Source organism: Diplotaxodon limnothrissa, linkage group LG23 (assembly GCF_057381915.1).
Source record: "Diplotaxodon limnothrissa isolate DT_005_m linkage group LG23, D_limnothrissa_male_GT1.1, whole genome shotgun sequence".
NCBI classification, from domain to species: domain Eukaryota; kingdom Metazoa; phylum Chordata; class Actinopteri; order Cichliformes; family Cichlidae; genus Diplotaxodon; species Diplotaxodon limnothrissa.
Window position 1 is genome coordinate 49,809,880 of NC_140617.1, and position 72,089 is coordinate 49,881,968.

Below are 72,089 nucleotides of genomic sequence, written 5' to 3' on the forward strand. Positions count from 1 at the left end.
GTACGTTTGAATTAAAAAAATCTCTGTCAGAACATGCTATGAAATGTTTAGGTGGAAACTAGCGAGCTAACTTCCTGTTAACTTCTAACTCCGTTAAATGTCATAAATTCTGTTTTCATGGATGTTAAACTTAATTATTAGACCTGGTAAAGCAGCAACGCTGATGATTTAATTAAAGATGAAAGAATTTAGAGAGTTTTTAACTCTCAGTGTTCGTTTGACTTTGGGACCTGAAGTAGACGGAGTTTTGGACCCAGATTACTTCGCGAAGCTCCTCACTACGGCAGCCGTAATGCTCTGACGATCCATCAAGCAGTGCGACTTACCAAAGTGTGCCTTATAGTGTGAAAAATACGTTATACAGAAGAAAAGAGTATATCGTGATATATATCGTTACCGCACATGCTTCAAATTATATCGCAATATGAATTTTAGGCCATATCGCCCAGCCCTATCAGACACCTTACAAATGTCACTGATATAAATAAATAATGAATCGTTTTCATTTAACTGTAGCAGTTTACCCGATTAGGAATACATTTTCTGAATTATTTACATGTAGGTTAAGACTCAGGCACAGAAGCAAAGGACACAGAGCTTTGTGTGCTTCAGTGCAGCTTTAGACCTGAGCCACACTTATACCGTCTTTACAGTTGATACCTTAATTTGCTTCACTGACCTCTGTGGGTCATAATACAATAATCAAATAAGCCATCACACTGACATGGACAAACGTCTCTTACCTTTCGTGACAGGTGTGGGCACATCTGGAGCTTCATCAAACTTGAGTGTCTGTACCAGAGCTTCAGGAGAGATCTTGGTGCCAGCAAAAACACTGGAGGGGAAGGATGCCAACGCAGGCGCCTGCAAGGGTTTGAAAGTGCATCTATAACTCAAAGACTTCTATCCACCACATTTGTGCTAGAATGGAGCCTAATGTGTGATTCTGTCTGTCTCTAAGTGTAATGGTCTCGAGCTGGTAATTAGTTACTCAGTAATTCAGTAATTACTTCCTCCAAACCATCAACGTGTCTTTTAGACCCATTCCTACAAAACTGCTCAAAGAAGTCCTGCCATTAATTAATGCTTCAATCTTAAATATGATCAACCTATCTCTAATAATCAGCTATGTACCACAGGCCTTCAAGCTGGCTGTAGTTAAACCTTTACTCAAAAAGCATCTCTAGACCCAGCAGTCTCAGCTAATTATAGGCCAATCTCCAACCTTCCTTTCATATCAAAAATCCTTGAAAGAGTCAACCAGCTAACAGATCATCTGCAGAGGAATGGCTTATATGAAGAGTTTCAGTCAGGTAAAGGTTGATATTGTCACGTCCGTCCCAAGAAAGTGGCAGTGACGGATTTGGACTGTTCGTTATGTCCATGGTTTTAAACACACACCTGTCTGTGAGGCTTGCTCCCCAGTCTTAGATTTGCTGTGAGTAGTTCACCAGGATCCTTCCGTACAGTAGAAGACACCAGTGAGCCGTGCTGCGCGAAGCCGATCGGCCCATCGACCTTTACGGCCTCGTGGTGAAGCTTCTGCCGAACATATTTTATCTTCCCAACCATTTTAATACCGCCGAACCAACTTTAAGTCCACTTCTTACACGAACTCCCTCGTGTTGATATTTCCATTAGAGAGCGTGCAATGTAGGTCAAGTCGTCCAAGCTAACACCGGAAATCGTTCTGTTTTGCCTTCAAAAGTGTTTTCTCTCCTTTGAACATGTTGCCTCAAACAAGGTTTTGGTATTTCCTTAATGGGAAACACGCCGCGTACTTAACTTCCCCCCTGTCATCGCAGCTGCCATCGACGGTGTTAACATTTTAACTGACTTAGAGAGCGTATAAGAAGCTTGAACATATTTTACTTTGGTAATAACTACCGGAAGTAGTTATAGTAGTCCTGAGGCGACTGGTGTACCAGCTTAGTGCCTCGGTGTAAAACGAGGAGGAGTGAAAGTTCCTAGTGATACTAATTTCCAAAAGTTGTTCTCCAAAACTTTAATATATATATTGGTATAATTTCCAAAAAAGGTTTAGTACCAAGTTATGTTATTTATTTATTTTTACCTTTTAGAAAATGGGAAAATAATTACTTCCTTAAATTTGCTGAATAACTTGGTTTGATGAAATAAAACAAATAGTAGTTAACATTGCAACTCGAGGAGAGTGCACAAAATATTTATTCTGATACATCTTTTTATATTTTATTTTCTATTTATACAATAGTTGGAAGTAAGCCACAAAGGTAGCCAACCAATTCATATTCACATCATCTGCACATTTAAATTCAGTATGACAAAACATTTATTTATGTGAATAATTTTAGTCTTCTTAAATATAGCTCACGAAACAAGTAAAAGTACAAATGCGTATACGTTACGGACGTCCTATTTAATAATTTGTGCATGACTATTTTGGAATGGTTTGAACTGTGGGTTAAAGGAGAAAGAGATTAGGGACTGAACGCATGTAAGTGTCAATGTGAGCATGTTTAACTGCCTCAGTGATAGACTGGTGTGCTTTCTCTCTATGACAGCAGGACAGGCTCCAGCGCCCCCACAAACCTAAAATAAGATGCAAGATTTAAAAAAGAAAAATAAGCGAATTATTACTGCCCTGAGTCTCTTATTAGAGTTTTCTCAGGATTTATTTGGTTAGAAGCAGGTTTTCCCTGTAAACCTCTGGCTGTTCAGCTCTGCCACTGTCAGGAATAATGATTTTGGACATTGCTTTATGCGAGTTGGCCCTTCATGTAATAAGAGTCAAAAGCATCGATTCAGCGCTATGACTGAAGTGAGTTATTGAGAATAACAAGTAGAGACCAGAAGGGATTTTGCAAACATACTTACACATCATAGTTAAAGTCAGGGTGATATTTCCTCTGGGCCGAACAGAATGCCCCAGACTTGGATTAATAGGTAATAAGATCATCAGCATGCAAGAAAATGAAAGATAAAATAGTTCCATCATTACGTGAAAACGATGTTTATTTGTTGCTGGATTTAGCAATAAAAAATAACCAGTCTTTTCAGCACTAGTGTGCTACACTGTACATTATGTGCCTGTGTAAACAAACACAGACATGGTGAAACACAGCTGGATAATAAGAACTCAAGCAAATCGTCTACAATCATTTTGACTTTTCTGAGAAACTCGTGCAGCTGGATGTGGGGGAAATGCACACAAGCAGCCGTGTTGGGAGGTGTGCTCATGCTTCTTCATTTCCAGCCTCCAGCTGGTTCACAGTGGGACAGTACAAAGCTTTACCAACTCAGTCTAGTCACTTACTGTTGTCAATAGAAAATAAAATAATTCAGCAGGTTTTTTATAATGACTCGTTTACTTTATAAGAAGCATTTCTAACGGGATCAGCTCTGCTATGATTCTGCTGTTATAAAGCTTTTACTTACACAAAGTGTCTTCCTAAACATTTGTATGTTGGCACTGGGGACAAAACATTAAGAACACGCATTTCAGTAATAGGTGTAAAGTAAAATATTCAACTTTACAACATATAATAACATAATAATCAGTTTATCATGAGCAGATGCTCTCTTCAGCTTCCACCCGCAGTCAAACACATGCATCCACATTTATGAGTGATTCCAAATCAATGGCAGGTGTGAATGGTTGTCCGTGTGTTAGCCTGGGACATACTGGCCTATGGTGTTATTTTTGTGTTACTACTCTGAGCGCACGTGAAAAGAATTTGCAAGTACAAGTGCTGCGTTTTGAGGAGAAATTTATTTTGAGCGAAGACAAGCTGAGTGAACAAAATTCATTGTTGCGTGCAAAAAATGTATTTCAGTGTTTGCTATTATCCACACACACACACACACACACACACACACACACACACACACACACACACACACACACACACACACACACACACACACACACACAACAACCTCGCTCAGGTTTTGTATTTGCTCTTGCTTAGAAAAAGAAATATGAACATGCAGATGGATACACAAAAGTATTGCAATGTCTCCAAGTGTCAAGAGCTGAACTGATAAGTATCATTGAGATGCTCAAAGGAAGCCACACAATTAAGAACAAGCCTGGCAGAAGTAGGGGAAATAAATAGTGAGAGATGTATCTAAAGACTCCAGAACAGCTGCCAACACTGAATGACTTCAGGAACTGTAGTCTCAAAGCCAATGATCACCCAAACCCAGCAAAACTGCTGGTTAAGGACAGAAACTGATCGAGTAAAATCAGAATTCACGTCAACACCCACTTGTGTCAATTGGCGGTCTTCTTAAATAAGAAAAGATAATTCTTCTTATTAGGAAAGATTGGATGGAGAACATTTGATGTTTAGAAATCTGATGAAACTTATTAAACCCCCCAAAAACTATTGAGAGTTGAGACCAGGAAGCAGAGATGCAAAACCTCTTTTCAGCTTCTCGCCTCCTGCCATCCCCACAGAGACTGTCTGGGCCCAGACCACCAAAAATGATCACAAACAATCCAAGCATAAAATATCACCACAATTTAGAGAGAGAACAGTATTCAAAACAAACCAATAAAGAAAGTAAGAAAAAAGTTGAAAACACAGGAGCACCTGAACCAGGCTGCAGGCCGGCTGACTCGGGCTTGTGACACCCTGTGGGAACCAAAGACTGAAGCAGTTAAATGTGGACAATTAAACATCATGTCTCTGTCTTCTGATGACCTGTTAGTGAATGATTGATGTATTCTGCCTCACAGAGACCTGGTTACACCAGGATGAATCAGTTAAAGCACATATGCTGTAAAAGGAGGAGGAGCAGCAGTCTTTCAAACCTACGTATAGATTTACCAAAACATCCATCCATCCATCCATCTTCATCCGCTTTGTCCGGGGCCGGGTCGCGGGGGCAGCAGCCTAAGCAAAGAGGCCCAGACCTCCCTCTCCCCAGCCACCTCCTCCAGCTTATCCGGGGGAATACCAAGGCGTTCCCAGGCCAGCCGAGAGATATAATCTCTCCAGCGTGTCCTGGGTCTGCCCCGGGGCCTCCTCCCGGTGGGACATGCCTGGAACACCTCACCCAGGAGGCGCCCAGGGGGCATCCTTGTCAGATGCCCGAACCACCTCAGCTGGCTCCTTTCGATGTGGAGCAGCAGCTGCTCTACTCTGAGCCCCTCCCGGATGGCCGAACTTCTCACCCTATCTCTAAGGGAGAGGCCAGCCACCCTTCAGAGGAAGCTCATTTCTGCCGCTTGTATCCGTGATCTCGTTCTTTCGGTCACTACCCACAGCTCGTGGCCATAGGTGAGGGTAGGGACGTAGATCGACCGGTAAATTGAGAGCTTCGCTTTTACACTCAGCTCCCTCTTCACCACGACGGACCGGTGCAGCGTCCGCATTACTGCAGCTGCAGCCCCAATCCGTCTGTCGATCTCCGGCTCCCTTCTCCCATCACTCGCGAACAAGACCCCGAGATACTTGAACTCCTCCACTTGTGGCAGGAACTCATCCCCGACCCGGAGTGGGCACTCCACCCTTTTCCGGCTGAGAACCATGGCCTCAGATTTGGAGGTGCTGATCCTCATTCCCGCTGCTTCACACTCGGCTGCGAACCGCTCCAGTGCGAGCTGGAGGCCTTCACCCGATGAAGCCAACAGAACCACATCATCCCCAAAAATCAGAGATGAGATTCTGAGGCCACCAAAGCGAAAGCCCTCCGCCACTTGGCTGCGCCTAGAAATCCTGTCCATAAAAATTATGAACAGAACCGGAGACAAAGGGCAGCCCTGGCGAAGCCCATCACCCACCGGGAACGAGTCCGACTTATTGCCGGCAATGCGAACCAAGCTCTTGCAACGGTTGTATAGGGATCGAATGGCCCGTAGCAATGGGCCAGACACCCCACATTCCCGCAACACCTCCCACAGGACACCCCGAGGGACACGGTCGAATGCCTTCTCCAAGTCCACAAAACACATGTAGACTGGTTGGGCAAACTCCCATGCACCCTCAAGTATCCTGGAGAGGATAAAGAGCTGGTCCAGTGTTCCGCGACCAGGACGAAAACCGCATTGTTCCTCCTGTATCCGAGGTTCGACTAGCGGGCGAACTCTCCTTTCCAGCACCCTGGCATAGACTTTCCCAGGGAGGCTGAGGAGTGTGATCCCCCTGTAGTTGGAACACACCCTCCGGTCCCCTTTCTTAAAGATGGGGACCACCACCCCGGTCTGCCAGTCCACAGGTACTGCCCCTGATCTCCACGCAACATTGCAGAGGCGTGTCAACCAGGACAGCCCTACAACGTCCAGAGCCTTCAGGAACTCGGGGCGGACCTCATCAACACCAGGGGCTCTGCCACCAAGGAGTTGTTTAACTGCCTCAGTGACCTCGCCCCCGGAAATTGGCGGGTCATTCCCCTCATCCCCAGACTCTGCTTCCTCCTCGGAAGACGTGTCAGTGGGATTAAGGAGGTCCTCGAAGTATTCCTTCCACCGCCTGACAATTTTCTCAGTCGACGTCAGCAGCGCTCCGCCAGCACTATACACAGTGCAGGTAGAGCACCGCTTTCCCCTCCTGAGACGTCTGACGGTTTGCCAGAATCTCTTCGAGGCAGTCTGAAAGTCTTTTTCCATGGCCTCTCCGAACTCCTCCCACACCCGAGTTTTTGCTTCAGCCACTGCCCGAGCCGCATTCCGCTTGGCCTGTCGATACCTGTCGGCTGCCTCCGGAGTCCCACAGGCTAACCAAGCCCGATAGGACTCCTTCTTCAGCCTGGTGGCTCCCTTCACCTCTGGTGATTTACCAAAACAGTCATTTGAAAGTGTGACAGACAGAGCAGCTGGTTAAACTCTGTTCCCACAGAGGTGGATTATATTGGTCATAGTGTTACATCCTCACTGCACACGACCCTGCACATTGTTGCCCGTCTGGAAAGAAAAGCCTCCGTTCAGAAGTGCTTGACTCCCTGTTCACAAATGTGCACCTTTAAAAACGTAACCTGTAAGCTGGAGAAGAAATGGTGCTGGACTAACCCAGAAGATCTTCATTTAGCCAGGAAAGAGTTTCTTCATCTATAAAAGAGGTCTAGGGTGGTGTGGGGTGCTGGTGGATGCTGCAGGGGAGTCTGGGGCCTTGGTGTTCAGGGTTACCCGTTTCCTGGTTGATTCCCTCCCTCCATGGGAGTGATCTACCTCTCGGTCTCAAATATCTTTGTGTGTTCTTGTGTCATTCGTTTGTGTGTGTGTGTGTGTGTGTGTGTGTGTGTGTGTGTGTTTGTGTGTGTGTGTGTGTGTGTGTGTGTGTGTGTGAGACTATGCCTGGGTGGTCGTTTAGTGTGGGGAGGTCGTCCCTCCCTATTTCTCTCCCTGTAGGAGCTGGGTGACTGCAGCTCAGGAGCAGAGAGTGATTCTCTCGCCGCTGCCTCCCAAAGGATCCTCGATGACCCTGATCCTTTGTTTACTTGTGCTGCAATATGCCGAGGCTGCCGGGGGCTTCCCATGATGCACTTCTTCATCAGCCTCTTTTCACTCTGTGTTTATACACCACTTTGTATTCAGTCATTATTAAACTCTAGCTCTGCTTCACACTGTGTCTTCCTGCGCTCCCCCCAGACCGGTCAGGGCAGATGGCTGTCCCTCCCTCACTCTTCCTCCTGTTAAAAGTTCTTTCCATTCTTCTTTGGTGCAATGACTGACCAAAGAAGAATGGGCTGGGATTACTCAGGAGATGTGTGTGAGACACAACAAATACCTGCAGATACCTGTTATCAGCAATAAGCAAACTTGATTTTATTTTTGTGAACTAATTTTGTTTCTGTGTGCAAAGTAAAACGATACAGTAACAAAAATATAACTATGGTAAAATAACAGCAGTAGGAAAATAATCGTTAAAATAATATAAAAAATGAAATTTTCAAAGGGGGGCGAATAATTTTGTCCTGATCTTTGACCAGAGTTAAACCTGAGGACTGGAGAGTAGTCATGATTGTCTAAGTAAAAATCTACAGTGCACTGATAGAAAGGAGCACATTCACCTGTACAGCAGGTGCACACAGTCCACCCAACAGGAGCAGTAATGTTGGGCAGGGAGCAAAGAAGAAATATGCACATTTACTTACTAACCCTACGACCCACACTGGGCAGTGTATCAGTGATGTCAAATAAGACAACAAATACAAATGGTTCTATGATTTGGACGTATTCTCTCATCTCATCAAAGCACGAGTACAATAACTGCAGCTATAAAGTGAAGCCATCATATTATCCATGATTCCTTTCATATCAACTATTTTATAATGTGGTCAACATCATTACATGAACGTAGGACCATTTAAAGTTGAACTGGAAATGTTTCCTCCAGTGAAGGATCAAAAACAAACAGTACAACAGTACTATTACATCAAAATAGTTCTGATCCACCACTGAAACTATGATTTCTCATGATATCGATGTTTATATTTGTTCATAGAAAAAAATTCTGCACAAAATCGATATTTTGAGATTTTTTATTTTATTTCAAACATTAAAAGTATGACAGAGTAAGAATAATGCAAAAATCCTGTAACTTCATATTTTTCTCATCATGAATGTTTTGACATTTTGTGCAGCTTCATTAAATAAAGTGATTGTTAAAAAAATGATCTGAATGTAACAGGATCAGGTGGGAACTGTTTTCAGATTAATGTTATAGTATGAAGAAAGAATCCCACAGCTATTCCAGATGTTTGATCCTGAGGTAAACAAATAAGGAGGAGGGAGGTATACTGGTCCCATCTTTGGATAACAGGTGAATGTGACGATAACCTAAGAACACAAGAGGAAACAATTAGGAGGCAACGAGGTATATTTATACACGCCGACAGATGAGAGACAAAATACTGCAAATGTCATGTTATGGTTCTACTAGTGAGGGTTTTCACCACATCTTTCAGACTCTTATTGTATAATGGAAAATAAACTGGTTCCCAGTAGTCCAGTTCCTTGGAATCGTTGGTCTGCCTGCCTATTGATCCCACTTATCTGTTCCACTCTCACTACAATCAGCTGATTTGTGTGTCAGAGGAAAATAGTGGTGCAGTGTACAGTGTGGATATGGAAATTACTTATTATTGCACAAAAGGACGAGAGCACGATGGTAAAGTGCAAACTGCATCCAGGACAGAAAGAAATGCGTTATGTTGCTAACACAATCTTCTCTTTGCAAGCATCTGCACAGCATGCTAACACTAGGTTAGCTTTAACATCAGTCTGGGTTCTTGGCTCAGTGAATGGCGACTCCAACCCAGCAGCCAGATCCTAAACTTCAACAGGTAACAAAAGCAGTGATGAGCCGTCAGGCTAAATACTAAGAGAAAGATCACATGTGTGTCCTCACACGTAGGGATGTGTGTATGTGGTGTGTAACTGTAGCCTCAGGTTCACATTGTTAAATGCTAATTATGAGACATTTCAGGTTATTTTATAGAGAAACGCCAAAGTAGCAGTTCAACATTGTTTTCTTCTCTAATTAATTAATGTACTCCATTACAAATGTAATGTGTGTGTAATGTGTGTAATATATGACCGCTTCTGAATAATGACCGCAACACTGATCACAAACAGTAAGTTTGCATAAAGAATATAATGTGTTTGATGCTTCTTAGCAATGGTGATGACTCTCAAAGAGGAGCACATGAAAACCCAATGAGAACATATGGGGGGGGGGGGGGGGGGGGGGGGGGGGGGGGTTGTATCCTGATAAGTCTAATTGTTGAATGTTGCCATTGTGTTTCTTAAATTTGTACAGCGTTAGTTCAAGCAGTAGGATCAAAGCCATTCCTTTGATCCTGACCACCTCTCCAACCATTCTGTGCTGGGGAGGTTTTATTGTAGATACATCCTATCTGAAAGATCTGTTTCTTTTGATGTAAGCTTCCAGGGTTTACGACCCTTTGGTCAGCAGAAGGTCTGACACACACACACACACACACACACACACACACACACACACACATTCTTACAGAAGTTCACACATATACATACAAATGCTTTGTCTCAGAACCAAGGGGGCGTGGCTTTGTTCTGACATGTTTTGTGTGAACTGTGTCTCAATAAAAAGGGCAGCGAGGGAGGTCGTGGTCGAGGTCATTTTCGTGGTGGACACAGATGAGGCCTCCCTTGCGCAAGTGTTTGATCGATCGACTGTCTTGTTTTCTTCATGATGAATAAGTCTCTAGAATTAGCGGGGCTTGTGGAAACACAGACCCAACATATCCTTGTAGGGTCTAGCTCACAATATTAACCACCTTGAGGCAACTGTTGTTGTGATTTGGCGCTATACAAATAAAAATTTGTTTTAAATGTTAATGTGAATATGAAGACAAAGTTTAAAGAAGAAACTGATCCGTACCTTGCTGCATGCAGCTCAGAGGGAGTGTGTACTGGCCCACAAAGTCATTCTTAGATGTCTTGTCATAGTCTTCCACTACAAAGCGCACCATGGCCAGCTCAGGCGTGTGAATGGTGAAATGCAGAGTGTCATACCACATGGGGTTAAACCCTGTGAAAAGGATGAACTGCTCAGCACCAGCGCTCAGACAGGGTCTAATATATCACATTTAAAATGGTTTCTGATGAAGCTTAAACATAAGTGCAGTAAAGAAGGCCTGTAATCACTCATCTACCTGCTTTCCTGTTCTTTACATGACTACTGCTGTACCACGCTGTCAGTGTCAATGCTGACATCATTACTAGTCTAATCTGAGCCAATCAGCCTCCGCTTTGCACGGTTTAAATCTGTGCTCTCCGTCATTCTCCCTTTAAGACCCACCTCTTCCCCATCTCCACCTCAGACACCTCAGCCAGAGCTCCTGGGGGGTCCGGTCCTAAACCTACCACGGCTGGGTTTCCATTCTGCCACGATGGGTAATCGCAGTCTAACTTTTCTATCTCTATAAATGATGTCCAATTCTTCCAAGTGATCTCTCCTTATCAAACTGAAGTCAGTGTGAGTATGTACCGTTGTTCTCAATATATCTCGTCTCTTGCTTGGCCTGGTCCATAGGAACTCCATGGACCTCCACTCTGACCAGAGGATCCACTATAGAGTCTTCTTTGATGTTGACTTTGGGTAACTGCTGACCACTGATCACCTTCATTACATTTAATGAAAACACACATTTTGTTCAGCGTGGTAAAGACGTCACTTTTAAAGAGATCCATCGATTTTTTAATGAAAATATATATAAAAAAATCTCTCTTTCACCTGTACGGTGAGGACAACAGGATGGTAGTGATCCCGTTTCTGAGGCATCTCAGGGTCAAACCTTACGTCCGCCTCTCTCATGAAGCTGGGCTTCAACACATAGCCACAGCAGCCGTTCTGACTAAAAAGTCCATCGTTCACATCCATCCCCTCCCCTGCTGTCTGGAAGTTTAAAGCAACTGAGTGGAAGAGGAGAAAAATCATTTTTTGTGGGGATTTTGGGGAAATGTTTGGGTCTGTTCAGTTCTGATTAAGTGCATGATGTGCTGGGCCACTTGGCATTTTGTTGTTTTATTATTAAAGCTGCACAGATTTTAGCTTCAGCCAGGATCATTCAGTATAATAAGTGGTGACATTATGTGGACAGATATTATTTATGTTTTATTTGAAGGAAAAATATTTGTTTCATCTTAAAGTAATTTTAATTTTCCTTTCTGGATCTCCTTCCTCATCTGTCACTGACATTTGAATTTAAATGAATAAAAAGTGTTTTACGAAAGTCTCCTTACATTTGTATCAGTTTCTTCCTGGGACGCCTAACTGTCACGTTTTGTTTGTCAGCAGGCTTAGTTGTGAATTTAATTATATTAATATAATATAATTATATTAATTATGAAAAAACTGAACAAAAATGTGAAATAAATAATTATTATATCCAAGCATATTTGTTAGAACTCAGAAAATCACAGTTTTGTGTAAATAATAATAATAATAATAATAATTCAATACAATTATTTGTTGGTGTCAAAGAAAAACACAATAAGATAAATAAAGGGTTCATTTTGCAAAGCTGAGTTTCTACTATGGAAACTTAATGACCATTGACGCACAAACAATACTTTAGACTGTGCTGAGCCTGCTGACCAACCCTGTTTCTAACCCTTCAAACACGTCATCAGTACGTCATTATAAAAAGCTGAAAAAGAGCATCTTTGTAAATGTACACACAGAACTCAGATTGTTAGGATGCCTGGGTCGTTGACCCAGGGTATTTGAGTTTATTATATTATTTATACTTTTTAGTCTTTGGTTTCTTTGAGTTCTGTCTTATGGTTTATGTCTCTGTCTTCTTTAGTTGCTCTGTCTCCCCTATCACCTGTATCCCCTTGTCTAGTTCGCGTCTCTGTGTATCCTTAGTTCCTATATCCCCGTGTTCAGTCAGTGTTTGTGTCTGCCCTGGTCCCACGTCTCTGTTCCCTCTGTAGTGCCTGCATGTGAGTCTGTGTTATGTGTTTCCTGTTTTACTTTGAAGGTCTCTGTCTTATCTCAGTGTGTTCAGTTTACGCTTCCTTTTGTCTCGTCAGTTCTGATTTGCCCCAGCTGTTTCCCTCCTGTTATTCATTCCCTGATTGCTCCTTCTGTGTATTTAAGCCCTGTGTTTCTCTGTGTCCGTGTCGCGATCTACCGTTTATTTTGCTGTGTGTTTTGTCAATCCGCTGGTGTTAGTTTATTTTTGACCTTTTTCCCCAGTTATGTTATGTTTGAGTTCAGCATTAAAGCTGTTTTGGTTTAAGTTCTGTCTCCGGAGTCTGCACCTTGGGTCCTATTCCTGTCTGCACACAGCCACACCTAACAGAAGATCGCGACCAGAACATGGACCCTGCAGACTCCTTTTTCTCAGAGTTCAGCGGCGAGATGGAGCGGCTGGTGAGCCTGCTCGACCGCATCGCCCAGTCCTCGGATTTAAGGACCATGGCAGTGGGGCTGAGTGCGGTGGAGGCCATCATTCGGCATAATCCCCGGCTTAGGCAGTTTGCTAAGGACACTGAGTTGGGGAACACCATAACTGCCTGGAGAGAGCAAGTCAGGGCTAGTGAGCTTGCTCTCTCCCTCACTACATCTTCCCCACCGCTGCCGCAGGGCAACGCACACTCTGCCTCATCGCCACTGCAGGCTTCCTCCCCTTCCTCACGCCAGCCGGGACCTTGTTCGCCTGTCCGTTCGCCTGCCTTTTTCTGGCGGCTGTGTGGTCGGAGGATGAGGAGGAGGTCTCCGTTTCTCCACCGGTTCCTGTTCCCTCGTCTAAAAGGAAGCGACGCCACCGTCGCTCCTCTCCTCGGTCATCCGTTCAGCCTCACGCCACGTGAGCTGGAGGGCCCGGGGAGCCCGTTCAGCCTCACGCCTCGTCAGCTGGAGGACCCGAGGAGCCCGTTCAGCCTCACGCCTCGTCAGCTGGAGGACCCGAGGAGCCCGTTCAGCCTCACGCCACGTCAGCTGGAGGGCCCGAGGAGCCCGTTCAGCCTCACGCCTCGTCAGCTGGAGGGCCCGAGGAGCCCGTTCAGCCTCACGCCTCGTCAGCTGGAGGGCCCGGGGAGCCGGTTCAGCCTCACGCCTCGTCAGCTGGAGGGCCCGGGGAGCCGTTCAGCCTCACGCCTCGTCAGCTGGAGGGCCCGGGGAGCCGTTCAGCCTCACGCCACGTCAGCTGGAGGGCCCGGGGAGCCCGTTCAGCCTCACGCCTCGTCAGCTGGAGGGTCCGAGGGGCCCGTTCAGCCACCTGTCTCCGCTGGAGGGTCCGAGGGGCCCGTTCAGCCACCTGTCTCCGCTGGAGGGTCTGAGGAACCGCTTCAGCCACCTGTCTCCGCTGGAGGGTCCGAGGAATCCGGTTGTTCAGTCTGACGTCACTAGCCGTGTCTGGGTCTAAACTCCGCTGCAGGTCCATATATCAAACGATCACTATGGCATTACTGAGAGTTGAAAAACTGTCTAAAGTCTTTCATCTTTAATAAAATGATCAGCGTTCTGCTCTACCAGGTGTAACAATTGAGTTTAACATCCAGGCATCCATGAAAACGGAATTTATGACATTTAACGGAGTTAGAAGTTAGCAGGAAGTTAGCTCGCTAGCTTCTATTTAAATACAATATAGCATGTCCTGACTGCGGGGTTTTGGAAACAAATTAAAACGTACAGCTCTGCTATCACTTCCAGCATAAATGAAGACAGAAAACTAAACAGCAGTGACGTTTGTAGGGTTACTGAAGTTGGGCTAGCTGGTATATAATGATGTGCTACGTGACCGCTTGCGACATAGCTATGTTAGCATAATATAAACAAGCTAACTTTTTTTTCTCCACTCGATAAAAGTTAACGTGAGTGTTCTCGGTGGTCAGGAACAAATGTAATCGCATGGCAGGATGCTGTAAAAGGACCAAACTTCAGCCAGGAGAACAACTGAGATAATCCATCCACAATACGAGGTTAGTCATTCATATACTGCTGCATGGGCTGGGCTGTAGTTACATCCTAAGGTTTTAAAAACTGAGCTTAAATAAATGATTAGCGGTAATAAAAGCCAAGGGAGGTCAACAGGGACCACTGACTGTTTTAGGAGCTTTTTGAGATCAAATAGAAGAAAATACATAACATTAAACATGTTAACAACACAAAAGCCATATTAAACGCAGACTGCTTTAGGCCTGGAAGTAGGATTCGTCGCGTCATCACTGAACAACCGGATTGCTTCAGCCGTCTCTTCCTGCTGGAGGATCCGAGGGGCCAGTTCAGCCACCTGTCTCTGCTGGAGGGTCCGAGGGGCCCGTTCAGCCACCTGTCTCTGCTGGAGGGTCCGAGGGGCCCGTTCAGCCACCTGTCGCCGCTGGAGGGTCCGAGGAACCGCTTCAGCCGACTCTTCCTGCTGGAGGATCCGAGGGGCCCGTTCAGCCTCTTGCCTCGTCAGCTGGGGGTCCGGGAGGACCCAGCCAGCACGTCCCAGTGTCTGCTGATGGTTCTGGCGAGGCCGTTCAGCCACCACCGGCTCCTCCGCCTGGTCCGGCCTCAGCCTCTGTAGCTCCGCCTGGTCCGGCCTCCGAGTGTTCAGCTTCGTCTGCTCCTGAGGTCTCCATGCTGTCTGTTCCTGCACGTCCTGCACGTCTTGTCCGGCCTGCACGGCCTGCTCGTCCTGCACGTCCTGTCCGGCCTGCTCGTCCTGTCCGGCCGATGACTGGACGTCATTGCCGTCATGGACGGCCCCCTGAACTACGTCGCCGTCGGTGCCTCCCGCCCGGCCGGCCTCCTGATCTGCTCGGTCGCCGTCGGTGCCTCCCGCCCGGCCGGCCTCCTGATCTGCTCCGTCGCCACCGGTGCCTCCCGCCTGGCCGGCCTCCTGACCTGTTTTCTGGGCTCTTGGACCATCAGCCTCCGGGCCGCCCCCCTGACCTGCCCGGGTTTGGACTGTTGTGCCGTTAGCCTCCGGGCTGGCCCCCCTGAACTTTTTTGAGACTATTGCCTGGGCCTCTGCGCCTTTCGTGAGCTCTTTTGTTTGTTTGCTTTTGGACTGTGCCTGGGCCTTGGTGCTGTTGTTTTGGACTTTGTTCCTGTGTTTTGTTCTGTTGCTTTCCGGGCTCCGTTGTTTGTTCTTTTTTTTTTTTTTGTTTCTGGCTCCTTGTTTGGTTTTGTTTCGAGCCCTCCATCCTGTTTCCCCCGCCGCCCGCCCTGGTTGGGTTGTTTTTGTTTTGTTTTTTTGTTTTGGTGTTTTGGTTTGGGCTGTCTGGAAGCCAGCCCTTAAGGGGGGGGGGTACTGTTAGGATGCCTGGGTCCTTCCCTCCCCATCTCCAGCTGCCTCCCTCTTCCCGCTCCTCCACAACCACCCACACATGCAGGGCCTTGGAGTGGGGGTATGTCACCAGGGTGCAGAGGAGGCTACCCCCCCCCCCCCGTCCCCTTCTGGCTGCCTCTGCCTCAATTTTATCCCACATCTTAGACATTCACATTATTCACACTCTCATTACACATACATATAGGATCTTGGGGGTGGGCACAATCACGGAGTCCAAATCACCATCAGGGTGTATACCTCACCCCTGACGTCGTTGCCCACCTCTCAATTTTAAATACACTTAGTCATTGAGGGTTAGCAGGAGGGACTATGCGCTTACCTGCTGCTCCTTGGCAGGTAGCTCCATGCCCTCCTGGGTTTTAATTGCACCTTAGAACACATATGCATCAACACTACAATGAGCGGGTGGAGGGAGGTTTGGAGTCTTCTCCCACCCCCATTCTCTGCGGCCTGCTGGAGCGGGAGGGCTAGTAGGAGGAGTTGGCCGTCCGACTGCGGTCTGGGGTGTGGGGCCTCCCTGCTGCTGCGGAGTCGGGGTGGTCTGCCTCTCCCCACCGCAGGGAAAAGGGTAACACCACCTGGGTCTGGGTGCAATTCCCCCCTCCAGGGGCAAGGGTACCTAGACCCGGATTGTAGAGTACGCTTGGGGAGTGTGATTGTGTGTACAGCGTCTCTTTATGTCTGTCTCCACGTTGGTTGAGTGTGGAGTGAGTGCATATGAGAGCATGAGGGTGGGAATGGATGTTTGTGTCTGTGTGTGCCTGTATGTCTGTGTCTATATGTCAGGTTGGGTATCAGACGCCACCTCTCTGGGGACACCTCAGGCCCTCCAAGGTTTGGAGGCCTATCTCCACCCACCACCACTTCCCCTGCCGGTGGCGGACTCCCTCAGGTGTCGGTGTGTTGGTGGTTCTTTGTGTCTGGGGGTGGGCGTCCGGGTACACACCGGCTCACTCCTTGGCGGCCGCTTGTCGGGGCCTGGGGCCTGGGGCTCGCTCGGGCCCCCTTTGGAGGTGGGGTGCCCCCGGCCTCTCGGCCTAGGGCTCGGTCACTCAGGCGCAGCTGGGGGCCGGCGGAGCTCACGGGCGCGTCACTGCAACCCCCCCTGGCTTCTGCTCCGCGGCTGCTGAGTGAGCCCTCATCTGGGACTCTCCTCAGCTCTTACTGGAACAGTGGCGCGGCTGCCCCTCTGTTGGTCTTCCATGGTCTTTTGTGTTCTGGGGGCCTCTGGATGTCTGGAGTTTTGATCTCCTCCATACCCGCTTCACACCCTGGAGGACGGGGCTGAGGCCCCCCCACACTCCCTAGCAGATCATTACATGGAGAAACCTTTGGAATGCAAGCATGCTGATCCACACAGGTATGCACACATGGGTATTCACAGACGCGGACTAAAGCTTTCTTGGCTGCTGCCTCAAAGCACACTGTGCGCTGTCTATCTTGCGTGCTGCACAATATTGTTTATTACTTAGTAAATACTGATATCTATGACTAGCTAGTTTATTGTGATGGTGCTTTGTTTTCTCTATTATTATGTTGCTCTTTGTTGTTTGCTGTCTCCTCTGTTTGTTTGTTCGTTTGTTTGTTTGTTTTTTCTCCATACAGGTGACCCAGGAGTTTTTTTTTTTTTGTCTCTCTTCCCCCCCCTTCTCACCGTCTCTTCTCCCCTTTGGTTTTCTTTCTTTCTCTCCCCCTCTCTCTCTCATTCATTCCCCCTGTCCTATTTATTAAAAAAAAAAAAAAAAAAAAAGATGCCTGGGTCGTTGACCCAGGGTATTTGAGTTTATTATATTATTTATACTTTTTAGTCTTTGGTTTCTTTGAGTTCTGTCTTATGGTTTATGTCTCTGTCTTCTTTAGTTGCTCTGTCTCCCCTATCACCTGTATCCCCTTGTCTAGTTCGCGTCTCTGTGTATCCTTAGTTCCTATATCCCCGTGTTCAGTCAGTGTTTGTGTCTGCCCTGGTCCCACGTCTCTGTTCCCTCTGTAGTGCCTGCATGTGAGTCTGTGTTATGTGTTTCCTGTTTTACTTTGAAGGTCTCTGTCTTATCTCAGTGTGTTCAGTTTACGCTTCCTTTTGTCTCGTCAGTTCTGATTTGCCCCAGCTGTGTTTCCCTCCTGTTATTCATTCCCTGATTGCTCCTTCTGTGTATTTAAGCCCTGTGTTTCTCTGTGTCCGTGTCGCGATCTACCGTTTATTTTGCTGTGTGTTTTGTCAATCTGCTGGTGTTAGTTTATTTTTGACCTTTTTCCCCAGTTATGTTATGTTTGAGTTCAGCATTAAAGCTGTTTTGGTTTAAGTTCTGTCTCCGGAGTCTGCACCTTGGGTCCTATTCCTGTCTGCACACAGCCACACCTAACACAGATGGTGGCTGCTGCTAAACATAGTGTTAAAATAAGGACAATACCGACTTTCTGCTTTAGTTTTGCTTCAGAAAAGATCTAAAGACGCTGAAAGGAGCCTGATTTAGGGGATTCCTGCCAGCAAACCTGGTATTTCTGTATTTTACCTGGACTACCATGAAAATAAAACTCCTAATCATTCCAAATTAAGAGTGAAATTATATCATCAAGCAAAACATATCACAGTGAGAAGTCAGGCATTAATGTAAATGATCTGAGAGCAGCGTTGAAAAATGCTTGATATAGACTTAAATCTGTCTTATTGTTGCATCACCAATTTGGCAACCAGCATTCCACATTTCCTGAGGATTAAAATTGGAAGAGTCTGTTCGAAAACCACTGGGATAAACTCTGCTCAGCTGCCGTGAGTTATGGTGCACAAATTCAGCCCCTGAAATAGATATCAGAAAAGTTACACTCTCGTGTGGTCAAAAACAAAATCTGTATCAGAAAACAAGCATGTGAGTGAACTAACCGGCGTCTCTAAGGTGTTTCCGGGCTTTAAACTCTGTGAAAGAAGCCACCTCATAGAACTTGGAGTGAATACGTGAGTGTTTGAAGCTAGTGAAATGGACACTTTTGCAGTAAACAACACAGTCTGACAGCTCCTTAGAGAGGCGTTGCTTTGACTTCTGTGAAAAACACAAAGGACAAATGAAGTAAGACACTGAATGAAGGTATATATAGTCTTTGCTATGGAGACGATACCCCGTTATATGAAACCAGAAACCTATCACAAATCAGTCAATTGAAATATATAGCATTCTTAAAGCCGTGGGTAAACTGTAGTTTTCTAAATTCAGACAAAAGTTCTTATTGTTCTTGGCCTTAAAATTTTTAGCAACCTGATGTGTAGCCAGATGCTAACTGTGGATGACCTTACCTTAGCCTCGAGGAACACTGTGAGGAACCTTGGAGTCATTTTGATCATTTTGGTCCTTCAGTGCACATATTAAACAAATATGTAGGACTGCTTTCCATCTCCATCATCTGTTCAGTTGCTAGTTTTGCAATAGGTTGGGGTCCTCATTATTACACAAAATTAGAAGCATCTCCAAGTGTTGCTGAAAAAGTAGTTCATGCATTTGCTACTTCTAGGCTGGAGTCCTATAATTACTTTATTATCAGACTGTTTTAAAATCATAATTAAAATCAGCCTAAAAGTTGATCCTTAACACTCCAGTGAGAGTAATAACTACGTGTAGAAAGAATCACCATATTTCTCTGATGTCCGTTTCTTTTCAGGGGAACTACATGTATGTGAATGAGAGGGAAACGGGTCGAAAGGTGAGCATCAAGGACAAAAAACGGGGAAGATAGGTGAATTTAAATACCTGGGGTCACCCATTCAAAGAAACGCACAGAGCACAATAGATGAAGAGAGTGCAGGAAGGGTGGAGTGAGTGGAGACAGGTGTCAGGGGTAACGTGTGAAAGAAGAACAACAGCAGGAGTGGAAGGGACTGTTTAAGATGGATATACTAAATAAAGGATTTTAAATATGGAGTTGGCAGGCAGGAGGAAAACAGGAAGACCGCAGAGAAGATTGATGGATGTAGTGAAAGAGGATATGCAGAGGCTTGGAATTACAGGAGGGTGACAGGGATACGGTGAGATGTAAGGAGATGATCGGCTGTAGTAACTCCTAAGAGGAGCAGCCTTTTAGGGGAAGAAGCTACTTCTCCTTGTTGGCATCTGTAAAGTTCATTTAAGATTATTTTCCTCCCAAACTAAATCTTGAATAATGACTCTAAAACACTGTATTATCCAAATAAAGCACCCTAGGAAAAACTGATGCAGGCTTATTTGTTTGTAGAAGTAGAATGGGAGGCGGAGCCTTCAGCTATCAAACACCTCTCCTGTGGAACCGGTTACAATTTGGGAGAAAAACACAACTGCTACATTAAAGATTCGACTGAAAAAAACTTAGAACAGGACAGGCTGATCCTGAACCATCTGTTTGTTATGCTGCTAAAGATTGCTTTATCCTTGTCTCCTTATGTTCTCTTTTTTCTATTTTCTTACCCATCTTCTCTTTGCTGAGCCTGGTTCTGCTGGAGGTCTCTTTGTTTTAAAAGGGAGTTCTTCCTTCCCACTGTCGCCAAATGCTTGTTTAACAAGGATCATGATTGCTGGGTTTTCTCTCTTGCATTATTAAATACTATGTTTCAGTAAAAACCAGTCAATATTCATTCCTTCATCCTCCATGCTCGTGAACAGCTCCCAGTCTCAGGTGGATACTCCTGCTACATGAGGCCTAGCTGGTTGAGGTCTAAGCATCCCCCCAAGCATATTTCTTCCCAGATAATTAATGCCCCAACACAAAACATCTCATGCTGAACGACGTTACAGGCTACATGACTTTGGGCTTCCCCTGACCCTTTCATGTCTGTCACTTGTGCTCAGGGTGAACCTGCTCTCCTCTGTGACTCTGTGAAGTCTGTTTCTGATTGTATGGTCAGAGGCAGGTCCAGCACCTCCTGCCCAGCTGTCCTACAGTAACTGCTGTCTCCTCGAATTTCCTCCATGCTCTTGAGACTGTGCAGGGAGTGAAAAACTGGTGAAAGAAAAAAAAAAACAACAACCCCAAAATCCAGAAAAGATGATGTGGAAAAATGTGTTGCCTCCACCTGTGAAACGTTTCCTGTTTTGGGGTGTTTCATTGCTGCTCCTCTGGTGCACTTGTTGTTAATTTTATTAACACCAAAGCAGCAGAAAATGAAGCAAGCTCCTGTGCTACTTAACTACCAGGTCAGTATCCCAACAGTTTAACTGACTTGATGCTATACTTTTTTAAATAGTGCTCCTTTTCATCTTTTTCTTTTTTCTTTTTTCTGGAGTAGTGAATATCATGGGGAAAACGAAAGAGGTCTGAGAACAGTGAGTTGTTCATGCTCATCAAGCTTGAAAAGGCTTACAGAAGCATCTCTAAGGACACTTAAATAAACTGTATAAATGGTAAATGGACTGCTTCTTATTTTGCCCTTTTCTACCCTACCTGAGCACCTCAAGCTATTTATATAACATGCCTCATTCATTCATTCACACTCACTCATACAAGCATTTTTTCAGTTGCTTTTTCTATGTAGGTGATTTCTATCTACTGTTACTCTTCTAACAAAAGCCTAGCTCCATCTGTGAAACATGGTGAAGGCAGTTTCATGGTTTCAGCTTTGCTGTATCCCGGCCACTACGTCTCAGCATCAAAGACAGAACAAAACAATGTTGAATTACAACCACTTCAATTTCTTACATAAAAGCTGTCTGACAAAGCAAAGCAGGCTAAGCAATCTCAAAAACAACATATCAAGTCATCATTTAAAGAAGCTATAAACTATAGAACAGAAAACGATAAAATAAAGTAATTGAGATCAACAGTCTGGAAAAGCTTACAAACCCACTGCTAAGACTCTGATCCTCCAGTGAACCATGGTAAAAGCCATTATCCACAAAGAGCGTAAACTGGAACAGAGGTGAACCCTCGTAGGCCTACAACAATTATTCCAAGAGTGCATCAGCGACTCATCCTGGAGGTCACAGAACCCAGAACAATATCCAGAGAACTGCCCCTCTACTTCCCACTGTTAACACAGTTAAAGGTAAGTGTTCATGAATAAGAAAGACTGGGAGACTGGGCAAGAATGGCATTCAGGAGTTCCAAGACGAAAACCACAGGTGACCAATAACACAAAGGCTCATTGGCCAATAAAACAACTTAACAATCTCCAAGACTTCTGGGAAGATATTATGTGGACTGATGAGACAAAAGCTGAATTTTTTGGAAGGTTTCCATCTCATTCCATCCGGTATGAAACTAACACAGCATTTCATAAAAAGAACATCATACCAACAATCAAACGTGATGATAGTGTTATGGTCTGAGCCTGAATAGGTGTAAATGATGGATCATGTAATCCAGCCAATATTTGTCCTGGTTGTGAGAACTGGAATCGGATCCCTCTGATTGACTTACAGACTTTTAAGGATGACCAAATCTGGATATTTGGTACTCTGAGATGCAACGAAAACGCTAAAAAAAAAAAAAAAAAAAGACAAACAGATGGCAGCAAAAATTTGCTTTCTTAAATCTGCACACTACCGAAGTTTTAGAACACCCCAATCTTTCCAGTTATTTATTGCAATTCAGGTCGTTTCCCGTCCAATGAATAACTTGAAATGGTACAAAGGTAAGTGGTGAACTGCCAGAGGTTAAAAAAAGGTAAGTTTAGTTCTTACCTTTGCTTTAGGGCAAAGTGGGGTGATTTGTGCCAGCGGGGAAGTTGTGCCACCCCTGTTTCTAGGGAACCATAGAAGAAATTGGTCATGTGACCACACATTTTTGCAGAGCCAGCCATTTCACTCATCCTGCAAAGAAGAGAGCCTCATTGTAGCTCAGAGTAGCTCACAAGAGATTTATAGTTTAATTCCACTTAACAACAACATTGACTGTGAGAGTTCAGACACCCAGAATGATGATGATTGTGACAGGAATCTATCTGCTGGGAGTTTGCCATGATTTGCTGGTGGCTAATTGCCAATGTTTTCAAAGTATATTTTGAAATGTTTGAGTGTCATGCACCACTCTTTTGGAAAAAAAAAAAAAAAAAAAAAAAGATGTTTGGCTTCAATTATTGTGGTCTAAATGTGCAGCAGGGCCCCAAAGCAGAGTTGGATAATGTTTTGCATAATGATGTTTAGGTTGAAGCCTAACATCAGGAAAAACCTCTAGCACTACCTGCCTATGATCATTGATTTTACACTCAAAGCAGCACAGTGCTGTAATTTTTGCCTCACAGCAAGAACGTCCTGAGCTTGATTCCACCCTCAGGCCAAGGCCCTTCTGTGTGGAGTTTGCATGTTCTCCTCATGTTTGCATGGGTTCCCTCCGGGTACTCCAGCTTCCTCCCACAGTCCAAAGACATGCAGTTAGTGGGGTTATGTTAATTGGAAACACTAAATTGCCCATAGGTGTGAATGTGAGTGTGAATGTTTGTCTCTTTGTGTTAGGCCTGCGACTGACTGGCGACCTGTCCAGGGTGTACCCTGCCTCTCGCCCTAAGACAGCTCCAGCACCCCCACAACCCTAACAAGGATAAAGAAGAGAATAGATGGATGCAAGTTTCATCAGTACTTCCATCAGCAAATGTAGGGTGCAATGCCAACTCAACCACAGCCCGGTACTCTGTTTCGTTCACCCTCACTGATGAGTCCAATCACCGCAGAGTCATCAGAAAACTTCTGAAGATGGAGGTCTCTGTGCAGAAGCTGAAGTCTGTGGTGTAGAGGGTGAAGAGGGAGGGGGAGAGGACAGTCCTTGTTGCTGATCACCTTGTCAGGCACACAATGTTGAAGACACATATTGTAGTCAGCAATGCAGGCCACGGAAAAGGCATCCACCTGCATCGCTGTCAGCTTATCACCCAAGAGGGTCAGGCTGGTGGTGTTCAATACACTGGACAAAAACATGACACTCACAGTGGTCACCAGCTGGTTCAGCTGGGTGTAGATTGAGCCTCCTTAGCTCGAGGAGACTAAATAGGATCCTGATGTGGTCTGACTATGGGTCGGGGCTGGTCCAGGATGAGTCTTTCCAGGGTCTTCATGACGTGGAAAGTGGGGGCCACTGGGATGTGGCGTATTTGGTACAGGAATCAGGCATGACATCTTCCACAGCACTGGGACGCTCGGACTCATCATGAACACTTTGTGAAAGACTCCATAAAACTGGGGTGCACAGGCCTGGAGGACTCACCCCGTCTGGTCCAGCAGACTGGCCTGATTGGAGTCTTCTCATTAGTCTCTGAACCTGGCCATGAGTAAAAGTGACCGGTGGGGGAGGGGTGTCAGGACTCTCACAGGAAGCTATGGTACAATATGGAGAGAGAGGGAGAGACACTGGAGCGGCTGTGGACTGCTGGCTGACTGCAGTATTGAATCTGTTGAAAAATACATCCATGTTGAAAATTCAATTCAATTCAATTTTATTTATATAGCGCTAAATCACAACATAAGTCGCCTTAAGGTGCTTCATAGATACAGAGAAAAACCCAACAATCATATGACCCCCTATGAGCAAGCACTTTGGCAACAGTGGGAAGGAAAAACTCCCTTTTAACAGGAAGAAACCTCCAGCAGAACCAGGCTCAGGGAGGGGCGGGGCCATCTGCTGTGATTGGTTGGGGTGAGAGAAGGAAGACAGGATAAAGACATGCTGTGGAAGAGAGACAGAGGTTAATAACAGATATGATTCAATGCAGAGAGGTCTGTTAATACATAGTGAGTGAGAAAGGTGACTGGAAAGGAAAAACTCAATGCATCATGGGAATCCCCGGCAGCCTACGTCTATTGCAGCATAACTAAGGGAGGATTCAGGGTCACCTGGCCCAGCCCTAACTATATGCTTTAGCAAAAAGGAAAGTTTGAAGCCTAATCTTGAAAGTAGAGATAGTGTCTGTCTCCTGAATCCAAACTGGAAGCTGGTTCCACAGAAGAGGGGCCTGAAAACTGAAGGCTCTGCCTCCCATTCTACTTTTAAATACTCTAGGAACAACAAGTAGGCCTGCAGAGCGAGAGCGAAGTGCTCTAATAGGGTGATATGGTACTACAAGGTCATTAAGATAAGATGGGGCCTGATTATTTAAGACCTTGTATGTGAGGAGCAGGATTTTGAATTCTGGATTTAACAGGAAGCCAAAACAGGAGAAATCTCTCTTTCTAGTCCCTGTCAGGACTCTTGCTGCAACATTTTGGATTAGCTGAAGGCTTTCAGGGAGTTTTTAGGACTTCCTGATAGTAATGAATTACAGTAGTCCAGCCTGGAAGTAATAAATGCATGAACTAGTTTTTCAGCGTCACTCTGAGACAGGATATTTCTAATTTTAGAGATGTTGTGCAAATGGAAGAAAGCAGTCTTACATATTTGTTTAATATGTGCATTGAAGGACATGTCCTGGTCAAAAATGACTCCAAGGTTCCTCATAGTGTTACTGGAGGCCAAGGTAATGCCATCCAGAGTAAGAATCTGGTTAGATACCATATTTCTACGATTTTCAGGGCCGAGTACAATAACCTCAGTTTGATCTGAATTAAGAAGCAGAAAGTTAGCGGCCATCCAGGTCTTTATGTCTTTAAGACATTCCTGCAGTTTAACTCATTGGTGTGTGTTATCTGGCTTCATGGACAGATAGAGCTGGGTGTCATCTGCATAGCAGTGTAAATGTATGCTATGTCTTCTAATGATGCTGCCTAAGGGAAGCATGTATAATGTAAACAGAATTGGTCCTAGCACTGAACCCTGTGGAACTCCATAATTAACCTCAGTGTGTGAAGAGGACTCTCCATTTACATGCACAAACTGGAGTCTATTAGATAGATATGATACAAACCACTGCAGTGCAGTACCTGTAATACCTACAGCATGTTCTAATCGCTCTAATAGGATATTAAGGTCGACAGTATCGAACGCTGCACTGAGGTCTAGCAGGAGAAGCACAGAGATGAGTCCACTGTCAGAGGCCATAAGAAGATCATTTGTAACCTTCACTAAAGCTGTTTCTGTGCTGTGATGAGCTCTGAAACCTGACTGAAACTCTTCAAATAAACCTCTGCAGATGATCTGTTAGCTGTTTGACAACTACTCTTTCAAGGATGTTTGATATGAAAGGAAGGTTGGAGATTGGCCTATAATTAGCTAAGACTGCTGGGTCTAGAGATGCTTTTTGAGTAAAGGTTTAACTACAGCCAGCTTGAAGGCCTGTGGTACATAGCTGATTATTAGAGATAGGTTGATCATATTTAAGATCGAAGAATTAATTAATGGCAGGACTTCTTTGAGCAGTTTTGTAGGAATGGGGTCTAAAAGACACGTTGATGGTTTGGAGGAAGTAATTATTGAAGTTAACTCAGAAAGATCAATTTGAGAAAAAGAGTCTAACTTAACATCAATGGTACTAAGAGTAGCTGTAGATAATATTACATCTGTGGGATGATTACTGGTAATTTTTTCTCTAATGATAAAAATTGTATTTGTGAAGAAGTTCATGAAGTCATTACTAGTTAACGTTAAAGGGATGGTTGGCTCAACAGAGCTCTGACTTTTTGTCAGCCTGGCTACAGAGCTGAAGAGAAACCTGGGGTTGTTCTTATTTTCTTCAATCAGTGATGAATAGTAAGATGTTCTGGCTTTGTGGAGGGCTTTCTTATAAAGCAGCAAACTATTTCTCCAGGCTAAATGATGATCCTCTAAATTTGTGACACGCCATTTCCTCTCCAGATTACGAGTCATCTGCTTTAGGCTACGTGTTTGAGAATTATACCACGGAGTCAGGTACTTCTGATTAGAGACCTTAGTTTTCACTGGAGCTACAGTATCCAGAGTCGTACGTAGTGAGGAGGTGAAATTATTGCACACATAAGGCGCACTGGATCATAGGGCGCATACAAGTACCGTATGCGTATTTAAAAATAAAGCGGGAGCAAACCTGAGTTCGGTACCTTACTCACATTTTTATTACCAGTAATCGTCATCATCAACAACACACAAGCATACAAGTGTGCGTATTTAAAAATAAAGCAGGAGCAAAACAAAGTTTGGTACTCACATTTTTATCATCAAACCCATGGAAGTCCTCATCCTCTGTGTCTGAATTGAACAGCTGCGCTAAATCTCCATCAAACATGCCAGGTTCACTGTCTTCACCGTCAGAGTCACTTTCCGTGCTGTGCGGCTCCTCGGAAACGATGCCGGCTTTTGCGAAAGCTCGAACAACAGTGCCAGCAGACATGTTAGCCCAAGCATCTACAATCCATTGGCAAATTGTGGCGTAACTCGCCCGGCGCTGCCTTCCACTCTTAGTGAAACTGTGGTCTCCATCGGTCATCCATCGCTCCCACGCCGCTCGCAGCCTTACTTTGAACGGGCGGTTCACACTGATGTCCAGCGGTTGGAGTTCCTTTGTCAGGCCTCCCGGAATGACAGCAAGCTCACAGTTCATTTGCTTCACAAGTTTTTTCACATCGGCTGTGAGATGGGCACGTATAGAGTCACAGACTAAGAGCGATGGTGATGCGTGGAAAAAACCACCTGGTCTCCTTACATACACCTCCCTCAGCCACTCTTTCATCATTTCCTCATCCATCCAGCCCTTTTCATTTGCCTTAATGATGATTCCTGCTGGAAACTTCTCTTTAGGCAAAGTCTTTCGCTTTAAAATCACCATAGGCGGCAGTTTCTGTCCATTAGCATGGCAGCCAAGCACAACAGTAAAAGAAGACCTTTCATACCCCGTTGTGCGTATCGCTACCGTGCTGGTCCCCTTCTTCTCCACAGTGTGACTCACCGGGATGTCAAAAGTGAGCGGGACCTCGTCCATGTTTGTGATGTGGCTGGGCTGGATGTTTTTGTCGCCGATGTGTTTGCTGCAGTAGGAGCGGAAGATGGCCAGCTTTTCCTTATAATCCGCTGGAAGTTGCTGCGCTGCCGTAGTCCTGGTCCGGATGGAAAAATGGCACAGTTTCATAAAAAGTGAAAGTGAAACTGCTTTTAGCCGAATGGTGACCGTCGAAACGCTTCTCCCGCTCGTTCTTTGCTCGATGATCCACCGCTCGAGTCTTTCCTCCAACTCGTGCCACCTCGCCTTATGTCCGCGGAAACTCAGCTGCGTCTTCTTGACCTGTCGGAGCTCGTTTTCTAGCTTCCTCCATTTGCGAACCATTGATTCGTTAATCTTAAATTCTCTCGCCGCTGCTCGATTTCCATGTTCCTCCGCGTAGCTGATGGCCTTCAGTTTAAACTGTGCTTCATAAGCGTGTCTCTTTGCCATTTTCAGGGTTGTTAAAACAACGATGTTCCACATAATGCACATACCTGTCCTTTTATACAGGTATGTGCGATTGTCCGGTATATACGATCAACGCCCACACTTCACCCTTTAGCGTTCTCATGGTGTTCTCTACTACGTCCTCCTTACAACACACAGGGCGCACTGCGCTATAGGGCGCGCCGTACTTTTTGAAGAAAATCTAAGACTTTTAAGTGCGCCTTATGGTCGTGAAAATATGGTATATAGAGAGACGACGAGGCTCCAGTTACAGCAGTGCAAGTAAACAAACAATAAATATAAGAAGAGTAAGAAAATAAATATACACTTTAGGACTAGAGGTAAAGGATCAATAACAATTTAAAATTTATAATTTACAGTTTGATGATTTAAAGTCTCACACAACCTGTCGAAAGGGGCGGGGCCGGCTGCTTCCAAATAGAGCACATTTCATTCATAATGATGTAAATCCAAGCCCATTATGTATTCATGATTTCATTCCTGGGTTGTGTGTAACCCCAGAAATACAGCCTAGACAAAGCGAATCTGTGAACTAAGGTGTAGGTTTATTAGGTTATGTTGTGGGGATCCTCGAGTTGGGGGCTGGGTGTTCATACTTATTAAAACCAATGGAAGATGGTCAGTGTTGCTTTTTGGTAATCTCAGTCTCTCAGTGAACGTGCTCCTGTGCCCAGCCAGCACGTCATGGAGTAGCTGGGAGGAATTATCCATGACATCCAAAAACAGTCAGTGATCACTGTCAGCCTCTCTCGGTTTTTATTACCGCTAATCATTTTTAAGCTCAGTTTATAAAACCTTGTCATGTAACTACAGCCCAGCGCATGCAGCAGTATATTAATGACTAACCTCGTATTGTGGATGGATTATCTCAGTTGTTCTCCTGACTGAAGTTTGGTCCTTTTACAGCATCCTGCCATGTGATTACATTTGTCTCTAACCATCAGGAACCCTCACGTTAACTTTTATCGAGTGGAAAAAAGTTAGCGTTCATCCTCCAGCTTCACTGTGCTTATGTTATGCTAAGATAGCTGTGTCGCTAGCGATCTTGTAGCACATCATTACATGCTTCCCAACAAGCTCATCTTGTAACCGGAAGGTTTATGGTTCGATCCCCAGCTCTGTCTGTCTTGGTCATTGTGTCCCTGGGCAAGACACTTCACCTACCGCCCACTGGTGTTGGCCAGAGGGGCCGATGGCGCGATATGGCAGCCTGGCTTCTGTCAGTCTGCCCCAGGGCAGCTGTGGCTACAACTGTAGCTGCCTCCACCAGTGTGTGAATGTGAGAGTGAATGAATAGTGGTATTGTAAAGCGCCTTGAGGGTCTCGAAAAGCGCTATATAAATGCAATTTATTATTATTATTATTATATACCAGCTAGCCCAACTTCAGTAACCCTACAAATGTCACTGCTGTTTAGTTTTCTGTCTTCATTTATGTTGGAATAGCAGATAGAAGATAGCAGAGCTGTACATCTTAATTTGTTTCCGAAATCTCTCGGTCAGGACATGGTATATTATATTTAGGTGGAAACTAGCGAGCTAACTTCCTGCTAACTTCTAACTCCGTTAAATTTAATAAATTCTGTTTTCATGGATGCCTGGATGTTAAACTTAAATGTTACACCTGGTAAAGTAGCAACGCTGATCATTTTATTACAGATGAAAGGATTTAGCCAGTTTTTAACTCTCTGTGATGTCCCAGTGATCGTGTGACCTGCAGTGGAGTTTGGGCCCAGGAACGGCTAATGACGACAGACTTAAGGACCGGATAGGATGGTCATTTGTTTCCTGGCTTTTGGAGTCTCAGTCAAAGGTGTATCCTTCAACTGAAGCTGGAGTTGCTCCTGATGCATCTACTGGAGTTTGAATGTGTATCTAAATGTTAGAGAAGGCACTCGGGTATAGGAAAAAGCTTGCATGAATATGCGTGTCATTGGGTGAATGACACTTGTTGTAAAAATTACTTTTCAAAACATCAACCCTAGAAAAGGACAACATGCTAATCCTGGCAAACACTTGCTATTCATAAGCATGAAGGCCCTTGGTGGACGGAGCCCTTGCACTTTGGTTGCAGACATCTTATGATCACATTTGACCTCTAAAAAGACAAGACAGAAAAAGCACATTCGGATTGAAAGGGAGTGTCCCCCCGTTGCTCTATGTAACCACCGTTGGACTGTCTTTTCTCAAATTAGAACTGAAGAGAAACATCTCTAGAGCTAGAAAAGTGTCTAGCAGCTCTAAACAGCTGATATGGAGCTTGCATTGTGCTGTGCCATCACATATCACATTTTGAAAATTTCCCTGGCCAGTTGCATTCAAAAGTCACCAAACTTTATTGATCTCCATGGGGAAATTCCTCTCTGCATTTAACCCATTCACTCAGTGAATCAGTGGGCAGCCATTGGGCGCCTGGGGAGCAGTGTGTAGGGACGCTACCTTGCTCAGGGGTACCTCAGGGTAGCCATTCAGTGGATTCGAACCCCCGACCTTCCAATCATGGTGGTGTTTATTTCCTCCCATAGTAATGCTGCTGCCTTGTCTCCCACAGGAGTGTTTGTTAATGGGAGGAAACATGGTGGCCTGACCCAGAACTGTAACCATTAACCTTGAGACAGTTCTCGCTGCCCACGGTGGGTGAGGGGTTGTCACTCCCTAAAACATCTAGAGACAAAGAAGATCTGCAAATGCTATTTGATCTATTTAACTATTTAAATAATATGCAAATATAATACTGTCATATACTGGGATTTTTCCAGTGTTTTCTCCAGCCACCAAGTCCAGATCCAGCCAGATTTTCTGCTACTCTTTAGTGGTAACTTGGCTTCTCTATGTAATTTCTTAGATCTTTTGACTTCTCGTGGCTAATGATATTCTCTCCCTGTTTCCAGTCTGTCTCAGTTTGGGTCCAGGTTATATCACTTACCTGCTTGGTTCACCTGTTCACTCAACACTGCTCTTCTTCTCTCCACCGCACTGGTCTAAGCTCGGTCACTGTTTCATTACTCACCTGTCTGCCCTCCTGGACCCTGTCTCCCACTGGAATCGGAGAGAGCGATTGTTGGAGCTGAGAGAGTCTAGCAGTTGCTTCCCCTCCCTGAAAATCACTTTACTCTGCTCAAGTAAGCAAAGTTCACCACCTCCAGTCAGTGTAACTGGAAGGTTTTCCCCTGGACCAGTGACACCAACTCTATTTCCCTCTCTCCTAGTGAGCCCCCTCCTTGTGAATCCTGTTCTGTTTCCCTGGGTGGGTCTGCCTTTGAGTTCCATTGAGTGCTCATGGCTGTTTCAGCCTTGTGACAAACTTGTGTGAGGTGTTTGACACTTAGGAAATGAAAAACAGGAAGAAACCTCCGGCAGAACCGGGCTCAGGAAGGACTGTCATCTGCTTTGACCGATTGGGTTAAGAAGACAGGATAAAGACATGATGTGGAAGAGAGACAGAGATTAATATGATACAGTGCAGAGAGGTCTATTAACACATAGTGAGTGAGAAAGGTGACTGAAGAAGAAACACCCAGTGCATCATGGTAAATGGCCTGTATTTATGTAGCGCTTTACTAGTCCCTAAGGACCCCAAAGCGCTTTACACATCCAGTCATCCACCCATTCACACACACATTCACACACTGGTGATGGCAGCTACATTGTAGCCACAGCCACCCTGGGGCGCACTGACAGAGGCGAGGCTGCCGGACACTGGCGCCACCGGGCCCTCTGACCACCACCAGTAGGCAACGGGTGAAGTGTCTTGCCCAAGGACACAACGACCAAGACTGTCCAAGCCGGGGCTCGAACCGGCAACCTTCCGATTACAAGGCGAACGCCCAACTCTTGAGCCACGATCGCCCTATGGCCATGGGAATCCCCCAGCAGCCTACACCTATTGCAGCATAACTAAGGGAGGATTCAGGGTCACCTGGTCGAGCCCTAACTATATGCTTTAGCAAAAAGGAAAGTTTGAAGCCTAATCTTAATAGTAGACAGGGTATCTGTCATCCAAATCCAGACTGGGAGCAGGCCTCAGAGAAGAGTGGTCGGAAAGCTGAAGCCACTGCCTCCCATTCCCATCAAAGTCATCTGTTTGAGTGGTACAATGGCGGGTGACGGATGCAATTGGGAGAGGGTAAATTATTATATATCGTGTATGTATTAATAGGGTTACACCCATGCCTTGGGAAACCGCAGGTGGGAAGCAAATACAATGTAAACAAAATTGGTGTTAGCACGTAATGCTGTGGAACTCCAGTTTGCCCATGTAAACAGGGAACCTTCTTCACACAATAAGGTTAATTATGGAGTCTATTATTCCATAATTGGTTGGAATCATATATAGATATGCGAATAAAAGTTTACAGATTTTAGCAAGGCTATCTCTCTGCTCACTGTAACTTCTCCCAAGGACTACTTCTGATAAGACTCATGGTTCAACCAGCATTTGACTTCCTCAGGAAACAGTTTTTAATGCAAGCGATTTATTGTAGAGATAAAAACAAATGATCCTGAATAGGGATGGGTATCGAAAACCGGTTCTTGTTGAGAACCGGTTCCCACTGTTTCAGTTCCTTGGAATTGTTTGCCATTTTTGCAAACGATTCCCTTATCGATTCCTGCCAGGTAAATGACGTCACCACGTTGCGGAGCGTCATTTACCTGGCAGGAAACACGGCACGTAAGCGGCTCAAACGCTCAAAAGTTTGGTTATACTTTACGAGAACGGATGACAACAGGGCAACTTGCAATACTTGTAAAGTAGATATTTCATTTAAGGGAGGAAACACTACGAATATGCAAAAGCATTTGCTCACAAAACACACGATGACATTAAATGAATGTCGTGTTTTTAATTCGCTCCGGACTCGTGAATCTCAACCCAGCAGCAGCGGTAACGTTTGCATGTCCTCTCCCGTTAATGCGGCAGGTAAATAATCACCTAACAGTGCATATTATGTTAGCGCGATCTGCCTTATTACAAACCTGCCATTATGTGCATTTAGGTGACCATGATGAGACAGACAGAGTCTGGCTCAGATGCTGGCAGTTCTCGCTGCAGTCTACCGGTAGCGTCTCCTTTCAGGCCAGGATAGACGAATGTCACCGAGCAGTGACTAAGTTTGTGGTAAAAGGCTGCCGCAGCAGATGCCCCCAATTTTCGGTAAGTGAATGTGTTTAATTGTAGGCAGGGACATTTCTGGATATTCTTGTGTAATTGCTACTGAATAATTTATGTTATACTTTGTTATTGCCACCGAAGAATATTTATTTTATTATTTTACATTTACAATTTTTTTTCCTGGGGACCCTGTGACACCCATTGAAGAGCTGTAGGCTGGATCTCTTAAGATCTCACTGTTGGGTTTGTAAGGCAAACTCCTCAAGATGGGTGGTGACCATGATGGCCATTTAGAAGTCGGCCATCTTGGATATAACTTTTGTTTTTCCAATAGGAAGAGGGCCATGTGACACATCAAACTTATTGGTAATGTCACAAGAAAAACAATGGTGTGCTTGGTTTCAACGTAACTTTATTCTTTCATTAGTTATTTACAAGTTTCTCTTTGTTCACAGCCATTGACATGTTGAAGAGGTTAACACGTGAGGAGCGGATCGAAATTGTGTTGCTATCTGGTTAACGCAGTAACCGGGTCATTGCAGCAGATTTCAATGCAAGACACCCTACGAGACCACCCATCTCCCATGCTACAGTCAGCAAACTGCTTGCTAAGTTTCGTGAAACTGGTTCAGTGTTGGATTTGCCAAAATGTGGACGCAAGAAAACTGTGACTAATGAAGAAACATCAGTGGCTGTCCTCGCTTCATTCAGCAAGAGCCAACAGCATAGCACTTGGCGCATGTCACTGGAGAGTGGCATTAGTCGAACATCCCTCCGGCAGATGTTAGCTACTCACAAATGGCACCCTTACAAACTCCAGCTACTGCAGCATCTCAATGAGGATGACCCAGATCGGCGCACAGAATTTGCAGAATGGCAAACTTTTATGTGAATGGTGACGTTAACAAACAAAAGCACCGCTATTGGTCTGACACTAACCCACATTGGATGGATCCCTCCAAGACTGTTGGAACAACAAAAGTGATGGTTTGGTGTGGTATATGGGGCACAACGATAGTGGGTCCATTCTTCATCAATGGAAACCTCAAGGCCTCTGGATATTTGAAATTGCTACATGATGATGTGTTTCCTCTTTATGCACTGAAGCTGGCACGTTCCCTGAGTTTTTCCAGCAAGATGGTGCACCACCACATTATGGGTGCCAGGTCCGAGCATTCCTAGATGAACAGTTTCTGGAAAGTGGATTGGTCGTCGTGAGCCAATTGAATGACCCCAAGGTCTCCCGATCTGACCCCCTTAGACTTTTATCTTTGGGGTCATCTGAAGGCAACTGTCTATGGTGTGAAGATACGAGATGTGCAGCACCTGAAACTACGGATACTGGATGCCTGTGCTGGCATTTCTCCTGCGGTGTTGCTATCAGTGTGTGAAGATTGGGAGAAGAGGGTTGCATTGACAATCCAACACAATGGGCAGCACATTGAACACATTTTATAAGTGGTCAGAAACTTGTAAATAACTCATGAAAGAAGTTACGTTGAAACCAAGCACACCATTGTTTTTCTTGTGACATTACCAATAAGTTTGATGTGTCACATGACCCTCTTCCTGTTGGAAAAACAAAAGTTGTATCCAAGACGGCCGACTTCTAAATGGCCACCATGGTCACCACCCATCTTGAGGAGTTTGCCCCCTCACATATACTAATGTGCCACAAACAGGACTTTAATATCACCAACCATTCCCATGTTATTACGGTGTATCCATATAAATGGCCCACCCTGTATATCAGACTGGATCATCAGCACATGCACAGTGGGTTGTCTGAGAGTTGTGAGACTGTGTCAAACATCTAGACCCACCTTGAGTCTGCAATGGATACTCTCATGGTGTGGGTGATCTTCATCAATTTCAGCTGCCTCATCGTCATCGCTGACCTCCCCATTCAGAGAATCTTCCACCATCCCACTTAAACTCTGCTCTAAACCACCATCTTTCTTCGCCTTCACAAGAATCTTCCCCTTAAGATCCTAACATAGGGGTCAAAAAGTCATCTTTAACATATACCATAGGTGTTCGGGGTTTCTTTGAATTTAGCATTCTAGTAGTTGATAATTTGCATTTCTATCAAATGATATGGCATTAGAGTTGGACAATAGATTACAGCCCTCACCTCAGGAGAGGGCAGTCTGATGGGGGCCTTGCCATCCAGTATAGTTTTCAACAACCTGTCACCAAGAATGTGGTTTAGATGATGTGCCATGACTCTCTGTTGTTCAACACTGCAGTGGTTCTCAATGGACAGGATGACTGGATATTGTGATACCTGAATGGGGGAGAGGAGGAGGAAGAGAGATGGAGGGAGTGAGTACCTTTTGTAATTGAAGACTGGAAACAGTTACAGTGAAATGGTAAAAATAGTAAATGGCCTGTATTTGTATAGTGCTTTACTAGTCCCTAAGGACCCCAAAGCACTTTACACAACCAGTCATCCACACACACACATTCACACACTGGTGATGGCAGCTACATTGTAGCCACAGCCACCCTGGGGCGCACTGACAGAGGCGAGGCTGCCGGACACTGGCGCCACCGGGCCCTCTGACCACCACCAGTAGGCAACGGGTGAAGTGTCTTGCCCAAGGACACAACGACCGAGACTGTCCAAGCCGGGGGTCGAACCGGCAACCTTCCAATTACAAGGCGAACTCCCAACTCTTGAGCCACGATCGCCCCTACAGTGGTGTGAAAAAGTGTTTGCACCCTTCCTGATTTCCTATATTTGTATGTTTGGCAAACTTAAATATGTCAGATCAAACCAATTAAAATATTATAACACAAGTTAACACAAAATGCAGTTTCAAAATGAAGTCGTTTATTATAAAGACAGGCCCTGTGTAAAAGTGACTGGACCCCAAACCTACTAACTGGTTGGCCAGCTTAGCATCTTAGCAGCAACAACTGCAATCAAGCATTTGTCATAACTGGAAGTCTTTTACAGCACTGTGGAGGAATTTTTTCCCACTCATCTTTGCAGAATTGTTGGATTTCATTAACATTGGAGAGTTTTCAAGCATGAACTGTATTTTTAAGGTCAAGCCAGAACATGACAGTTGGATTCAGGTCAGGACTTTGACTAGGCTACTCCAATATCTTCATTTGTTTTTTCTAAGCCATTCAGGTAGATTTGCTTGTCCATTTTGAATCCAGAGCCAAACCCAAGTGCACATTAGCTTCAGGTCACAAACAGATGGATGGACATTCTCCTTCAGGATGTTTTGCTACACAGCAGAATTCATGGTTCCATTTACCACAGCAGGTTTTCCAGGTCCTGAGGCAGGGAAACAGCCCCAGACCAACACACTACCACCACCATATTTTACTGTTGGTATGATGTTCCTTTTCTGACAATGTGTTTACAGCTGTGTTACTTTTATGCCAGATGTAATGGGGCACATGCCTTCCAATAAGTTCAACTTTTCTTCTCGTTATTCCTCAGAATATTTTCCCAGAAGTCTTGGGCATCATCAAGATGTTTTCTGGGAAACCTGAGACTAGCCTTTAAGTTCCTTTTGCTCAGCAGTGGTTTTTGTCTTGGAACTCTGTGTCAAGGTCTGGCTGTGTGGCAGCCAGGATGAGGACCCAAATGCAGGACTCTGGAGACAAAACCTGAACTTAAGCAGCTTTATTGCCGATAACTACAAACTAAAAATACAAAACACTAAACTCTTGGCATAGTAGCTAGACACTAGAAAGCAAAGCATGGAGCACACAGCACAGGGGTAACATGACCGGAGGACTACCTGAAGACTGATGATGTGATGAGGAGCAAATACAAACTGAGGACTTAAATACACTGGATAACGAGAGGATGGGCAACAGGTGGTAACACAGGTCATAACAGACAGAGGAGACAAAGGAAGAAATATAAGGAGAGTAACATGGGAACAGGTAAGGGAGACGAAACAGAGACATGGCTAAGAAACAAAGAGAGAGGGAGCGAGAGACACAACAGGCCAGGGAGACTAAGGAGTAAAGACAGAACACAGAGACAAAGACTGTGGGAAATGAGAACAAGACTGACATACACAGGAAACAAAGGGAAAGGAAAACACTCAGGGAACTAGACCAGAACCACAAGGGATAAACACAATCAGAAAATCTCAAACACATAAGAAAACTGAACTAGGAAATATAAGTTACCCTAGGAATACGACAATAATGAATAACCAAGATTCAAAAGTCTTCAAATGCAAAACACTGGGTCAAAACCCAGGACCATGACACTCTGCCATGCATGCCATTTTTGCTCAGTCTCTTTCTTATGGTGGAGTCATGAACACTGACCTTAACTGAGGCAGCTGAGGCCTTGTTTGGATGTTGTTCTGGGGTCTTTGTGACCTCTTCGCCATTTGTGGACAATGGCTCTCACTGTGGTTCACTGTACTCCCACAGCTTTAAAAATGGCCTTATAAGGCCATAATAAAGCCATATAATGGTTTTCCAGACTGAGAGATCTCCATAAATGTGTTTCATATTAATTCCTGAATTTCCTTGGATCACAGCATGATGTCTGGCTTTTAAAGGTTCTATTGGTCTACCCCACTTTGTCAGGCAGGTCCTGTATAGTGATTTCTTGAATAAGAACAGGTGTTGGCAGTAATCAGGTCTGCGTAGAGAAACTGAACTCAGCTCTCCAAAGATGTCAGTTTATGTTAAAACGAGGGAGGGTCAGTCATTTTCACACAGGGCCACGCAGATTTGTTTTCTTTCCTTTTAATAATAAACACCCTCATTTAGAAACTACAGTTTGTGTGTACTTGTGTTATCTTTATCTAAAATTTAAATTTACTTGATTATCTAAAACATTTAAATATGACAAGCATGTAAAAAAATTGGAAATCAGGAATTGGAAAGACACTTTTTCACACCACTGTATGATAACAGAAAACTTAAATGTCTGCACATCATCTCGGGTTGTGCCTGACTGGCTGTAAGACCAGCAGATGGATGGGCAATATTGAGTTTCCAACAAATATGAAATTTGGAATTAGATTCCTTTCATGTCAATTCAACAACCCATGCGTATAGAATTCAGCAGCCTTGCATACAAAGAAGCCATCATGCCTGGGACAGTGTCTGCTTTGCACACGCTGCTATACTCTTAGGCTCTCACAGATAGCTCTCTGCACCTTCTGCTTGTATGAATAAACTTACTTTTGACTGTCTGGAGGCAGAGCCCAAAGGAAGACGAGGTCTAATATGATTGGCCACTATGATAGACATTTCAGGTTACATTAAACTGAATTATACTGTGGCAGCAACAGAAACCATCTTTTAAACTGTATTTGTTTACAATTTGAAAAATGAGATTTGCCAAATGAACTATTAACAATTATTGTTTGCTGTGCAGTAGTGGAAATACTGACAACTGTCACTGGGTTACTTTACTGTTGAAGAAATATTTTAAACCAGAGGCTTCTAAGGCAAGTTCTGAAGCCACTGCACTGCTGTCCCATTAATCTGTTATACAGTATAACATACAGTGGCTTGAAAAGTATTCGGCCCCCTTGAACTTTTCCCACATGTTGTCACATTACAGCCACAAACATGAATCAGTTTTATTGGAATTCCAGGTGAAAGACCAACACAAAGTGGTGCACACGTGAGAAGTGGAACGAAAATCAGACATGATTCCAAACATTTTTACAAATAAATAACTGCAAAGTGGGGTGTGCGCCAGTGATTGTGGAGTGGCTCCCACAGACAGCCCACTGCAGCCTCTTAATGGGTTCAGAGTCACCATGGGTTACATTCTCCATGTAGCTTACTGTGCAGCTCTCTCTTTCAGCACGGAGGGATGTCTCTCTAATATCCAAAGGACAGGGAGGTAATGAATATTAGTAAGGAGTAAAGCCATGTGAGTGGTCTGGAATAAAAAAAAAAGAGGTTGGTTTATGACTGTGATGACGGGGATGTATATGTGCAGGCAGGGCCTCACATGTGCCATTACAGGTCATCTGCTTTAAAGGTGTGAGTAGATGTTTCTTCAGCCAGGACACATGGGGGTGTGATATCCTATACTAAATACATTGTACGTTGTTCTGTTTCTCAGGGAGCAGAGGTTTTAGGCAAAGCATTCTGCTTAAGCTGTAGGACAGCTATCAACCGAAACACTGCTATTCCCTTATAAAAGTGTAAAATAACCCACTCAGGTGATCCTACCTTGAAGGCATAGTTTCCAACTGCACTAACCACATCCTTGAAAAGTATCTTGGAGGTGAAAGTGTGTCCATGATATACAATGGGCTCTCCATTGGCACCATCCCAGCAGTCTACTTCAACACATCGGCAGCCACGATTCAGAGCCCTGAAGAACAAGGACAAATACAATCTTTCCTTTATTATTGATTCTGTTCTGGTTCACAGAAAGGTAAAAAATACAATGGCCATGAATATATCCTTCATCTTCTTCTTCTTCTTCTTCCTTCGATTGCTCCTACAGTGGATCATCTGCCTCCGTGTCACTTTATTTTTAGTATCCTCCACTGTCACACCAACCCTTTATATGTCCGTCACTACATCCCTGAACTTCCTCTGAGGTCTTCCTGTGTTCCCCCTTCCAAGCAGATCCATAATCATAATCCTTTGTCTAATATATCCACCATCTCTCCTCTGCACAAACCATTTCAACCTTGCTTCTCTAACTTTGTCTCCAAACTCCTCTACATGAACTATCCCTCTAATACACTCATTTTTTTTTAAATGAAAATGTTATCATTGTCAACTCTGCCACCTCCGGCTTACCATCCTGTCTTTTTGTCAGTGCCACTTTTTCCAAACCATACATCACAGTCTGTCTCACTATGATCTTGTACACCTTCCCTTTCACTCTTGCTGCTATCCCTGTGTCACACATCATCCCTAACACTTCTCTCCACCCAGACAACCCTGCCTACACTCACTTGACCCCGTCTGCCTTTTATTCACACATTCTGGATTCTGGATTGCTTCTACTGACTTTCTGACAGGATCCTGTGTGAAAAAATCATTGCAACCCCCTGTTATAACTTAAATTAATGGTGGTGTATTATATCTTTGGAAAGCCGAGTTCAATTTCTCTAGCCACACCGAGACCTGATTACTGCCACCACCTGTTCTCAATCAAGAAATCACTTAAATAGGATCTGTCTGACAAAGTAGAGTATGCCAAAAGATCCTCAAAATCTAGTACAGCGATGAAGATGTTAGAAAGACCCAAGAGAAACATCCAAAGACCCGAATGCCTCGCTTGGTTGAGGTCAGTGTTCGTGACTCCACCATGAGAAAGAGATCCTTCATGACAGAGTTCAAAAACCACTGCTGAGCAAAAGGAGCACAAAGACTCATCTCAGTTATGCCTGAAAATATCTTGATGATCCCCAAGTCCTTTGGGAATATACTCTGAGCTGACGAGACAAAAGTTTAACTTTTTGGAAGGTGTGTGTCCCATATCGACATCCAGTGTAAAAGTAACACAGCATTTCAGAAAATGAACATCATACCAACAGTAAAATATGGTGGTGGTAGTGTGTTGGTCTGGGGCTCTTTTGCTGCCTGCCAGGACCTGGAAAACCTGCTGTGGTAAATGGAACTCACTCCACGGTTGATTACATGGTCCACTATTGTAGCTCTGATGTCATCAGTAATTCTATTTCTTACTCTTCTTACCCTTCCTCTTCCCCCTCCTCATCCTTGTCCTTGTCCTCTAACTTCACCTCCTTGTCCTTGTCATCCTCTTCGTCCTACTTCTTCACCTCCACGTCCTCTTCCTCGGCCTCCTCTAATTCTCACTCTTCTCACTCTTCCTGCTCCCTCCATTGTACTCCACACGCACAGCTTACCTGTAGCTTATTTATAGTGCGTAGGCTGATTGCAAAGTGAACTAATTATCTAACACAGTTTTCACATGAGACAGTGTGCCAGACAGTTGGCAAAATACTGTAAATAACAGCCATAAATGTGTATAGTTTTGCTAGGAGTGTGTTGATCATTTGGAAGCTGAGTGCAAAGCAGTGTTTGTGCTTTTAGTTTTGCAAACTCAGTGAGTGGTTTTGCTATAAGTATTAATAGTTTTAGGAATTGTGCTATAAGAATCACAGTTAGGGTTTAAGCATTCAGAAAAAACTGTATTGCTTCAATCTTAAATATGATCAACCTATCTCTAATAATCAGCTATGTACCACAGGCCTTCAAGCTGGCTGTAGTTAAACCTTTACTCAAAAAGCATCTCTAGACCCAGCAGTCTTAGCTAATTATAGGCCAATCTCCAACCTTCCTTTCATATCAAACATCCTTGAAAGAGTAGTTGTCAAACAGCTAACAGATCATCTGCAGAGGAATGGTTTATTTGAAGAGTTTCAGCCAGCCTGAGGTTAATTATGGAGTTCCACAGGGTTCAGGACCAATCCTATTTACATTATACATGCTTCCCTTAGGCAGCATCATTAGAAGACATACATTTACAGCTCGCAAGCTACTGTAGCCAAACCCAGGCAAATATCCCAGAATGCATTTTGTCCAAAACTTAAACAAGGCAGTTGCGGAGGAACGCAGAGTGGCGGAGTTTGAAATATTACTCTTTCTGGGTCACAAAATAAATTTTTAAGATATTTTCACGTCAAATCCCCTGATGAAAAATGTTCTGTTCTTATTTAAACAGCTGACTTTGAATTTAATCTAACACTAAAAAGAAATATTTAAATTAAGGAGGAAACATTTTCATAATATCTTATCTTAATGACCTTGTAGTACCATATCACCGTATTAGAGCACTTCGCTCTCGCTCTGCAGGCCTACTTGTTGTTCCTAGAGTATTTAAAAGTAGAATGGGAGGCAGAGCCTTCAGTTTTCAGGCCCCTCTTCTGTGGAACCAGCTTCCAGTTTGGATTCAGGAGACAGACACTATCTCTACTTTCAAGATTAGGCTTCAAACTTTCCTTTTTGCTAAAGCATATAGTTAGAGCTGGACCAGGTGACCCTGAATCCTCCCTTAGTTATGCTGCAATAGACGTAGGCTGCCGGGGGATTCCCATGATGCATTGAGTTTTTCCTTTCCAGTCACCTTTCTCACTCACTATGTGTTAACAGACCTCTCTGCATTGAATCATATCTGTTATTAACCTCTGTCTCTCTTCCACAGCATGTCTTTATCCTGTCTTCCTTCTCTCACCCCAACCAATCACAGCAGATGGCCCCGCCCCTCCCTGAGCCTGGTTCTGCTGGAGGTTTCTTCCTGTTAAAAGGAAGTTTGTCCTCCCCACTGTCGCCAAAGTGCTTGCTCATAGGGGGTCATATGATTGTTGGGTTTTTCTCTGTATCTATTAGTGTACGATCTACTGTGCAATATAAAACACCTTTAGGTGACTGTTGCTGTGATTTGGCGCTATATAAATAAAATTGAATTGAATATTAATTTCCAAACTAAGACTATTAGCAAATCTTTCATGGTATCCCTTGTGTTATTCTAATATTTTCATTGATACATTTAATGGATGAGAAATAATCACTTAAAAATAATATGATGTCAAGGCCCTCTCTTTATTTTATTAAACTCAGCGGAGTATAGTGATAAGAATGTTTTCCAGTTAGAAAAGCTAGTCAACTGTGGGCACGAGTGAGTGCCCACAGTTGCAAAAATGAGTTTTTACCAGCTATGCCAAATTTCCAAGGCAAAGCCCTATATTCCACATTAAGACTTTGAAAAGCTTATCCACGCCTTCATTAGTTCTAGATTGGACTATTGCAACTCGCTATATTTCGGCCTCCAATTCTCTCTCCTCCAACACTTGCAATTAGTTCAAAATGCCGCAGCACACCTCTTAACTGGCTCCAGAAGGCATGATCACATCACCCCTGTTCTAGCCAATCTACACTGGCTCCCCATCAAATACCATATCGTTTTTAAAATCCTTTTGTATACTTTTAGAATTTTAAATAACCTGGCACCAAGTTACCTAACTGACCTCATCGACTTGTATAGCCCCATAAGAGCATTTAGATCCTCTAACCAACTGCTCTTAGTGCAACCAAGGCTCCGCCGAAAGACTAGAGTTAGACTTAAATCGCGCTTAAAAACTCACTTGTTTAATCTAGCCTTTTAAGCACATTAGTTCGGACTTCCACCTGGTCTGCATTTGTGCTACATAACTGTAATTGTTTTTGTTGTCTTTTGTTGTAACCTGCATTCCGGCACTTGTGTGAAGCACTTTTGTGGACACTGGTCCTTTTTAAATGTGCTATAGAAATAAACATTGATTGATTGATTGATTGATTGATTGATTGATTGATTGATTGAGAAGAAAATTCTGAAATCAATTAAATCATTGTCTACTTACTTTTAAAATTTAGAATTTTACATTTAAATTTAAAAAGTAGACGTTGTGGGAAGCATTAAGCCACTTTGCTCTGTTTTAAGTGTCGTAATAAGAATTGAATTGAATTGCCCTTTATTTCCATTGCACATGTAAAATTAAATTATGGGTGCTCCACACCAACTGTGGATAAATAAAATATAAGACAGCAGGTATAATTAACAAACAGGAGAAATATATACAATCAAGACGAATCTATTAAAAACAATAGAAAAGGAACACGTTGGAGAAAAGGTTGCAAAGTGCTTGAAAGTAGAGCAAAGGACTTGGTCTGAGTAGAGTCTGTGTGTGATTGGCCTTAGTGATGAGAGTTACTCAGACCATGGCTCATATTGATGAGGTGGGTGGGCAGGGGTGGGTTTTGCGAGGAAAGTGTTTGCTGATAGTGTTTGACCCCTGTGTACCAAACATCATAGCAGTAGGAGAGAACGCTTTCCATTGAGGAGTCGTAGAAGGCCAGTTGCATCTTCCAGTACAGGTTATTCTCCCTGAGGACACAGAGGAAGTGAATCCGCTGCTGGGCCTTCTTTACCGGGGCGATGGTGTTTGTGAAGCCATTCTCCATTTGTAAGGTGGGGAGTGGACCTGCCTGTGCCTCCCAAAGTTCATGATAAGTTGTTTCAGGTCCTCCCTGGACGACCTGCTTGTGGTGTGCTTGTGTGCTCTCTCCCTTTTTTTCTTCTCCCCGCCCTCTGGGTCTGCTTCTGGGAGAGTGAGAGTGTGGCGACCCCTGACCCGGAAGTGTCTCCGCTCAGCAGACAACACACCTGTACCTAATCTTCAACCCAGCTGTCACTAATCAGCCCCCATTTTGGGCTGAGGTAACGGTGTGTCCGAATGGCAGTCGACGCTGGTTTGTACTCGTAAGTAAAGTGTGCTCGTTATTGGTGATGTAGCTTTAGCTGGTTAACCTGCTCATCTGTTGTTGTTGCTTGTCTTTTAGGAGGAAAAGTATGGGGAGGAGGGTTGGAGAGAAGAAGCTTGCTAGGATTACCACTGGGGAGACTCACCTGCACCACTACTGGGAATTTGGAGAAAAGCACTGTTGGACTATTGCACTTCTTTTCATGTTTAAGACTGTTTTTTTGGGACTGTAAATAAACTCACTGTCTGCTTTGCATCCAGAGCTTCACGACTGAGTCTGTATTTCCCATTACCCGTGATAGGATGTTCAGTTTTCGGTTATTTTCTGAGCACCAAGGGGACAAGTTCTCCAACAGAAACCTGGACTCTCCGTAGCAAGTGTCCAGTTACCAAGACCCTCTGAAGGTCTACTAGAAGATGTGGCCTGGCTCAAAAATGAACAGCTACAAGAAGAAGTGCCCTCCATGGAGAAGGAGACAAGAAGCCAAGATCAAGCCATAATGGAGGGAAGTTAGCCAACTATCGGAGCTGTAGAAAGGTGCGATGATAAAAGAGGTACCTAAAAAGTGCTGTTCATAACTGAAGCCTTGGAAACTCCCAACCAAAGACTCACAGCCTTGGCCAGCTGCTTAAAGAGGTATGCCAGAGAGAAAAAAAAAACAAGCTGAACTCCACTGAACCACCCAAGGAGTACTCTTAGTGGGAGAGCACACTTAAAGACAGCACACTTAAAGGAAAGAGGAACAATTTTTTTGACTGACCAACGCGTTTCGGCTTGTGGCCTTCATCAGGGTCATAGTAACACATACAGGGAGTGCAGAATTATTAGGCAAATGAGTATTTTGTCCACATCATCCTCTTCATGCATGTTGTCTTACTCCAAGCTGTATAGGCTCGAAAGCCTACTACCAATTAAGCATATTAGGTGATGTGCATCTCTGTAATGAGAAGGGGTGTGGTCTAATGACATCAACACCCTATATCAGGTGTGCATAATTATTAGGCAACGTCCTTTCCGTTGGCAAAATGGGTCAAAAGAAGGACTTGACAGGCTCAGAAAAGTCAAAAATAGTGAGATATCTTGCAGAGGGATGCAGCAGTCTCAAAACTGCAAAGCTTCTGAAGCGTGATCATCGAACAATCAAGCGTTTCATTCAAAATAGTCAACAGGGTCGCAAGAAGCGTGTGGAAAAACCAAGGCGCAAAATAACTGCCCATGAACTGAGAAAAGTCAAGCGTGCAGCTGCCAAGATGCCACTTGCCACCAGTTTGGCCATATTTCAGAGCTGCAACATCACTGGAGTGCCCAAAAGCACAAGGTGTGCAATACTCAGAGACATGGCCAAGGTAAGCAAGGCTGAAAGACGACCACCACTGAACAAGACACACAAGCTGAAACGTCAAGACTGGGCCAAGAAATATCTCAAGACTGGTTTTTCTAAGGTTTTATGGACTGATGAAATGAGAGTGAGTCTTGATGGGCCAGATGGATGGGCCCGTGGCTGGATTGGTAAAGGGCAGAGAGCTCCAGTCCCACTCAGACGCCAGCAAGGTGGAGGTGGAGTACTGGTTTGGGCTGGTATCATCAAAGATGAGCTTGTGGGGCCTTTTCAGGTTGAGGATGGAGTCAAGCTCAACTCCCAGTCCTACTGCCAGTTTCTGGAAGACACCTTCTTCAAGCAGTGGTACAGGAAGAAGTCTGCATCCTTCAAGAAAAACATGATTTTCATGCAGGACAATGCTCCATCACACGCGTCCAAGTACTCCACAGCGTGGCTGGCAAGAAAGGGTATAAAAGAAGAAAAACTAATGACATGGCCACCTTGTTCACCTGATCTGAACCCCATTGAGAACCTGTGGTCCATCATCAAATGTGAGATTTACAAGGAGGGAAAACAGTACACCTCTCTGAACAGTGTCTGGGAGGCTGTGGTTGCTGCTGCACGCAATGTTGATGGTGAACAGATCAAAACACTGACAGAATCCATGGATGGCAGGCTTTTGAGTGTCCTTGCAAAGAAAGGTGGCTATATTGGTCGCTGATTTGTTTTTGTTTTGTTTTTGAATGTCAGAAATGTATATTTGTGAATGTGGAGATGTTATATTGGTTTCACTGGTAAAAATAAATAATTGAAATGGGTATATATTTGTTTTTTGTTAAGTTGCCTAATAATTATGCACAGTAATAGTCACCTGCACACACAGATGTCCCCCTAAAATAGCTAAAACTAAAAACAAACTAAAAACTACTTCCAAAAACATTCAGCTTTGATATTAATGAGTTTTTTGGGTTCATTGAGAACATGGTTGTTGTTCAATAATAACATTATTCCTCAAAAATACAACTTGCCTAATAATTCTGCACTCCCTGTAGTAGAAGTGTGCTTCAGAAAACAGAAAAAAATTCAAATGAACCAATCACATCTTCATAGATAAATCAGCTGATATATAACAGGTTGGTATTGGTTAATTGGTTAAGTCATGCCCAAGTAAATACTGGCCTAGATCATTAATGATGAAGACGGGGGGGAGGAGACATAATCCCCACCTGTCTTAAAACAATACATGCATGAAATACATAAGAAGAATATTACAAATATACAAAAATGATTACAAAGGAAAGCATTTAATTATTAATGATCTAGTCCAGTATTTACTTGTGCGTGACTTAAGCAAACCAAAATGATCAAAATTGATGATAATCCAACTTTGGACTACGAATACGTACTGATAAATCTCAACCTGATGAATTAGCTGTGAGCAACCATGTTTTGGCTTACTGTGCAATTTTACAAACCCCTACTCTTTCAAGGTACTACTCTCTAGAAGTATCTCTGGACAAGCTAGCATATTGCAGACACGCTTGTTAGAAGGAGTGGTTCACTAGCTACCCCAGCTCTTCATGTGCAACATATTTTAGAATAATGTTGGGGTGAATTTGATCAAAGCATGGTAATTTTAAGCCAGTACTGCTACCTGATGTATCCCTCCACACTGCTTTGTCCTCTGAGCTGGTCCTCCATCAGGTAGGTGTTGTGGGACGATGAGATGAAATAATGACAGAGTGGCTGAGTCATGTCCTGAAAGATCCCCCTCTGCTGTGGGTTAAAAATGGAGCCTTCAGCTGAGCCGAGGTACATCAAAAAGCCATCAAATGTCATGGCATTCATGCGCTTGGCTGGAATGACAGTAAGATGGTGTCAATGGTGTAATGTGCTAACTGTACCATAAAATCTCATGAGGGAATAGACTGATCCTAATGTCATAAAAATTATATTCAAACAAAACATCAAGATGCAGTGTATTCTTTACAATGTGTGCACCTTTGTCCGAGGGTTCATAGCACTCAATGAGCTGCTTAGCATGCAGTTGGATATCATCCCCCTCAAGCTGTTCCTCTCTAAGGAAGTCCTCCAGGTTGCTTTGGGATAGCTTCTGACCATCAACAGAGTATTCCTGAAATACCTTCAGTACATCCTCTCGCTGAGTCAACATCTTGTAGAAGAGCACAAACTCATCATTCTCCAGGGTACCTGATTGGGACTTATCAGCCATCTGAGACAAGAGGCAAAAAATGTGTACTGTAGCCAGGTGGACAGATGCATCAAAGTGTAAGATCTTGTTGAGAAATAAATATATATTCTTAATGCTTATTTGCTGATTAGATTGTTTTATGAGAGGCCCAAACTTCAGTGTAAAACTAGGTCGCAGGCTGACAGGAAACTGCATGCTTTTGCAAAAATAGGAGCTGCAGGCCGAAAGTGAAACTAAGTAGAGTGTTTGATCGAAACTTAAAGTGTGTGTGACGTCTAGATGAAGTATATAAATAACCAAGCTTCCTGTTTTTGCCTGAGACTTGAGCTGGCGTTGCTGTGTGTGCCTAGTCTCCATATTCTGGAATATGTCAAATTAAAGATCTTTTGAGTTAGACCACTTTGAGCCGTGTCTTTCTTGTTCGTTGAAGAATACAAAGAACTGGATTTAATAATCTCCTAATCCTAGTACCAAGAAAATTACAACAGAACCCAAACAACCTTAATACTGAATATTTAAATCACAGGAATGTGTATACTTTGTTAGTATACACATTTAGTACAGGTCTCTCACTGTAAAAAGGTGGTGAGCATGATGTTCATTCATGTCCACATTCATCATCTTCAGCAGGTCTTGCACTTCCTTAAAGTTCATCCTGCCATCATTGTTCTTGTCTGCCTTTTTGAACCATTCACCAATCCATCTGAGTACAACAATCAAGGAACTTTCTAATAAAACTTTTTTTTTGCTACAGTAATGGTACAATGGTCACTGTAAAGATAGACAGACAGATACCTTATTGATCTCACAAGGGAAATTGTTACCTAACAGCATCATGACAAAGAATAAAAATAGTAAAGTCACAATAAACACCACAATTAAAAGAGTCACAGGGGCCTGGTAAGGGCCTATACTATGACAAAGTGCAGTATGTCTATCTATCTATCTATCTATCTATCTATCTATCTATCTATCTATCTATCTATCTATCTATCTATCTATCTATCTATCTATCTATCTATCTATCTATATCCCAAGGTCCCAAGGTCAAAATGGGAGATGCCTCCAAGGGTGGTGGAGAATGACCGAGCTAAGATCCTGTGGGACTTCCAGATACAGACGGACAAAATGGTGGTGGCTAACCAACCGGACATAGTGGTGGTAGACAAACAGAAGAAGACGGCCGTAGTGATCGATGTAGCGGTTCCGAATGACAGCAATATCAGGAAGAAGGAACACGAGAAGCTGGAGAAATACCAAGGGCTCAGAGAAGAGCTCGAGAGGATGTGGAGGATGAAGGTAACGGTGGTCCCAGTGGTAATCGGAGCACTCGGTGCGGTGACTCCCAAGCTAGGCGAGTGGCTCCAGCAGATCCCGGGAACAACATCGGAGATCTCTGTCCAGAAGAGCACAGTCCTGGGAACAGCTAAGATACTGCACAGGACCCTCAAGCTCCCAGGCCTCTGGTAGAGGACCCAAGCTTGAAGGATAAACCGCCCGCAGGGGCGTGCTGGGTGTTTTTTTTTTTTTATATATATATGTAAAGTACCTCTATTGCTTAAGCATTAAGCATATTGCTACTATCTCTACTTTCAAGATTAGGCTTAAAACTTTCCTTTTTGCTAAAGCATATAGTTAGAGCTGGACCAGGTGACCCTGAATCCTCCCTTAGTTATGCTGCAATAGGTGTAGGCTGCCGGGGGATTCCCATGATGCATTGAGTTTTTCCTTTCCAGTCACCTTTCTCACTCACTATGTATTAACAGACCTCTCTGCATTGAATCATATCTGTTATTAACCTCTGTCTCTCTTCCACAGCATGTCTTTTATCCTGTCTTCCTTCTCTCACCCCAATCAATCACAGCAGATGGCCGCCCCTCCCTGAGCCTGGTTCTGCCGGAGGTTTCTTCCTGTTAAAAGGGAGTTTTTCCTTCCCACTTTTGCCAAAGTGCTTGCTCATAGGGGGTCATATGATTGTTGGGTTTTTCTCTGTATCTATGAAGCGCCTTGAGGCGACTTATGTTGTGATTTGGCGCTATATAAATAAAATTGAATTGAATTGAATTGAATTAAGCCACTGCACTGAGCAGCGGTCACAAGGTGGTTGGTGTCTGTCGTGGTGGTAACCCCCGAACCAAATGGTGGACACCAGAGGTGAAGGGAGCCACCAGGCTGAAGAAGGCTTGGCTAGCCTGTGGTACTGTGGAGACAGCTGATAGATACTGACAGGCCAAGCGGAACGTGGCTCAGGCAGTGGTTGAAGCAAAAACTTGGGTGTGGGAGGAGCTTGGAGAAGCCATGGAAAAGAATTTTGGACTGCCTTGAAGAGATTCTGGCAAACTGTCAGGCGACTCAGAAAAGGAAAGTGGTGCTCTACCTGCACTGTGTATAGTGCGGGTCGAGCACTGCTGACTTTGACTGAGAAAATTGTAGGAAGGAATACTTTGAGGACCTCCTTAATCCCACTGGCACATCTTCCGTGGAGGTGGCATCTGGGAACGAGGGGGGCAACTCGCTTATCTCCAGGGGTGAAGTCACTAAGGTAGCTAAACAACTCCTTGGTGGCACGGCCCATTGGGTGGATGAGTTCCTAAATGATCTGGACGTTGTATGGCTGTCTTGGTTGACATGCCTCTTTAGTGTTGTGTGGAGCTCAGGGGCGGTACATCTGGATCAGCAGACTGGTGTGGTGGAAAGGAAAGTCCTTGGATACAGGAGGAACAATGTGTTTTTTGTCCTGGTCGTGGGACACTGGATCAGCTCTTTATCCTCTTGAGGATACTTGAGGGTGCATAGGAGTTTGCCCAACCAGTTTAAATGTTGTTTGTGGATTTGGGGAAGGCATTCAACCATGTCCCTCGGAGTGTCCTGTGGGAGGTGCTTCAGGAGTATGCGTTGCCATTCAATCCTTACACAACTGTTGCAAGAGCTTGGTCCACATAGCCGGCAATAAGTCAGACTTATTTCAGGTGGTTGATGGACTCCGCCAGGGCTGCCCTTTGTCACCTATTCTGTTTGTAATTTTTAGGCCATGGTCCTCAGCTGGAAAAGGGTCCCCACTCCGGGACAGTATCTTGGGGTCTTGTTCACGAGTGACAGGAGCAGGGGATGGATTGGTGGTGCGGCTGCAGTGATGCAGATCCTGTACTGGTCCATTGTGGTAAAGAGAGCACTGAGTGTAAAGTAGAGCTGTTGCTCCTCTACATTGAAAAGGTGGTTTGGGCATTTGAAAATGATGCCTCCTGGGTGAGGTGTTCTGGGCATGTCCAACCCGGGGCAAACCCAGGACATGCTGGAGGGATTATATCTCTTTGAGGAGGTGGCCGGGGAGAGGGAGGTCTGGGCTTCTCTTTTTAGGCTGCTGCCCCCCTGACCTGGGCCCAGATAAGCAGAAGAAGATGGATGGATGGATGGATGGATGGATGGTGATAAAAATTAAAGAAAGGTAGAAATGAAGTTAGTTAAAAACAGTAAAAGTAAGACTGATAATTTGTAAGAGAGATGTGCAAATTGCATGAAGGTATAAATACAAAAATAATTTTGGGATCTTATGTGTGACAATGTAGTAGTACAGGTAAAGCAAAGCCGGGAGCATTGAAGGTGGATTCAAGTACGTCCATGGTGTAAATATGAAGAGAAATGGAGTAGTACTCTTGAGTATATGAATAATACTATGGCAATGACAAGACTGTCAGAAAGAATCACAAGTTTGAAACAGGCCAGCTGTTCCAGCTTCCCAAAAGGCACCTGAAGGACTCCTTGTGGGACACCACATGCCAGAGAGGCTGAGGAAGATACAGAGTCACCAAAGTGGACTGAGAAAGTTCTCTCCTGAACCACTCAAAAGCTGTACCCTTGATGCCCACATGGTATTCTAAATGGGACATGAGATGGTCTACTGCAGGAGTCCCCAACTCCAGGCCTCGAGGGCCAGTGTCCTGCAGGTTTTAGATCTCACCCTGGGTCTGCACACCTGAATCAAATGATTAGTTCATTACCAGGCCTCTGGAGAACTGCAAGACATGTTGAGGAGGTAATGTAGCCATTTGAATCAGCTGTGTTGGATCATGGACACATCTAAAAACTGCAGGACACCGGCCCTCGAGGCCTGGAGTTGGGGACCCCTGGTCTACTATATCAAAAGCAGCAGTCAGAGCAGGTCAAGGAGAAACTACTGCTGACCAATAAGGACATTAAAGGCTCACCTCAGTTTTGCCAGAAAACATCTTGATGATCCACAAGACTTTTGGGAATATATTCTCTGGACTGATGAGACAAAAGCAGAACTTTTTGGAAGGTGTTTGTCCCCATTATATCTGGGGTAAAAGTAACACAGTTGTAACACACCTTTTAAGAAAATGAACATGGGGGTGGGGGGTCATAGTTTGGTCCCGCCTTCACTGTTGTGATTGGTGTGGGGGTAGGGACAGGCTTAGGGCGTCGGGGGGTTCCCCGGAGGCATCTTCCTTGGGGGGCTCAACCCGGGGTAGCGGTTATGTCCGGTTGGGGGCTCTTTTGGCTCTCGAGTGACTGTTTCCTCGTGGCTGCATGTAGCGGGGCTAGGGGAGAGTCTGTGCTGACGGATGTGGGTTACTGACCTGGTAGCCTGGCTGCCCCTGGGTGGGTCCGGGATGGGCGTGAGGTTCTGGGGGCGCTCCGTCTCTGGGCTGGGGCCCTGGCCGGGCCTCGGGGCCTTGGGTCCTGGTTTGTGTGTTGCCGGGGTTGTCGGCGGGTGGGTGCATGGGGGCCCATCCCTGGCGCAGGGTTCCGCCGGTGCGTCGAGCCACCTGGGGGGCTCTTCAACTGGTGGGGGAGATTGTCACACCTTGCAGGAGCTTTCCTCTCCTCAGGAACTCTCTGCAGGAGGGGGAGATACAGGAGAGGTGGAGGAAGATCTCAGCCTGGGTGTTTATTGTCTCATGTAGTCTGGAAGATGAGTGGATGGTGGGGTGGGTGCAGTTTTCTCTGTGGTGGGGTTGGGTGGACTGTCCCGGGCTCTGTCGGGCCGGGGGGCGCTGCTGCGCTGGGCCCCGGTCTGGATGGGCCTGGGCCCCCTTTCCCTGGCGGGTCGCGGAGTATGGGAGTGCCTACTGGGGTCAGCGGGGGAGCTGGCCCCAGGGAAGGGTCACCTGCCCCTCCCTTCCTTCCCTCCCCATCTCCAGCTGCCTCCCTCTTCCCGCTCCACCACAACCACCCACACATGCAGGGCCTTGGAGTAGGGGTATGTCACCAGGGTGCAGAGGAGGCTACTCCCCCCTCTGTCCCCTTCTGGCTGCCTCTGCCTCAATTTTATCCCACAACTTAGACATTCACATTATTCACACTCTCATTACACATACATATAGGATCTTGGGGGTGGGCACGATACACAGAGTCCAAATTACCATCAGGGTGTACACCCCACCCCTGGCATCGTTGCCCACCTCTCAATTTTAAATACACGTAGACATTGAGGGCTAGTAGGAGGGACCATGCGCTTACCTGCTGCTCTCTGGCAGGTAGCTCCATGCCCTCCTGGGTTTTAAATGCACCTTAGAACACACATGCATCAACACTACAATGAGCGGGTGGAGGGAGGTTTGGAGTCTTCTCTCACCCCCGTTCTCTGCGGCCTGCTAGAGCGGGGGGGCTAGGAGGAGTTGGCCGTCCGACTGCGGTCTGGAGTGTGGGGCCTCACTGCTGCTGCGGAGTCGGGGCGGTCTGCCTCTCCCCACCGCAGGGAAAAGGGTAACACCACCTGGGTCTGGGTGCAGTTCCCCCCTCCAGGGGCAAGGGTACCTAGACCCGGTTTGTAGAGTACGCTTGGGGAGTGTGATTGTGTGTACAGCGTCTCTTTATGTCTGTCTCCACGTTGGTTGAGTGTGGAGTAAGTGCATATGAGAGCATGAGGGTGGGAATGGATGTTTGTGTCTGTGTGTGCCTGTATGTCTGTGTCTATATGTCAGGTTGGGTGTCAGGCGCCACCTCTCTGGGGACACCTCAGGCCCTCCAAGGTTTGGAGGCCTATCTCCCCCCACCACCACTTCCCCTGCCAGTGGCGGACTCCCTCAGGTGTTGGTGCGTTGGTGGTTCTTTGTGTCTGGGGGTGGGCGTCCGGGTACACACCGGCTCACTCCTTGGCGGCCACTTATCGGGGCCTGGAGCCTGGGGCTCGCTCGGGCCACTTCGGAGGTGGGGTGCCCCCGGCCTCTCGGCCTGGGGCTCGGTCACTCAGGCACAGCTGGCTGCCGGCGGAGCTCACGGGCGTGTCACTGCAACCCCCCCTGGCTTCTGCTCTGCGGCTGCTGAGTGAGCCCTCATCTGGGACTCTCCTCAGCTCTTACTGGGACAGTGGCGCGGCTGCCCCTCTGTTGGTCTTCCTTGGTCTCTTGTGTTCTGGGGGCCTCTGGATGTCTGGAGTTTTGATCTCCTCCATACCTGCTTCATACCCTGGAGGACGGGGCTGTGGCCCCCCCACACTCCCTAGCAGATCGTTACATGGAGAAACCTTTGGAATGCAAGCATGCTGATCCACACAGGTGTGCACACAGGTGTACACACGGGTATTCACAGACGCGGACTACAGCTTTCCTGGCTGCTGCCTCAAAGCACATTGTGCGCTGTCTATCTTGCGTGCTGCACAATATCGTTTATTATTTAGTATCTACTGATATCTACTGCTAGCTAGTTTATTGTGATGGTGCCGTTTTTTTTATTATGTTGCTCTTTGTTGTTTGCTTTCTCTTCTGTTTTTTTTCTCCATACAGGTGACCCAGGTGTTTTTTTTTTCTTTCTTCCCCCCCTTCTCACCGTCTCTTCTCCCCTTTGGTTTTCTTTCTCTCCCTCTCTTTCTTTCATTCTTTCTCCCTGTCCTATCCCCCAGTCATGTCTGTCCCGTTTATAGCAACTGAAAATAAAATAAATTCATAATTATAATAAAGGTCAATCAAATGGACCAATATGGCAAGGCAATGATGATCCACTTGGTAAAATAAATCCGCTTGGCATCTTTCTTGGCCTTAAGACAACAATTCTGATGCTAAAGATCCAAACGGGACACAAAAAAAAAGAAAAAAAAAAAGAAAAGAAAATGAACATCATATTAACAGTAAAAAAAATGGTGATGGTGGTCTGGGGCTGTTTTGCTGCCTCAGGACGTGGAAAACTTTCTGTGGTAAATGAAACCATGAATTCTGCTGTCAAATAAAACATCCTAAAAGAGAATGTCCGGTCATCTGTTCATGACCTCAAGCTGAAGTGCACTTGGGTTCTACAGCAGAGTAATGATCCAGCAAGTCCACCTCTGAATGGCTTAAGAAAAACAAAATGAAGACTTTGGAGTGGCCTAGTCAAAGTCCTGAGCTGAATCTGATTGAGATGCTGTGGCATGAACTTAGAAAGGCGGTTTGTGCTCGAAAACCCTCCAAAGTGGTTGAATTACAACAATTCTACAGAGATGAGTGTGCCAAAATTCCTGCATCACGCTATAAAAGACTCATTGCCAGTTACTGCAAACACTTGATTGCAGTTGTTGCTGCTAAGGGTGGCCCCACCAGTTATTAGGTTTAGGGGCAATCACTTCACACCAGGCCATGCAGGTTTGGAGTTCTTCCCCTTTAGGGTTTCCCCCTTAATAATAAACACCTTCATTTAGAAACTGCATTTTGTTTACTTGTGTAAACCCGACTGCTCATCACTTCCATGTTACCTGCACTGGCTGCTGGCTGAGGTCAGCATACATGTAGCTGTAAGATCACACTGGGTTTTTCGCCAGTTTTGTGTTCGCCTGCTATCTGTTCAGACGTTTGCAAAGAGCTGACATTTTGATAGCAGTATACTGCAGTTTCTTTCCTTGACATACTTTATTACTGTGTTTTCATGCAATAAAAATAAACCCCAAATCTCCACTCCCGAAACGTTGTAGACCCGGCACTATAGTTCTCCTCTCTGCACACAAAAGAGTAGCACATGTCTGCAGGAAGAAGAAGAAGATATGTTTATTTTTTTTCTCTTTCTATCTGACATGCAAATGTGATTATAAGATTACTGAGTTTAGTACAGTAACTCATTACATTACTGTATTACTGAAAAATGTAATGTGATGTAATGTACACCCAACACAAATTCTTTATATATAGTTAGGTTGACCGCATATGTATGTAAACTGAGTGAAGGATACTGATCGAGTTTCTCCCTCTCACCCATGTTTTCCACATTCTCAATCAGTTTCCTCATGCCCCATATCCAGGACTGTGCTTCCTCAGCTGACTCGGCCACCAGGTCCAAATTGCCCCTGCGACCGCGAAAGACCAATGTGAAGCATCTGTCAGGTGGGAACTCATCTGCAATACTGAGGAGGACCTCACTCTGGTGCCCCTCTCGAACTGCTTCCACATCATTCACAGAAACTAGGAACAAAGAAAGTGGAATTTAGGAGGTTTTAGACACAAAAATAAAGCAAAAAAAAAAGAAAAATTGTGCCAGATTGTGAGCATGCTTAATGCCAAGAGCTTGTGACCCGCACACACATATACTTGTAAGCAAAACGCCCACTGTTGGATCAGGTGTATTAGGTCATTTTTCCACTGGTTCTTTAATTATAACTGTTCTCTTACATGTGGAGCGGACATTGCCAGTCTTCTTAGACTGGTACCAGATGGTCATGAAGTCATCCTCCAGCTTGAAATATCGCTGCTTCTTCCAGTTACGAGACTTAATTTTCCTCATCATCGCCCCCACCAGCATGGCCTGGAGGTTATCATCCCCCTGACTACCTGTGTAAAAGAGACAGTCATCACAAATAAAAAAATAAAGCATGGTTCGAAGAAATTTAAATGCAAACATGCCATGTTTAATTTTAATTTCAAGTTTCTGACAGGCTAATGTGAAGTTCCATCACACATCCAAAGCGTTATGACACTGTCTAGACATCTACTACTGAATAGATATGCTAAACAAAAAAGATTATTGTGCATCTTAAATGTGAATTTTAAAAAAAAGAACATTTCATTTAAGTCAGGTTTAGCAAAATAAGATTTAGTTTGTTTCATCTGTGAATCAAATATTAAGCAGATATTCTACTCACATTTGTATCATTTGTGTTCTTTGATTATCTTTCTAAAATCAGAGTGACAAGAATGACGCTATAATGAACTGTTTAAAATGAATCAGATGTTCCAGTGTACACACACAGGAAAAAGGTCAGGGGGGAAAAGGAACATGTACTTATTAATCAAACAAAGTTACCCCAGCAGGCATAAACAAGACGTGAGCTGACTTACGGAGGCCATTTCCTGTGGAAGCCATTTGTTGTGTGGTCACTCTGCCATCTAAAGGGCATAACATAGCAGTCAGTGCAAGGAAAGGAGAAAAGCTCTGACTGTAAAAAATGCCTTGTTTCAAGTAACTCTTAGACGTCCTTTCTAGACGTCACATGTGCCGAGATGACCTCTGGCATCAACTTTATTGACATCCAATCACCTGATGTCCAGCCACACCCTGTTACCCTCTTTCTCTCTCATTTTTCAGCTACCAGGTCAGAGATTACTTCATTTAAATCATCTTATTACTCTGGTTACATTTCTCATGGACATAATGTGCAGACTCTCAGCGTTCATCCACATTCGAATTGGATCAGCGGTTTGGGCCTCTTTTTAAAGGGACGACAATTAACTGGACAGTTGACTCAAAGGCCATTTTATGGGCAGGTGTGGTCAGCTCCTTTGTTATGTCATTGTCAATTAAGCAGATAAAAGTCCTGGAGTTGATTTGAGGTGTGGTGCTTGCATTTGTAAAATGTTGCTGTAAACTGACAACATGCAGTCAAAGGAGCTCCCCATGCAGGTAAAACAAGCCATCCTCGAGCTGTGAAAACAGAAAAACATCTAAGAATTTGCTACGATATTAGGAGTGGTAACCAGCAGTTTGTTAAAGCAAAGAAGTGGGATATTCTTGAATGGTCAAGTCACTCGCCTGATATTAACCCAATGAACAGACAGAAAGGCCCTCAAACAAGCAGCTCTCATTAGCTCAGTCACAGATAGATTCAAATGATTTTTTTCAGCGTAATCATATATTTATATACTTGACATGACATGAATATACCGTTTCTCTTTATGATTGTATGATCTCTCAATACTTCCTTTTAACGCAACCCCATATGAATATCATGATTCCAATATGATTACGTTTTAACTCAGTTACATAGGAATACTTGTTCTCTTCATGGGTCTGTGGTTCAAACACAATATACTCTATATGGTTCCTTATATTAAATCATACATGGTAAAGTCAGACATTCCCTAAATGTTTGCTTAGTCATTCTGACCATACACTAAAAGCTTGTCCGCCTCAGACAAGATGTGGGCGTTGTGCCATTGCTACGTTCTCAGTTAACACAAACAATAGCAGCACAGAAGCACACACTGTCATGGTCCTGAGTCTGTGTGTTGTGTTTTGTGTTTCTTTGTGCTTTTGTTATTCTGATTAGGTATCCCAGTATTATTCGCCGTTTTGTTAGGTTTCTGTTCTGTGCCTGTCCTGCTCCCTCCTTCCATGTCCCCCCCTGTCTGTCCATGATGTCATTAAGCCTGCTTATGAGTCTGCGTCTGTGTCTCTGTCTGTCATAACACGTAAGTAACGCGTAAGTAACGCGTTACAGTAACTAGGTTATTATTGTGGTAACGAGCACGGTAACTAGTTATTATGCCAAAACCGGGAACGCGTTACTCGTTACTGGGATTCAGATAGGCTCGTTATTCGTTACTTCGTGTGGTGGCTATCGCGGAGCTTCCACAGATTCAGCAACATTAGCAAGTGGTGGAGGCCAGCAGGTGGATGAGAGAAAGGGAGGAAGGAGGAGGAGAGACCCGAGGCGGCCGCCGGTCCGAGTATCAGGTGAACTGAACTTCAGGTAAGAAGTTATGACCTGCAGTCTATCTGGGTCAGATATGAACCAAGTTTAGGTGGAGTTTATTTTCGTTATGCTGGGTACTAGCTAGTATGACGGAGTTTCTATACAGCTGGGTGGTGCTATGATGTTACTGATAGTTAACTTTATTTTATTCATAAGGTTAGGTAGTAGAGTTGCCAACTGTCCTGTAAAACGACGGAATCATCTCGTATTCAGAGAAAATGTTATTCGTTTCTTATTGAGGTGAAAAGAAACACAGTTTGTCCCGTAATTCAGCTACAATGAAAAAGGCACAAAGCTGGAGTTATTCTGTGTCTTTGCTGCACAGCTGCCTCTTCTTCTCTCATTCTCTCCCCTCCCTCTCCTGTTTCTACTTCAATCATGAAACTGATCAATGATCAGCTGATCGTCTCTCTTGTTTGTTTATCGCTAACTTTGCGCCAGAAAGAGGAAACCAGCAGATTTCGCGCTAAACAACAGCAGCACGTTTAAGCTTGATCAGCTGTTGTTAGAATTTATTTAATATTAATTTCTAGTATCAGCTGATGTTTGCTGGAGCCACAGCTGTAAAGCTGCTGGTCATGATATGGTTTGGATATGTGGTGAGAGGGAAACATGAAGATGAAACCAGGAGACGTCCTTACTGGATCATCAGAGCTGAACAGGTGATGGAGAAACAGGTTTACCTTTTAGGTGACATGAATGAGTTGAAGTTATGAACTGTTTCTGAGAGACAAATAACACCAGGATTCTTTTCTAAGCAGCTGACAGCTGGTAACTGTGCAGGGGCGGGTCTAGCAAAGTGTTGCCAGGGGGGCAGGTAGGGCATTAACAGGGAGAGGGGGGCACAAAGAAATACTTTTCTTTCTTATTCTCATTTAAAATGTCTCACTTTTAATAAATAATTATCTGAATCTTACAACAAACGATTGATAGATTGATACATATATACCATCAGAACAGCGTACATCACTGTCACAACAGCGTTTGTTTGCATTCAGAATCAGAATCAGAATCAGAATACTTTATTCATCCCGAGGGAAATTAGGGGTTACAGCAGGCAGCACGCTAATGGCGCATGCGCACTCACAAAGGAACCTTCTGACCAACTTTACACAAACATCACATTGGGCAGACATGTCAGAAGGTAGGCTGATAGGAAAAAAACAACGAAAATACACTACATGAGGTAAGAGGAGGAGAAAAAAAACTCCACTCAGACTGAGCTCCTGGTGGGAGAACAGTTTGATAAAAGAAAAAACACTTCAGCACAAAGCACATGACTATCAATACACCATAGAAACACGAGACAAGCAACAGGGGCGAGTAAAGGGTAAGAGAGAGCCGGCGTAGACAGCGCATCCGGTCCTGCAGCATCTGTGCTGGTCCAGTTGACTGCTATCATCCCCGGTAGGGCACAAGCATCGAAGGCGTTGGAAAGGGAGGGGGATGAGTGAGTGCTTATCAGTGTAAGTGTGTGTGTGTGCGTGTCCATAGTTTAGCTGAGACAGTGTCCTTCGGCCTATCAGGCTAAGTAAACAGTCCTCCAGCCAATCCAGGTGTCCTTCATGGGGCGGGAAGAATAGTCATCACACAGTCGTTATCAGGGAGTTGTTTTGGTGGGCTCCAGCCTTGGGCCTGCAGCTGGAGCCGTGGTGTCCAAATGTTGAATATTGTTGATTTCTCCTTTGTGAGCAGCTCGAATTCTAGCACTCCGAGGCTGGTCTCTCGATCTCCCGTTGGAGAGCCGCGAGCCTCCCCATGATGGTATCAAGCTTCTGTTCCGTGGTGTTGTCAGTCTTTTGATTCTGAGACCTCACAACTGCAGTGATCCGTTCCGCGATGTTTTCCAACTGTCGCTCAAGGGTGTCATTTTGAGCAGGCCTCTCTCTGATGTTTCCCCTCATACGCTCAATGGTGTTGTTTTGAGCCTTCACAGCAGCTGTAAGCGTCTCCAAGGTGTTGACCATATTACGTTCACACACACACACAGACAAAAGACCAGAACTCTGGTATCAGAAACATTTCATTGTGGTGATTCTAACTTTATTGATTACATTTTGATTAGATCTATTTAGTGTGTGAATGTGTGGATGACTGAATGTGTAAAGCGCTATACAAATACAGGCCATTTACCACTTATTCTATCATATTCTGATTAGATTTAAGAATAATTAACTATTAGCAAAACCACACACTGTACAGATAAACTCTGGTATGTCACTCTATATAACTTTAATCATAAAAGGCTGTATGTAAAGTCCTTTTGCCCTCCCTCAGATGTATTGAGAGATAAGCCGGAGGAACCTGTCTAATCTCTTTCACCTGAATAGCTGTCTCACTAGTACCTGTGAGCATTGCTACAGTGTTCAGCGTTCCATGCTTCAACAGAATTACTTACAAAATAAATGCATAGAACAGGCCTGGACAAAAATGATGGTACCCACAACTTAATATTTTGTTGCACAACCTTTTGAGACAATCGCTGCAATCAAATGATTCCTGTAACTGTCAATGAGACTTCTGCACCTCAGCAGGTATTTTGGCCCACTCTTCATGAGCAAACTGCTCCAGTTTTTTCCAGTTTGAAGGGCGCCTTTTCCAGACGGCATGTTTCAGCTCCTTCCAAAGATGCTCAATAGGATTGAGGTCAGGGCTCATAGAAGGCCACTTTAGAATAGTCCAATGTTTTCCTCTTAGCCATTCTTGGGGGTTTTAGCTCTCTGCTTTGGGTCATTGTCCTGTTGCAAGACCCCTGACTGCGACTGGGACCAAGCTTTCTGACACTGGCCAACACATTTCTCTCTAGAATCCCTTGATAGTCTTGAGATTTCATTGTACCCTGCACAGATTCAAGACACTGTGCCAGATCAAGCAAAGTCTGTGAACATAGACCCGATGTGCCTTGGCAAAAGGTTCCATTTTTGTCTCATCCTTCCATAGGACTTTCTCTCAGAAGCTTTGTGGCTTGTCAACATGTAGGTTGGCACATTCCAGTCTGGCTTTTTTATTGTTTGTTTTCAGTAATGGTGTCCTCCTTGGTCGTCTCCCATGTAGTCCACTTTGGCTCAAACAATTCAATTCAATTCAATTTTATTTATATAGCGCCAAATCACAACATAAGTCGCCTCAAGGCGCTTCATAGATACAGAGAAAAACCCAACAATCACATGACCCCCTATAACTACCAGAAATCTCGAAGCACAGGCCGAGGGGGAGGTGTGGCAGCAATTTTTCACACCAGCCTATTAATTAATGAAAGACCAAGACAGACTTTTAATTCATTTGAAAGCCTGATGCTTAACATTGTCCACCCCAGCTGTGAAACTCAGAAACCAGTCTTACTTGTTATCATCTATCATCCACCTGGGCCTTACACAGAGTTTCTGTCTGATTTCTCAGACTTTATATCTGATTTAGTTCTGAGCTCAGATAAAATAATTATTGTGGGTGATTTTAACATCCATGTAGATGCTAAAAATGACAGCCTCAACATGGCATTTAATCTGTTATTAGACTCAATTGGTTTCTCTCAAACTGTAAAAGAACCCACCCACCACTTTAATCACACTCTAGATCTTCTTTTAACATATGGCATAGAAACTGAACATTTAACAGTGTTTCCTGAAAACCCTCTCCTGTCTGATCATTTCCTGATAACATTTACATTTACAATAATTGATTACACAGCGGTGGAGAGTAGACTTTATCAAAGTAGATGTCTTTCTGAAAGCGCTGTAACTAAGTTTAAGAATATAATCCACCCACTGTTATCATCTCCAATGCCCTGTACCAACACAGAGCAGAGCAGCTATCTGAACGCTGCTCCAACAGAGGTCGATCATCTTGTTAATAATTTCACCTCCTCACTACGTACGACTCTGGATACTGTAGCTCCAGTGAAAACTAAGGTCTCTAATCAGAAGTACCTGACTCCGTGGTATAATTCTCAAACACGTAGCCTAAAGCAGATGACTCGTAATCTGGAGAGGAAATGGCGTGTCACAAATTTAGAGGATCATCATTTAGCCTGGAGAAATAGTTTGCTGCTTTATAAGAAAGCCCTCCGCAAAGCCAGAACATCTTACTATTCATCACTGATTGAAAAAAATAAGAACAACCCCAGGTTTCTCTTCAGCTCTGTAGCCAGGCTGACAAAAAGTCAGAGCTCTTTTGAGCCAACCATCCCTTTAACGTTAACTAGTAATGACTTCATGAACTTCTTCACAAATAAAATCTTTATCATTAGAGAAAAAATTACCAATAATCATCCCACAGATGTAATATTATCTACAGCTACTTTCAGTACCATTGATGTTAAGTTAGACTCTTTTTCTCAAATTGATCTTTCTGAGTTAACTTCAATAATTACTTCCTCCAAACCATCAACGTGTCTTTTAGACCCCATTCCTACAAAACTGCTCAAAGAAGTCCTGCCATTAATTAATTCTTCGATCTTAAATATGATCAACCTATCTCTAATAATCGGCTATGTACCACAGGCCTTCAAGCTGGCTGTAGTTAAACCTTTACTCAAAAAGCATCTCTAGACCCAGCAGTCTTAGCTAATTATAGGCCAATCTCCAACCTTCCTTTCATATCAAACATCCTTGAAAGAGTAGTTGTCAAACAGCTAACAGATCATCTGCAGAGGTTTATTTGAAGAGTTTCAGTCAGGTTTCAGAGCTCATCACAGCACAGAAACAGCTTTAGTGAAGGTTACAAATGATCTTCTTATGGCCTCTGACAGTGGACTCATCTCTGTGCTTGTCCTGCTAGACCTCAGTGCAGCGTTTGATACTGTCGACCTTAATATCCTATTAGAGTGATTAGAACATGCTGTAGGTATTACAGGTACTGTGCTGCAGTGGTTTGTATCATATCTATCTAATAGACTCCAGTTTGTGCATGTAAATGGAGAGTCCTCTTCACACACTGAGGTTAATTATGGAGTTCCACAGGGTTCAGTGCTAGGACCAATTCTGTTTACATTATACATGCTTCCCTTAGGCAGCATCATTAGAAGACATAGCATACATTTACACTGCTATGCTGATGACACCCAGCTCTATCTGTCCATGAAGCCAGATAACACACACCAATGAGTTAAACTGCAGGAATGTCTTAAAGACATAAAGACCTGGATGGCCGCTAACTTTCTGCTTCTTAATTCAGATCAAACTGAGGTTATTGTACTCGGCCCTGAAAAGCTTAGAAATATGGTATCTAAGCAGATTCTTACTCTGGATGGCATTACCTTGGCCTCCAGTAACACTGTGAGGAACCTTGGAGTCATGTTTGACCAGGACATGTCCTTCAACGCACATATTAAACAAATATGTAAGACTGCTTTCTTCCATTTGCGCAACATCTCTACAATTAGAAATATCCTGTCTCAGAGTGACGCTGAAAAACTAGTTCATGCATTTATTACTTCCAGGCTGGACGACTGTAATTCATTATTATCAGGATGTCCAAAAAACTCCCTGAAAAGCCTTCAGCTAATCCAAAATGCTGCAGCAAGAGTCCTGACAGGGACTAGAAAGAGAGCATATTTCTCCTGTTTTGGCTTCCTGTTAAATCCAGAATTGAATTCAAAATCCTGCTCCTCACATACAAGGTCTTAAATAATCAGGCCCCATCTTATCTTAATGACCTTGTAGTACCATATCACCCTATTAGAGCACTTCGCTCTCGCTCTGCAGGCCTACTTGTTGTTCCTAGAGTATTTAAAAGTAGAATGGGAGGCAGAGCCTTCAGTTTTAAGGCCCCTCCTCTGTGGAACCAGCTTCCAGTTCGGATTCAGGAGACAGACACTATCTCTACTTTCAAGATTAGGCTTCAAACTTTCCTTTTTGCTAAAGCATATAGTTAGGGCTGGACCAGGTGACCCTGAATCCTCCCTTAGTTATGCTGCAATAGACGTAGGCTGCCGGGGGATTCCCATGATGCATTGAGTTTTTCCTTTCCAGTCACCTTTCTCACTCACTATGTGTTAACAGACCTCTCTGCATTGAATCATATCTGTTATTAACCTCTGTCTCTCTTCCACAGCATGTCTTTATCCTGTCTTCCTTCTCTCACCCCAACCGGTCGCAGCAGATGGCCCCGCCCCTCCCTGAGCCTGGTTCTGCCGGAGGTTTCTTCCTGTTAAAAGGGAGTTTTTCCTTCCCACTTTTGCCAAAGTGCTTGCTCATAGGGGGTCATATGATTGTTGGGTTTTTCTCTGTATCTATGAAGCGCCTTGAGGCGACTTATGTTGTGATTTGGCGCTATATAAATAAAATTTAATTGAATTGAATTGAATTATGAGCAAGCACAAGTTAAATGTTAATTTTACTCTTAGCTTTAAGGCCTTAAGCATTTAAACTGAATGGAAAGTATTTGATGCTTTCATTCTGTATCTATCAATCAGCTCCACAATAATATGCCTGAAGATCAAGTTATGAGCTACACTACCAGTCAAAAGTTTGGACACACCTTCTCATTTAATAATAATAATGGATTGTATTTATACAGCGCTTTTCGAGACCCTCAAAGCTCTTTACAATGCCACTATTCATTCACTCTCACGTTCACACACTGGTGGAGGCAGCTACAGTTGTAGCCACAGCTGCCCTGGGGCAGACTGACAGAGGCGAGGATGCCATATCGCACCATCGGCCCCTCTGGCCAACACCAGTAGGCGGTAGGGTGAAGTGTGTTGCCCAAGGACACAACGATCGAGACTGTCCTAGCCGGGGCTCGAACCGGCAACCTTCTGATTACAAGGTGAACTCCCAGCTCTTGAGCCACGTTCGCTTTAATGGTTTTTCTTTATTTTTAATAGTTTACTTTGTAGATACAAAGTGAAGCCATCAAATATATGAAACAAGATATATGGAATTATATAGCAAAAAAAATTGATGAATAACTCTAAATATATTTTATATTTTACATTCCTGACAGTAGCCGCCCTCTGCTGTGTTGACAGCGCTGCAAACCCTCGGCCTTCTCTCAGTGAGCTTCATGATGTCATCACCTGATATGGTTTCACCTCACAGGTGAGCCTGTCAGGGCTCATTGGTTGAGGACTCAAAGCTTGTGAAAGATGCTAGGATTTGGCGTTGCAAACAAAAATGGTTGGCGGACCCTGGTTTTGTCTCACTTTTGGATGAACAAATTAGCCTCTATTTTGAAATGAATAAAACAGAAACTTCTGCAAGCATAAGATGGGAGGCTTTTAAGGCTTTTATTAGGGGCCAAATAATTAGCATCACTAGCTCTAAAGCAAGATTGACTTTCCAAAAGGCAAAACGGATAGAGACAAAAATAAAGGAATTAGAAAATGAATACTATCAAACAAGGTCCCCTGAAATACACCAAAATTTATTGCTGCTTCGGGCCCAATGCAATGCTGAGAACACTAATTTACTATTCAGAAGAGAATGTGCCACTGTGGATATGGGGAAATGATAATTTCCCCCCAGGACGGGGTGAAAGGGGGATTTAAAATATGGGCTGAGAGGGGGTTACAAAAAATAGGAGATCTTTACAATAATAAATAAACATTTACTGTCCTTTGATGAAATGGTTGTAAAGCATGACATAGTCCGCAGCCAGTTCTTTAGATATTTACAGCTGAGAGATTTTATTAGAGCACAGCAAAACCAGCCCTTGTCCATTCCTGGCCTATCAACACTTGAAGAAATGATGGTGAAAGATTGCCGGGGAAGGGGCTTGATTTCCAAAACCTATAATGAACTGGTGGCTGCCTCTACAGAAACGTCCGTAAAGAAGCTTGAATCCTGGAAAGAAGACTTACAGGAGAACATCTCCCTTGAAGAGAGGGAGAGGGCTTGCGCCAGGGCACAATCACAAACAGTGAACACGCGTTTAAATCTCTTGGTTAATGCGTACGTACATGACTCCAGTCAAACTTAATGCTTTCTACACTACCATCCCGGATGTTTGTATAAAATGCAACGAGGAAAAGGGCACACTTCTCCATTGTTTGTGGCAGTGTCCTGAAATTAGGAAATTCTGGGAAGAAGTGAAACAATGGACTGAAGAAATATTAGAAATAAAAATGCATTTAGAACCAAAACTTTTTCTGCTGGGCACCTGTCCAGCTAACTGTAATATAACAAGGAAACATCGCTTATTTTTAGACATAGGGCTGCTGATGGCTAAGTGAGTGATTGCCATTACTTGGAAAGAGGTGGATAGACCAAGAAGAAGTAAATGGATTTCAGAGTTAACGTCTACTCTGCCCTTAGAAAAGATCACCTACGCAATCAGGGGTAAGCAACGATGCTTTGATAGCATCTGGGGCCCCTTCAAAAACTTCCTTGCTAATAAAAACTTGCCCCACTTGGTGGAAATTTTTGGGGAGGATTCATAGGTGGCCCTCTGCAGTCCATTTGGGAATATGTTTATTGCTTGACATTAAACAACTACTTTCTAATTTACATTGAACATATACCTGTGAGGGTGCATAATTTTTTTTCTTTTTTTCCCTCCTTGTTTGTTTTGCTTTTGTGTTGTGTTGTGTTGTTTTTTGTTGTTTTGTCGTTGCTGGTTTTTTTTTCTCATCCTCTCCTATATGGTGTTATGTGTATAAAGGCAGTATGTGTAGCTTGTAGTCTCTGTAAGTGTAGCTACTTGAAGTGCACCTGCTGATGGTTCCAACACCATCATTAAGTTTGCAGATGACACCACGTTGATTGGCCTCATCAGTGACAACGATGAGGCCGCCTACAGGGAGGAGGTGGATCGTCTGGCTGAGTGGTGCGACACAAACAACCTGCTGCTTAACACCGAGAAGACCAAGGAGCTCATCGTGGACTACAGGAGGAATGCTGACCCACATCCACCCATCCACATTAAGGGGACGGCTGTGGAGCGTGTGAGCAGCTTCAAGTTCCTGGGAGTCCACATCTCCGAGGATCTCACCTGGACGACCAACTGCTCCAAGCTGGTCAAGAAGGCTCACCAGCGCCTCTTCTTCTTGAGGACTCTGAGGAAGAACCACCTGTCCTCAGACATCCTGGTGAACTTCTATCGCTGCACCATCGAGAGCATCCTGACCAACTGTATAACAGTCTGGTACGGGAACTGCTCTGCCTCGGACCGGAAGGCGTTGCAGAGGGTCGTGAAAACTGCCCAGCGCATCGCCGGAGCACCACTTCCTGCCATAAAAGACATCTACAGGAAGCGGTGTCTGAAAAGGGCTGGGAAAATCATCAAAGACCCCAGTCACCCATCACATGGACTCTTCACCCTCCTGCCCTCTGGGAGGCGCTACAGGAGCCTCCGGACTAAGACCACCAGGTACCGGAACAGCTTCTTCCCCACAGCTGTCAGACTCCTGAACTCTGCCTCCTGACATCTGACCCACGTTAACACATGGACTGAACATACACACACCCACAATGGACAACTGTACCCTCAAACACACAATAATAACATGGAGTGAACCACCACTCACAACCACTAGCACTTTATATAGCCTCTGTAGAAACTATCTACACCCTCACTTATCTTAACTGCACTACTGTATAGCTCTGTGTAAATAATCATTCTGTACATTCGATAATCTTTAATCCTACAACTGTTTACAACTTGCACAGTTCCCATTTCTGTATAGCTGTATATCCCAGATTCTGTAAAGTTATTTATTTCATATTCTGTATAGTTTTTCATATTTATATCCTGTTCATAGCCTGTACATAGCTTGTACTCACTACAGCCTGTACATACTTATAGTTATAGAATATTCACAACATACTTCATACTGTGTATATTATAACATACCATAATAGACCCATTTCTGTTATATACTTACATATCTATATTATTGCTAATATATATTGTAATATATCTATATCACTAAAGCACTTCTGGATGGATGCAAACTGCATTTCGTTGCCCTGTACCTGTGCATGTGCAATGACAATAAAGTTTAATTCTATTCTATTCTATTCTATTCTATTCTATTCTATTCTACTTGTTTGGTTACGCTTCATAGATGTGTACACTGCTATGTTCAAAATAAATAAAGACACTGCTGGAAAAAAGAAGAAGCAGAAAGTTAGCGGCCATCCAGGTCTTTATGTCTTTAAGACATTCCTGCAGTTTAACTCATTGGTGTGTGTTATCTGGCTTCATGGACAGAGCTGGGTGTCATCTGCATAGCAGTGAAAATGTGCACGGTGCCTATCAATCCTAAAAGCTTTTAGAGCTAAAAATATCCTCCCAACTTGCATAATCTGCAAAGACTGTGATAGTGTTTGCAGCTTATGCAGTCCTTCTACCAACTGAAAACATTTCACAACTAGACAAGAGTGCAACAACATATCTCTCCTAAAAGTCCTGCAGCTGGTCTCCTCAGACATTTATGGACTCTTGTTTAAAGAACAGGGTGTGGTACGCTGTCCCAACTTTTGTTGATATGTGTTGCTGCCAAAAGAATTCAAAATTAGCCTATTTTTTTCTTAAAATGGTACATTTTGGTGGCTTGATTCCAGTCTACATGCCAAATATCCTTAGGCTAGATAAGGATCTGGATGCATCCATTGGAGTGTGAACATTAGATAGAAAGAACATAGAGAAAGTGCTTGTGTGAATGAGGCAAGTTGTTCAAAGTGCTTTGAGTGCTCAGAGTAGAAACGTGTTATATAAGAACCAGTCCCTTTACTTTTTAAAAGATCGGTTTTTGTACCACTGTATTAATACGATTCTGTAGGATTTTCTTATATTATTAATAAATAAATTATTAAATAAATCAAACCAGTTCCTGGCCCGCATATCATTTTAGGCTGTTAAAGAAAACAACAAACAGTAAAGTGGATGCTGAAGATAAACAATCTGAAGGTGTAAAGAAAGGCTTGTTTATCCATTTACCATGAGACAAAGTTGTTTTGTATTTTGGAAGATCTGTGTTGTCCCCTCAAAGAAAGAAGGTCCTATAACATCTCCAAAAGTTGATTCTGTTCATCTGGACGTTTTCAGTGGGAGAAACATTTCATCATCATCCAGGTGACGTCTTCAGTCTCAGCTGACTGCAGGTTTCCCCAGCCTTATAAACAGTGCATAATAACTGACACCAGCCCACTGAAGGAACAGTTTATAAGATTGGGGAAACCTGCAGTCAGCTGGTCACCTGGATGAGTGACAAAACGTTTCTCCCACTGAAAACGTCGAGATGAACAGAATCAGCTTTTGGAGATTTACTCACCTGGATGATTGAGCGTGGATCATGACATCCTATTCACCAGCCAGCTGTTTTACTTCATGAATGAATGCAGACTCACTTTCTCCGAGTGCATATTCATGAGATGCCTGCTCCACGAAGAAGCTTCCTGCCCTGTGCTGTTTATGCTGCTGGGAGTTATTTTGCTGGTCTTTCATGGTTTCATGTCTCATAATACATTTTTCATACTGTCTTTGTTAAGCTCTTTAATCCAGCTACGCTTGACAAATCTCTTTTTTTCATTACCGTTAGTCATTTATTTCTTTAACCAAGCTCTTTCTGTTTCACAGAATCAGTTACAGTTGTCTCTGACATTAGTAAAGTCATTTGCTTTACCTAAACCACTGGCAGAGCTACACTATACTCTGACTACAGCAAAAACCACAAAGCTGCTGTGTTACATATTGGTAAGTGCAAGGTGTTGTTTTTTATCAAGTGATAAAAGGTAACATTTTACTAGAAAACAAAAAATATGACAAAGATTCAATTCAAGTATTCAAGTATTACAGCAAGTAAGTGAGCGTGCTCCTGCGTTTCTGAGGAGTATGTGTCCTTTACAGTTCATACATAAGGAATGTAAACGAAGCCATGGAAGAATAAAACTGAGGCTGGGAGGAAAACACTGGAAAATGAAGGTGAATCTGACCTGTTGCAGGATCATCCCGGTGTCCAGCTGACTGCTGCTGTGCTGTTAAAAGATCATAAAATCTGGGAGCCTCTGCTGCTGCTGTGTATCTGCATGCCACAATGCACTGATAAGAGAACAAGTCAAACCTGGGTGAGCAGGTGAGTGAGCTGCCCCTCCTCCTCACTGTTCCCCATCTGCTTCCTGTCCCCTTTCTTAAAGTGTTCTGCAAGCTGTGCATGCATTACATGTGGAGCTGAAGAAAGACTTCATTTGGATGCAAAAGTTCAGCTCCTAAAACATCATGAATAGCACAGAGTTGGGTTGAAAGCGCCGTAAATAGCCTGAATTGTTTGGTGGGGAAGGGTTTCAGTACAGTGAGTTTCACTGGCATTATGAATCCATGTGAATACTTGCACCTTGGCCATGAGCATAAATGTAGTTTTGACTCACCTTGATTGTGCTCATTTCACATTTAAATGTAATAAATGATTTTAAGAATTTTCAATGCCTATTTACCAAAAATGATTTACTGTGCATTTTAAATAAACATTTTCCAACTAATTGAAAGTTTTCAATATTTAGGAAGTTGTTGAGTGAGACTGACTCACAGCAGCCAGACTCGTTATATCTCTTGTGTTGAAATATTACAGTGTTTTATTTTTATTAAATATTTATTGTTGTCATTCCCCCAAACTCTTTGGCAGAGAATTGCACACAGACTACGTTGTCTGTGATGGCAGGTTTAGGAGCAGCAGAACTCAAACTGATAGTGCAGCATGTGTTCTGCCCTGCGTCATGTTACCAATCCCCAATCATCAAAGTTTGATCAAGTCAGTTTAACAGCAGGCTTGTGGAGAGAATACATCAGGTAATGTTTTCCTATCAAAACAATAAACAATGTGACAGATTACCAGTTGCCTGATTACTAACATTACTTATGCAACGGAGAGCTGCATTACAAATTTGCCAGTTTACAACATGAATATTCTCTCTGTGCTTTTCATCTGTGTTTCTGCTCAGGTTCAGGGGCATCAATAATTTGTGGCTTCAGATCAGCTCCTCACCTCAAATTACACTCACTAAGCCAATGTTAAAATGGATGGGCTCCCTCACATCAAGCACAAGCTGTAGAACCCAGTAGGTAGAAGGCTAGAAGAACTGAGACTATGCATCAGGGGGTTGGCTAGTTTATTCATCAGTAGAGTCCAAAAAGAAAACTACATTCAGAAAGCAGTGCATAACAAATTCCTGCATACACCAATAAACTGGCAGTTACTGCTGGTAAAGGTGGTTCCATAAGTTACTGAATCATGGAGTCAACTTATCACAGGACTCTCATCATGGTAAAACCTTATTTTTAGATGGACTATAACTACAATAGCATCTTTAGAAATATATTTACTTAAAAAGGTAACTTGTTACCAAAGTGTCACACGAGAAATGATGGGTAAAAC

At 44.1% G+C, this 72,089-nt stretch overlaps 2 protein-coding genes across 3 annotated transcripts in view; both read right to left on the reverse strand.

Moving 5' to 3' along the window:
• slx9 (SLX9 ribosome biogenesis factor) overlaps nucleotides 1-1,649 on the reverse strand; it is a 9,984-nt gene extending 8,335 nt beyond the window's left edge. Inside the window, exons 1-2 of the mRNA XM_085347924.1 lie at nucleotides 1,402-1,649; nucleotides 744-864 (exon numbers count right to left, since the gene is read on the reverse strand). Of these exons, the coding sequence (XP_085204050.1) occupies nucleotides 744-864; nucleotides 1,402-1,572 (292 nt within the window). The 5' untranslated portion in view covers nucleotides 1,573-1,649. The remainder of the gene's footprint in view (nucleotides 1-743; nucleotides 865-1,401) is intronic.
• A 7,023-nt stretch (nucleotides 1,650-8,672) lies between these two features.
• plcd4a (phospholipase C, delta 4a) lies at nucleotides 8,673-57,168 on the reverse strand. 2 transcript variants are annotated; one of them, XM_085348840.1, is made up of 15 exons: nucleotides 57,144-57,168; nucleotides 56,478-56,636; nucleotides 56,042-56,270; nucleotides 48,457-48,586; nucleotides 47,673-47,904; nucleotides 47,326-47,527; nucleotides 39,299-39,443; nucleotides 35,247-35,399; nucleotides 34,936-35,103; nucleotides 18,638-18,794; nucleotides 18,437-18,553; nucleotides 11,205-11,383; nucleotides 10,959-11,091; nucleotides 10,350-10,499; nucleotides 8,673-8,764 (listed from the first exon to the last, which is right to left on the reverse strand). In XM_085348840.1, the coding sequence occupies exons 1-15, from the start codon at nucleotides 57,166-57,168 to the stop codon at nucleotides 8,673-8,675; spliced, it is 2,271 nt and encodes a 756-aa protein (XP_085204966.1). The 2 variants fall into 2 exon arrangements, with proteins under 2 accessions (XP_085204966.1, XP_085204967.1); XM_085348841.1 differs by lacking the exon at nucleotides 18,437-18,553.
• Between the last annotated feature and the right edge of the window lie 14,921 nt (nucleotides 57,169-72,089).

Excerpts from the sequence above, each read along its gene's own strand:
- plcd4a (XM_085348840.1), bottom strand. The coding sequence starts at position 57,168 with ATGGCTTCCACAGGAAATGGCCTCC. Across the intron at positions 56,271-56,477 it reads TGGCAATGTCCGCTCCACAT|TTTCTGTGAATGATGTGGAA; the intron begins GTAAGAGAACAG and ends CTTTGTTCCTAG. Across the intron at positions 35,400-39,298 it reads TTGGAAACTATGCCTTCAAG|GTATCACAATATCCAGTCAT; the intron begins GTAGGATCACCT and ends TCCCCCATTCAG.